Source organism: Somniosus microcephalus, chromosome 6 (genome assembly GCF_052327205.1).
Source record: "Somniosus microcephalus isolate GS21.2 chromosome 6, FLI_Smic_1.0, whole genome shotgun sequence".
Classification (NCBI taxonomy): domain Eukaryota; kingdom Metazoa; phylum Chordata; class Chondrichthyes; order Squaliformes; family Somniosidae; genus Somniosus; species Somniosus microcephalus.
Genome location: NC_140992.1, coordinates 87,389,188 through 87,461,276, shown reverse-complemented (window position 1 = coordinate 87,461,276; position 72,089 = coordinate 87,389,188).

Below are 72,089 nucleotides of genomic sequence, written 5' to 3'. Positions count from 1 at the left end.
AACGAACGCCCTGGCGATGTCGGCTGTGGCGGTGGAGGTCAGCGGCACTGCCTCAGGCCAGCGTGTGTAGCGGTCGACCATCGTGAGGAGATAAGTTTGGCCTTGCGATGGCGGCAGGGGACCGACGATGTCGACGTGTACGTGGTCGAAGCGGCGGCTGGGTAACTTGAAGTCTCCCAGGGGTGCTTTGGTGTGCAGCTGTACCTTAGCCCGTTGGCAGGCGAGGCAGGAGGTGGCCCAAGTCCGAACATCTCTGCTAAGGCCGCGCCAGACGAAGCGCTTGGAGAGGAGCTTGACGGATGCGCGGGAACCCGGGTGAGAGAGCCCGTGGAGCGCGTCGAAGATGCGGCGGCGCCAGGTCTCAGGGACGACCGGCCTGGGTTGGCCGAGTGAGACGTCGCACGTGACTGCCGTGGCTTCGGGCCCGTGCGCGACCTTGGCTAGGCGTAGCCCTGGCAGGCTGGTAGCCGCCGAGAGGAGGTCTGGGTCCGTGAGCTGGGCCGCTGCTAGTTGTGCGTAGTCGACCGCGAGGTGATTCGCACAGACGGCGGGACGGGAAAGGCAGTCGGCGACCACGTTGTCTCTACCGGAGACGTGCTGAATGTCCGTAGTAAACTCGGAGACGGCCGCGAGCTGGCGTTGCTGCCTAGCGGACCAGGGTTCGGTGTGCTTGGCCATCGCATATGTGAGTGGCTTGTGGTCCACATACGCGGTGAAGGGGCGGCCTTCCAGGAGGAACCTGAAATGGCGGACCGACAGGTGGAGTGCGAGAAGCTCGCGGTCGAAAGTGGAGTATTTGACCTCCGGGGGGCGCAGTTGGCGGCTGTAGAAGGCAAGTGGCTGCCACGCGCCATTGACCCACTGCTCGAACACGGCCCCGACCGCGTGGTCGGAGGCGTCGGTGGTGAGCGCGACCCGGGCATCGGCCCTCGGATGTGCGAGCAGAGTGGCGTCGGCGAGCGCGTTTTTGGTGGCGTCGAAGGCGGCTGCCGTGTCAGTGGTCCAGGCTACGTCCATCTTGCCGGATTTTCCTCGGAGGGAGTCGTATAGGGGCTTCATAAGGGCTGCGGCTCTGGGGATGAACCTGTTGTAGAAGTTCACCATCCCGAGGAACTCCTGGAGGCCCTTGATGGTTGTGGGGCGGGGGAATTGCTGGACGGCCTGCACCTTGTTGGGCAGGGGGACGGCCCCAGCAGGGGTGATGTGGTGACCGAGAAAATCGATCTCGGTTAGGCCGAATTGGCACTTCGCCGGGCTGAGGATGAGCCCGTGTTGGGCTAGGCGCCCGAACAGGATGCGAAGGTGTTCGAGGTGTTCCTGTTTGGAGGAGCTGGCCACGAGAATGTCGTCTAGATAGACGAATAGGAAGTTCAGGTCCCGGAGGACTGAGTCCATAAGGCGCTGGAAAGCCTGTGCTGCATTCTTGAGGCCGAAGGGCATCCTCAGGAACTCGAACAGGCCGAATGGGGTGATGACGGCCGTTTTGGGGATGTCCGCGGGGTGTACGGGGACTTGGTGGTAACCGCGCACCAGGTCGACTTTGGAAAAGACGGTTCGTCCGGCCAGTCGGGCCGAGAAGTCCTGGATGTGTGGCACCGGGTACCGATCGGGGGTGGTGGCGTCGTTGAGGCGGCGGTAGTCCCCGCAAGGGCGCCAGCCTCCGCCGGGCTTGGGGGCGATGTGGAGGGGCGAGGCCCAAGGGCTGCTGGAGCGGCGGATGATGCTGAGTTGTTCCATGTTGGTAAACTCGGCCCGCGCGATTTCCAGCTTGGCCAGGTTGAGTCTGCGGGCGTGGGCAGAAACTGGGGGGCCGGTGGTGGGGATATAGTGTTCCACACCGTGCTTGGCGGCTTTGGCCGAAAAGGTCGGGTTAGTGAGGGCGGGAAACTCAGCTAGGAGTGCCGAGTAGTCGTCCGTGGCTCTGGCGAGGCAGTAGGTCGTCGGGCCGGCTGAACGGGCCGGGGTAAAGGCGCCGGGGATGGGGGCCATAGTGTTGATGTCGACGAGGCGGTGCCTCGGAATGTCGACAAGGAGGCCGTGGGCGCGTAGGAAGTCGGCGCCAATGAGTGGGCAGAGGACCTTGGCTGTCAGGAACTCCCAGCGGTAGCGGCGGCCCGCGAGGTCGAGCGTGACCATGCGGGTGCCATATGTGCGGATTTCAGAGCCGTTGGCTGCAGCCAGTGTGATACCCCGTGTGCCGCGTTGGATCTCGAGGGCGGAGGCGGGGGTGATGCTGTGCTGGGCCCCTGTGTCGCACAGAAATCGGCGGTTGGTTCTGTCGTCAGTGACGTACAGTAGGGGCTCCTTCTGCCCCGCGGCCATCGCGGGGGCCGGTGCGGGGGGGGGTTTGAAGGAACACGGTGGCGTGCAGCGTTGAGCCCTAGCACCAAAACGGGTGTGGTAGTAGCAGTGACCCGGAGTGGTAGGGCGGTCGGGCCTAGCGGCCCGGGAAGACCGCATGGTCGTTGCCGTGAGGTCGGGCGCGACGTCGCGAGCGGCCTGTGCAGAGAGCAGCCGGTCGGCCTTTTCGGCTATCTCATTCAGGTCCGTGGAGTCAGACTCCACAAGGAGCGGGCGGATGCTGGCGGGGAGCTGCCGAATGAAAAGCGTGCGAAAAAGGGCGCCGGGATTTTTGTCGTCGGAGAGGGACAGCATGTGGGAAAGCAGGCCTGATGGTGAAGCGTCACCAAGGCCGGGGAGGTCCAGGAGTTGGCAGTGGCGCTGGTAAGAGGACGTTTGAAATTTTTTAAGTAGCGCAGCCTTCAGATGCTCGTACTTGCCCTCCGTTGGTGGATTCTGCAGCGCTGCCCAAACCTTGGGGACTGTAGCGTAGGTGAGCGAGGCGACGAGGTAGTCGTACTTCGTGGCGTCGACTGTAATGCCTTTCAGCCGGAATCTGGACTCAGCTTGAACGAACCAGGCTTCGGCGAGATTCTCCCAAAAGTCAGGTAATTTAACCGTGACTACGTTTGTATCCGCCATGCTAGCTTAGGATTCGTCCTGAGCGTCGGGGTCACCAGTGTTGAGATATTGAAAACACAACTGCTTTATTCTGACCACATGGCAAACAGGAACTAGAAAAGCCCGCACATCCACTTAAATACTTCCCAGACAGGAAGTGCTCCCGGCAGCCTGTCCCTGCGGGAAACAAGTTGCTGGAGGAAAGTGCCCCCGGCTGGGGGCTTCTGCTTAGACTGTCTGTGCCGCCGTGAGCGGATTATGTCCAGTGGTGGCGTGTCGCCACAATTTTTAAATTTCTGAGGCATAGCAAGTAAGTGCATCTCATAAAGCAGAACAGCATAGAAATTTGATTGTAGTTTTTAAGTTGTGTTCTGTGTGGTCAATCACATCTGACTAGAGTTTTCATTGTGTCAGCGAATGCCATATTTCTTTTGGGAGGGTCATGGTTTTTTTCCTAAACACAGAAAGGAACATTATTTGTCTGATTTTGTACTGACTTGTGGAGGAGGGGAATGTGACTTTTGGCTGCCTTTCATATCCTGTAGTTGAACAAACCTACATAAGTGGGAAAAAAAAACACGGTCTTGATTTTTCTGTGTGGTGCATGTGAACCACGCTTTTGACATGGTTTGTGTGCTCGTTTATTTTTGGAATTGGGGGAAGAGGAGCTCTGGCACCGTGTTTCACTGTGTGCTGTTGATTGCTGTGGGAGAGGATGGGAATGTTAGCTGCCACCTTTACCGTGCAGTTAACTGAGCATGGGGGTGGCAGTGCAGTGCCATTCGCTCAGGCAGGTTCCTTCTCTATCCAGCAGTTAAATGGAGGAGGTGGGGTTAAGTACCATAACTCAGAAACATAACTACATCTTCCATAATTAAAACAGAAAATGCTGGAAATACTCAACAGGTCAGACAGCCTCTGTGGAGAGAGAAACAGAGTTAACGTTTCAGGTTGATGACCCTTCGTCAGAACTGGAAAAAGTTGGAGATGGATCAGGTTTTTTAAGCAAGTGTAGAGGCAGGGAGAGAGGGGGTGGGAAGGAAAGAACAAAAGGGAAGGTCTGTGATAGGATGGAAGGCAGGAGAGATTAAGAGACAAAAGGGATGATGGTGCAAGGCAAAAGGAGATGGTAATGGGACAAGTTAAGAAACAAAAGATGACTCTAGATGAAGTGTAAATGGCACTGGCAGAATGATCGACAACTGCCATGTGAGAGAGGGGGAAAAAAATGAAACAAAAGATAGGGGCAGAGGTTATGGTCTGAAATTGTTGAACTCGACGTTGAGTCCAGAAGGCTGTAAAGTGCCTAATCGAAAGATGAGGTGCTGTTCCTCGCGCTTACGTTGAGCTTCGTTGGAACAGTGTAAGAGGCTGAGGACGGAGAGGTCAGAGTGGGAGTGGAACGGAGAATTAAAGCTCGGGCTCACCGTTATGGACTGACTCTGTCAGAACTGGAAAAAGTTGGAGATGGAACTATATCTTCCATCTGGTTGAATGGAGTTCTTGTGAGTATTTCCAAGTCTATATGCACTTTTCCATTATTGCTTGGATCATTTGCACTTTTTCATGTTCAATACATTAAACAAAAGTTGAAACATGAAAAACAATACCAATTTTTTTATTAATATATTTTTTGCTCGATAAGGAGGGCAATTAAAAAAACAGTCCTCCTTTGCTTTATGTGGAGGTACTGATACATTGGTAGGTACAAAGGGGGAAAAATTGGGTTGGTTTGTGCCTCTTGTTAGCGCCCTGACTGTTATCCCTGTAGTTATCAATCAACACTGGGGAGCAAATTTAGATTACCAGCCCTGCCAACATGCCTCCATTTAGTGTAATAATGCCAGGTAAAATCATGCCAAAGGCTTTCTTAGTAAATTCAGAGGTATGTGTTTGGGTTTTTGGTGGGCACATGAGATTTCTGCTTTTGTATCGCAGAACTGCTCCAGGAAGCAGATGCAACTCCCAATGCTGTAGAAGCCATCCCATTCGTATTGCGAGAATGGATCCACACTTAAATAACTGGGCATTTGCAAGCTTTGTATCTATCTGATTCAAGGAGAGTGTTTCTAATAGCAAGTTTACTTTACCTTGCTGGTAGCAGACTTGTTGTCAGTGGCAGTGTAGTGTAGTACTGACGAGGGGCTCTGGAAGATCCAGACTCTCGAATGGAGATTGCTTTTGCATGTACCTGTATGGCATTGCTACTCTGGGTGAAAACATAAGAGCAAATCAGGTTGCAGTTGGAGGTAGATTCAGTCATATTTTTTCTCTGCTGGTGGGCTGAGCTTTCTGTCTGCCCATGGAAGTCAGTGAAGTGGCTTAACGCATTAACTGACATAGACTTTTCCAGCCATTGAGTCACATGCCAAAGATTGCACAGGGTGGATGGTTTCTCTCTATTCTGTTATTTTTCTCTTGATTTTCTGAAAGCTCTGTAACTATTTCTAGCATGAATCACAGTTTGCCTTAATTTCCCAGGAATTTTCGGATTTTTTTTCCCATTCTCTGTTGCTATTATATCATTTTTCTCCAGTTTTAGCGTAGACTGAGAAAAACTATTCGCTCTGGCAAGTGGGTCAATAACCAGAGATCATCAATTTAAAATCACTGGCAAAAGACCTAGACGAGAGATGAGGTGAATTCCTTTCACCCAGAGAGTTGTTGGGATCGGGAACGCTCTACCTCAAAAGGTGGTGGAAGCGGATTCCATAAATAATGTTAAAAGGGAGTTGGACAGATACTTGAGGATGAGGAACTTAACAGGGTTACGGACACAAAGCAGGGGATGTGGGACTAAGCACGACTGTTCTTTCAGAGAGCCAGCATAGGCACAACAGGCTGAATGGCCTCCCTTTGTGCTGCAAGTTTCTACGATTCTGTGATTTTACTTAGCCAGTTTTCACTTCACTTTAAAAGGGCCTGCCTCAGCTTTCCCTGTGTGGCTCAATGAGCTAGCATGTGGGTTAGAGTGCCGTTGACATAAATAGATCAAGAACATCACAGATTTGATGCTGAATATATCCATATTTATTTTAGCCAGGATTGATGAACCAAACTGACAAATTGATATGTTTGGTTCATTGATTCTCTTTTCCTGAATTATTTTTTTGGGGGGGGATTTTCCAAGATTTTCTATTTTTTTCCATCAAACATTTCATAATTACTCCGAAGAGTGATTCTGTGTTTTATCTTAACTACTTTATTAATTATTGAGTATTTTCTGAGTGAGAACTTTTAACTCGCTTTCTGATTTTCTGTGACTTTTGTTTGCATTTCAGATTTTTTATTTTATTTTTGTATTTCCGGGACTAACTCAGTGAAGCTTTGATGCAATAATTCCAGGGAAAGTTTCCCGATATCAAAACATTTCCCAGAAATTTTCTAAATGTTTTCAGGTTTCTGAGAATTTTTCATTTAGATTTAGATTTTTTTTTTAATTGGGTTTAAATAACTGTGGAATTTAATCAAGCAAATTGGAAAAAAAAATTAAGTTGTAAGGGCAGCTTTAATAAGGGGATTCATTACTTGTCTTGATTGTTAGTAATTCAATTAGTTTTTAGCAATTGAGCTTGAGGATTTATTTTAAATAATTAAAGAAACTGTGATTTTTATCATCATGAAGGAACATTTCCTGAGGCAGACCTTTCAAATTGTGATTATTATACCAGGTTATTTGTCAAATATCCAGCTCCTGTTTATCGTTAGCTCTATTTCATGGCTATTTTTAACCTGAAACCATTTTCATCATATTACATGCACTGAAATGATGGGATTAAGTCAGTTTGCAGAATTTAAAAAGACATTCCTTCAGTGTGAAGTAATCTTGTATAAGTCATGATATAAAGGAATGCCTGCAGTTTTCTTGTCATTATGTTGTAAAGAACATTAGCAATGAAAATGACCTACTCACATGATTCAGTAATCCCTTCGCCATAGCACACTCTGATATAATGTGGCCTCTGAAATTAAATGCATTATTTATAACTCTTTTATTAATAAAGAAAGTAGGCAAAACAGTCCATCTATAACACAGTCCTCCCTCCAACACAGTTTTGTATGACTCCCAAAGGAAATGCAATAAAAACAAGTTTCTGTATTTGCCGTAGCTCTCTTTTTGTTATTTAGCAAATAAGAGTGTCAAACGTTTCCATTCCATCAATCATAATCATCTCTATCATCACTCATAACAACATAATTGTCATGATACATTTTAGAAAGTCCTTATAAAAAGTAACATTCTAGGTAATGCGCCTTAGGCAATGTTTCATTCTGAGTAATAATTGCACTGTCAATGTTAGTGTTGTGGTAATATACAGCTTTGAATAAACTGCTACTCTACCGATATAGGGTGATTGGGTGATGCGGTGAGTTAGTGCATCTGGGTTTAAATCCAGCCCCAATTGATGGGATGAAAGTCTTCTGTCATTGCTGGCACCAAGAGTCCTATGTGTTTGGACATTTTCAACCTTGGTTCTAATGGCATGGGATAGTAGCAGGAAAAAGATGTCCATAATTTTGCACAAATTGGCACTTTGTAAAATTGATTAATGTGTGAAGCAGTGTATATAGGATTTTTTTCACGCAGAGCTTAACCAATCGCGTAGGCAATCACTGTCTCAGAGCTACCTAGTTATAGGACAGGAACAGGACAAACATACATGGCTCTTCCAGCACACTCCTGATGGAAGTCCTGTGGGAGTGGAATGGCCGGAAATTAGGCCGGAACCCTAATGTTGAGTCCTGGCCTACCCTGCCAGTTTCTGTGGGGCATTGTTTGCCTTGGAATCTCCATCTACCTCAAACATGGTGCCCCACATCAGAGGGCCTGGAAGAACTGTTGTGGGCTGGTACTGCAGGTGAGACCAAGTATGCCTGATAGCGGCCTGGACCTCCAAAGGTATTAAGAAAAAGATTGTTTAAAGTTTGCCCCTCTAAAAAATTGGGCCAATGGAGCATTCAAAAGATGATTTCAGGGAGTGCACTGGCACTCCTCCAGGTTGAGCACCAAACTCTTGAATTCCTGGCCTCCTCAGGCAGGCAGACAGGTGAGATGCACCCTTTTAGGTTGCCTGCTGGGCATATCTAAAAACATTGACGGGACAGGCACAACACAGCACTTAGGCCAGATTATTGGGTCTGCTGATTTTCGGCCCAAAGCCTGGGATACAGTGACTCTATCCTTTGTGCTTACTAGCCTGACATTCATCTTACTGGTCTAACATTTTGTGTTCTCTTTGCTTAAATTAATTCTACTCATAGCACTAAATTCACTAAAACAAATGAATAAGTTCCCAAGTCTCTCCCCAGTGCCCCTTGAATAAACTAATAAATCAATTCCCCAGTGTATATGAATGATTGCTCTGAATAAATTAATAAAGAAGTCAATTCACAGTTTTTCCCTGTAGTCTCCTCAACAACTGAATATACCAATGAATTCTCACTAACCTCAATGAATTAATGAATTGACAATGGACTTTTCTATTACTATGGATGGATCTGTCATGAAGCTATAGTGCAGCCATGTCAGTTACGGTTCACACACTTTTTTTTTGTTTATGCATGTGTATTCTACTATCATTAGTTCAGGTTCTTGTAGCATCTTGTAAAATGTCCCAGGAAAGTAAAATCAATAACATGGGCCAGCGGCTTAGTGAAATATGGACTTTGAATAATGTTGTGCAAATAAACATGAATTGCATTTCTCTGATTTCCAAGCAAAGTGCGGCTGTCACTGACAATCAAATGATAGGAACCATCAATGCCGGACATCTCCTAACACAAAATATGGCAAATTTGAGGAAAGGATTGCAAACCTAGCAGAACTGAGTTAATGAGAATAGTTAAAAAGTGTCCATATTCATGGCCATTTACTGATAGAGAGAGGTACCTTGCCACAAGTGATGACCTTCATTTTGAAACAGAAGGATTGTTTTCCGATGTGAACTTACCTGGGAGAGTCACTCAGTGACTTGCAATTCAGATGGTTTCAGAATTTGGGTTCTTTTCATCTGCCTTGTTGAAAGAATTGCCATGTTTGATATTCCAATGTCTAATGATTAATTTGTTTAAGCAGAACCATTAGTAACACTGCACTGTTGGAGAGATGTTTGGTGAAGAAGCAAAGATGCAAATGAGTTTAATCTTTTTCTTAGGTTTTATATTTCTTGGTCACCAGTCACCACTATAAAAACATGCACCATAAACAGCCTTAGGAATGCCTCCACACATTGAAGACTTTGCAGCTCCCACTTACTAGATAACAGGAAACCCACCCTGCACAATCCTTGCTTCAATTTGGGCCTTGTGTCCCACCTTATTTCTGTTCTGACTCCCACTTTAACAGACTGCTCTAATCCATGGTGCAGTATTGTATTCCTGTTTGACTGCCCTACTCTCCTCCCTGTGCTCCATTACTCAACTAAATGCTCCACTCCCCGATCCATGTTCCAGACGATCTGTGAGCAATGCCACAGAAGATCTATTATGAAAAGATAATGGCAGTAGAAGGGAATTAAAGGCGCTGGCTTAATACTGGAATCAGACATTGTCAATAAGCCTCCAATTTTGCTTGTGTCATCCAAACTCCTTGATAGATATTGCCCATTAACTCTCTTGTTTTAAAATTCTCATCCTTGTTTTCAAATCCCTCCATGGCCTCACCCCTCCCTATCTCTGTGACCTCCTCCAGCCCTACAACCCTCCGAGATCTCTGTGCTTCTCCAATTCTGGCCTCTTGCGCATCTCCGATTTTAGTCACTCCACCATTGGCGTCCGTGCCTTCAGCTGTTGAGGACCTAAGCTCTGGAAATCCCTCCCTAAGCCTCTCTGCCTCTCTTCCCTCCTTTAAGACACTCCTTAAAACCTACCTGTTTGACCAAACTTTAGGTCACCTGCCCTAATATCTCCTTACATGGTTCGCTGTCAAATTTTGTTTGTTAAAGCTCCTGTGATGCACCTTGGGATGCTTTACTATGTTAAAGGCGCTATATAAATGCAAGTTGTTGTTGTAGAAATATTATGCGTTATTCTGTATTTATATTGTAAAATCTTTATATTATGTTTCTCTCATTTCTTAAGTCCTTTGCATCACATGTAAATCCTAAACTGACAGAGTGGTACATAGTCTGATCCTAGGCATCTGCCAATGTTTCTCTGTGACTGGCCATCAGGAGATGTGTTAGAAGGGCCCAAATTATGTGGGTATCCTACTGGAACAGCTCAGTGCGCTGGAATGGGATGTGTGAGTATCCTACTGGAACAGCTCAATGCACTGGAATGGGATGTGTGGGTATCCTACAGGAACAGCTCAGTGCGCTGGAATGGGATGTGCGGGTATCCTACTGGAACAGCTCAATGCACTGGAATGGGATGTGTGGGTATCATAAGAACATAAGAACATAAGAAATAGGAGCAGGAGTAGGCCATACGGCCCCTCGGGCCTGCTCTGCCATTCAATAGGATCATGGCTGATCTGAATCTAGACTCACGTCCACTTCCCTGCCCTCTCCCCGTAACCCCTAATTCCCTTATCTGCTCGGAAAATGTCTATCTCCATTTTAAATTTATTTAATGTTGCAGCTTCCACAGCTCTCTGGGGTAGCAAATTCCATAGATTCACTACCCTCTGAGTGAAGAAGTTTCTCCTCATCTCAGTTTTGAAAGGGCAGCCCCTTATTCTAAGATTATGCCGCCTAGTTCTAATCTCACCCATCAGTGGAAACATCCTCACCGCATCCACCCGATCAAGCCCCCTCACAATCTTATATGTTTCGATAAGATCGCCTCTCATTCTTCTGAACTCCAATGAGTAGAGTCCCAACCTACTCAACCTTTCCTCATACGTCAACCCCCTCATCTCTGGAATCAACCGAGTGAACCTTCTCTGAACCGCCTCGAGAGCAAGTATATCTTTTCTTAAATATGGAAACCAAAACTGCATGCAGTATTCCAGGTGTGGCCTCAACAATACCCTGTATAACTGCAGCAAGACTTCCCTGTTTTTATACTCCATCCCCCTTGCAATAAAAGCCAAGATTCCATTGACCTTCCTGATCACCTGCTGCACCTGCATACTAACTTTTTGTGTTTCATGCACCAGGACCCCCAGATCCCTTTGTACTGTAGCACTTAGCAGTTTCTCTCCATTTAGATAATAACTTGCTCTTTGATTTTTTTTGCCAAAGTGCATAACCTCACACTTTCCAACATTATATTGCATCTACCAAATCTCTGCCCACTCACTTAGCCTGTCTATGTCCTTTTGCAGGTTTTTTATGTCCTCCTCACTCACTGCTTTCCCTCCCATCTTTGTATCGTCGGCAAACTTGGATATGTTGCACTCGGTCCCTTTCTCCAAATCGTTAATATAGATTGTAAAGAGTTGGGGTCCCAGCACTGACCCCTGTGGAACACCACTAGTTACTGATTGCCAGCCCAAGAACGAACCATTTATCCCAACTCTTTGTTTTCTGTTAGATAGCCAATCTTCCACCCATGCCAGTATATTACCCCCAATCCCGTGATTTTTTATCTTGATCAGTAATCTTTTGTGTGGAACCTTGTCAAATGCCTTTTGGAAGTCCAAATACACTACATCCACTGGTTCCCCTTTATCCACCCTGTATGTTACATCCTCAAAGAATTCGAGCAAATTTGTCAAACATGACTTCCCCTTCTTAAAACCATGCTGACTCTGTCCTATTAAATTATGTTTATCCAAATGCTCTGTTACTGTATCCTTAATAATGCACTCCAACATTTTGCCAACCACAGATGTTAGGCTAACTGGTCTATAGTTTTCAGCTTTTTGTCTACTTCCCTTCTTAAATAAGGGTGTTACATTAGCAGTTTTCCAATCTGCCAGGACCTTTCCTGAGTCCAGGGAGTTCTGGAAAATGATCACCAATGCATCCACAATCCCTACCGCCACTTCTCTCAAGACCCTAGGATGTAGGCCATCAGGTCCGGGGGATTTATCCGCCTTAAGTCCCATTATTTTACTGAGTACCATCTCCTTAGTGATTTTAATCGTGTTTAGCTCCTCCCCCCCATTGCCCCCTGTTTGTCCAGTGTTGGGATATTTTTAGTGTCCTCTACTGTAAAGACTGATACAAAATATTTGTTCAGCCTCTTTGCCATCTCCATGTTCCCCACCACTAGTTTCCCAGTCCCATCCTCTAAGGGACCAACGTTCACTTTAGCCATCCTTTTTCTTTTTATATAGCTGTAGAAACTCTTGCTATCTGTTTTTATATTTTTTGCTAGTTTACTTTCATAATCTATCTTCCCTTTCTTAATTAATCTTTTAGTTATTGTTTGCTGGCTTTTAAATGCTTCCCAATCTTCTGTCCTCCCACTAGATTTGGCTAATTTATATGCCCTTGTTTTCAGTCGAATACTTTCCTTTATTACTTTACTAAGCCACGGATGGCTGTCTTTTCTTTTACTCCTTTTTTTCCTCAGTGGAATATATTTATCTTGAAAGATGTGAAATATCTCCTTGAATGTAGATCACTGCTCTTGTACCATCTTACACTTTAATCTGTTTTCCCAGTCCACTTTAGTCAATTCTACTCTCATACCTTCATAGTCTCCTTTATTTATGCTTAGTACGCTGGTTTGAGATCCAACTCTCTCACCCTCAAACTGAATTTGGAATTCAACCATATTATGGTCACTCATTCCAAGGGGATCCTTTACTAGGACATTTTTTATTAATCCTGTCTCATTACACAGGACCAGATCTAAGATTGCCTGCCCCCTGGTTGGTTCAGTTACATACTGCTCAAGGAACCTGTCCCTAATACACTCTATGAACTCTTCCTCAATGCTGCCATGCCCAATTTGATTAGTCCAGTCAATATGAAAGTTAAAATCCCCCATGATTATAGCTGTTCCCTTATTACAAGCCCCAACTATTTCCTGATTTATACTCCGACCAATAGAGTTGCAGCTGTTAGGAGGCCTATAGACTACACCCACTAGTGACTTTTTCCCCTTATTATTCCTTATCTCCACCCAAACTGTTTCACTGTCCTGATCCTTTGACCCAATATCATTTCTGACTATTGCAGTGATTCCATCCTTGATTAACATAGCAACCCCACCTCCCTTTCCTTCCTGTCTGTCCTTCCTAATTGTCAAATACCCTTGTATGTTTAGTTCCCATTCATGATTATCGTGCAGCCATGTTTCCGTAATGGCCACCAGATCATACCCATGTGTAGTTATTTGTACCATCAACTAGTCAATTTTGTTACGAATGCTGCGTGCATTCAGATAAAGAACTTTCAAATATGTTTTCTGACAATTTATTCCTGTTTTTACCCCTTTTACTACTTTACCTTTATCATTATACATTCTGTCCCTTCCTGACACGCTCTGGTTTTTAATTCCCCCACTGCTACCTTGCTCTATTGCCTTCTCCGCTGCCATTTAAATTTTTCGCTCTCTTAAAACCTCCCCCCGACTAATTAGTTTAAAGCCCTCTCTACAGCCCTAGTTATTCGATTCGCCAGGATTCTAGTCCCAGCACTGGCCAAGTGTAGTCCGTCCCAATGGAACAGCTCTCGCCTGTCCCAGTACTGATGCCAGTGTCCCAGGAAGCAAAACCCATTTCTTCCACACCAGTCTTTGAGCCACGCATTTAACTCTCTAATTTTATTTACCCTAGCCAAATTTGCACGTGGCTCAGGTAGTAATCCAGAGATTATTACCCTTGTGGTTCTGCTTTTTAATTTGGCCCCTAGCTGCTCAAACTCCCTCAGCAGAACCTCCTTCCTTGTCCTATCTATGTCGTTGGTACCAACATGGACCATGACAACTGGATCCTCCCCCTCCCACTCCAAGTTTCTCTCCAGCCCAGAGGAGATGTCCTTAACCCTGGCACTGGGCAGGCAACACAGCCTTCGGGACTCTCGCTCTCGGCTGCAGAGAACTCTATCTATCCCCCTAATGATACTATCCCCTACCACTACAACATTTCTTTTAACTCCCCCCACTTGAATGGCCCCCCGCTCCACGGTGCTGTGGCCAGGTTGCTCATCCTCCCCACAGTCCCTGTTCCCGTCCTCACAGGGAGTAAGAGCCTCAAACCTGTTGGACAAGAGCAAGGGCTGCGGCTCCTCCAACACTACCTCCTGGATCCCCGTACCTGCCTCACTTCTAGTCACACCATCCTGACCCTGGCCACGGACTACATCTGAATTAATTAATCTAATTGGTGTGACTACCTCCTGATACACAGAGTCCAGGTAACTCTCCCCCTCCCTGATGTGTCTCAGTGTTTGAAGCTCGAACTCCAGCTCTTCAACACGGAGCCGGAATTCCTCGAGCAGCCAACACTTACTGCAAATGTGATCACCGTGAGCATCAATGGTGTCCACCAGCTCCCACATATTGCAGCAGCAACACATCACCTGATCTCCCATTCTATGTAATTAATTAAATTTATTAATATTATTTTTAAATACCCTCTGCCCCAATTCTAGATGATGAATATCGCACCTTAGAAACTATAAACCACAGAGTTTAAGCTTAAAAAGAGAGAAATACTTACCAACCAATCACTTACCCGCTTTCTGGTGACGTCACACTTGGATTACTTTTTACCTCTCTCCTTCCCTCTGACTTCGGAGACTGGAGATTGATACACCTTACCTGGATCTCTGAAGCCTTTTTAAGCTTCCCGCTCGCGCCTCCCGCCGACACCCGCGGTCTGAGGCCTTACCTGGGTCTCTGAAGCCTTTTTAAGCTTCCCGCTCGTGCCTCCCGCTGACACCTGCAATCTGAGGCCTTAACTGGGTCTCTGAAGCCTTTTTAAGCTTCCCGCTCGCGCCTCCCGCCAACACCCGCGTTCTGAGGCCTTACCTGGTTCTCTGAAGCCTTTTTAAGCTTCCTGCTCGCGCCACCCACCGACACCCGCGGTCTGAGGCCTTACCTGGGTCTCTGAAGCCTTTTTAAGCTTCCCGCTCGCACCTCCCGCCGACACCCGCGGTCTGAGGCCTTACCTGGGTCTCTGAAGCCTTTTTAAGCTTCCCGCTCGCGCCTCCCGCCGACACCCATGGTCTGAGGCCTCACCTGGGTCTCTGAAGCCTTTTTAAGCTTCCCGCTCGCGCCTCCCACCGACACCCGCGGTCTGAGGCCTTACCTGGGTCTCTGAAGCCTTTTTAAGCTTCCCGCTCGTGCCTCCCGCCGACATCCACGGTCTGAGGCCTTACCTGGGTCTCTGAAGCCTTTTTAAGCTTCCCGCTCGCGCCTCCCACCGACACCCGCGGTCTGAGGCCTTACCTGGGTCTCTGAAGCCTTTTTAAGCTTCCCGCTCGCACCTCCCGCCGACACCTACTGGAACAGTTCAATGCGCTGGAATGGGATGTGCGGGTATCCTACATGAACAGCTCAGTGCGCTGGAATGGGATGTGCGGGTATCCTACTGGAACTGCTCAATGCACTGGAATGGAATGTGTGGGTATCCTACTGGAACAGCTCCATGTCCTCTTGGCACACTTAATTTGCTGTCTGGTTTTCCTCTGATCTTTTTTGGGAAACACGTTTCCAATATTTAATGGCCCGGATTTTGCGATGGTAATGACGGTGAACTGTCCGTCATTACCCCTCTGAAACTGACAGCAATGTCAGGATTTAGTACGTGCGCAGATAAACGTGGAAATCCTGAAGTTGCGGTCAGTCATTCACTCCTCCGACACAGGCTGCACTGTTGACCCCCCACCACCCCCGCCATTGCTGGCAATCAGTGAAATTAGTGGAACTGACCAAAACTTAAGCTATTCTGTGCTAATATCACTGTTAAACAACCCATTAAATGTTGAACCTTGTTGTAACTGGGGTTTTAACAGCATATTTACCACCCAGAAAAACTAATTTTAATTTTATATTTCTGGTATGTCAAACTTCTCCATTATGATAAAAAATGACTAGATTTAAAAAAAAGTTTTTCATGATATTTCAGCTTAACCCTTAACCCTATGTGTGTGTCCCAAGCTTTACTTTGATCTTTGTAACATTTTTAAAAACTGCAGATAATCAGTGCTTTTTATTTCCTGGCTTGCTATCTGTGAGAATTCTTCAATGTGATTGGCTGCTTACACAGCTTGACGACATCACTGCTGCTCCATGCCAGGAATCCCCTATTGGCAGCACTACAATCAATTATATGTCGAAAAAGCTAAAGTTCTACCACAGAGATCACAAGATCTCTGTGGGCAGCTTTCTTCGAGGTCAGCGGCGATCGCCGTCGCATCACCGCTCACCGCAAATTAGGAGCCATTGTGTCTCCTCCAACTATTGCTTCTTCTCCATAGTCTAATTGAGATTATAAATTAATCACCATGGGAATTTTCAATGTAAACTCTAGCTCTATTCTAAATATATTTAAAACAAAAAGTAGACTGATGCCATTTTAGATTTCAATAGAAATAGCTAACAAATCTCTTATAGCACTGGTACTACCATTGCCTGGTTTAAAAATGACCTTCAATGTCATTGATAATATTGAAATATGATTTTTTAAATTATTCAACTTTTTCTCTGCTTACTGTTGGAATTGAAATTATGATGCAATTACATATGGGACCATTAGAGGGAGCCTAGGCTTGGAGGAAAAGCTGTCATTCATTTACTCAAGAATTAACCAGAATTAACTTGGCCGCTGAAACACTGATCTGCACAAAATATATAAAGGTGGATAAGAGGAGTGATTTCTCTTTAATTCTATTTGAATATTGTTCAAATATGCCGCAGACCGACAGCACTCAGTGCACCATTTCTCTTACAACAGTTTGTGCCCTGCCACAATATGAAGTGGAGCATGATGGCGACAAGGTTTTAAAATTTTAATTCACAAAACAGCTGTTTAAAATTTATTCCCATCTTTCCTCAGTGGTTGAGTGGACATTTCTGGGTCATGAAGATGATTTCTAAATGTGTTTTTATTTCTGTATTGGCAAGCTTGCTGAGTGTTTACAAACTCCCTGATGGCCCAGGGAATATGCACTCATAATATTCCCATCAATGTACTGTGATGTGCATAATAATTAGTCCTGTACTTGTATACCTTTACTAGATAATGCTAATTTTAGTCTAACTTGCAAAGAAACTACCATACAAAGCTAAAATTCCACTCATGGTACTTTTGTGGCGTAATTATATTACCACCTACTAATCAGTAATTCTCCATGTTGAACACCAGTTGGAAGAAGCACTGAGAGTAGCAAGGGCACAGAATGTACTCTGGGTGGGGGACTTCAATGTCTATCACCAAGAGTGGCTCGGTAGCACCACTACTGACTGAGCTGGCCGAGTCCTGAAGGACATAGCTGCCAGACTGGGCCTGCGACAGGTGGTGAGAGAACCAACACGAGGGAAAAACCTACTTGACCTCGTCCCCACCAATCTACCTGTCGCAGATGCATCTGTCCATGACAGTATTAGTAGCATAGTCATTGTGGAGACGAAGTCCCATCTTCACACTGAGGACACCCGCCATTGTGTTGTGTGGTACTACCACCGTGTTAAATGGGATAGATTCAGAACAGATCCAGCAGCTCAAAACTGGGCCTCATGAGGTGGTGTGGGCCATCAGCAGCAGCAGAATTGTATTCCACCACAATCTGTAACCTCATGGCCTGGCATATCTCTCACTCTACCATTACCATCAAGCCAGGGGACCAACCCTGGTTCAATAAGGAGTGTAGAAGAGCATGCCAGGGGCAGCACCAGGCGTATCTAAAAATGAGGTGCCATCCTGGGGAAGATGCAACACAGGAAAACATGCATGCTAAAAAGCAAAAGCAGCATGCTATAGACAGGGCTAAGCAATCCCACAATCAACAGATCAGATCAAAGCTCTGCAGTCCTGCCACATCCAGTAGTGAATGGCAGTGGACCATTAAACAACTAATGGACGGAGGAGGCTCCATGAATATCCCCATCCTCAATGATGGTGGAGCCCAACATGTGAGTGCAATAGACAAGGCTGAAGTGTTTGCAACCATCATCAGCCAGAAGTGCCGAGTAGATGATCCATATCGGCCTACTCCTGAGGTCCCCAACATCACAGAAGCCAGTCTTCAGCCAATTCGATTAATTCCGCATGATATCAAGAAATAGATGAGCACACTGGATACAGCATAAGCTATGGGCCCCAGCAACATCCCGACTATCGCGCTGAAGACTTGTGCTCCAGAACTAGCCACGCCTCTAACCAAGCTGTTCCAGTACAGCTACAACACTGGCATCTATCCGACAAAGTGGAAAACTGCCCAGGTATATCCTGTCCACAAAAAGCAGGACAAATCCAATCCGGCCAATTACCGCCACAATCATGGTCCAAAACATGGACAAAGGAGCTGAATTCCAGAGGTGAGGTGAGAATGACTGCCCTTGACATCAAGGCAGCATTTGATCGAGTGTGGCATCAAGGAGCCCCAGTAAACCTGAAGTCAATGGGAACCAGGGGGAAACCTCTCCACTGGCTGGAGTCATACCTAGCACAAAGGAAGATGGTTGTGGTGGTTGAAGGTCAATCATCACAGCCCCAGGACATCGCTGCAGGAGTTCCTCAGGGCAGTGTCCTCGGCCCAACCATCTTCAGCTGCTTCTTCAATGATCTTCCCTCCAACATAAGGTCAGGAATGGAGATGTTTGCTGATGACTGCACAGTGTTCAGTGCCATTCACAACTCCTCAGAAAATGAAGCAGTCCATACCCGCATGCAACAAGACCTGGACAACACTCAAGCTTGGGCTGATAAGTGGCAAGTAACATTCACACCACACAAGTGCCAGGCAATGACTATCTCCAACAAGCGAGAGTCTAACACCGCCCCTTGACATTCAATGGCATTACCATCGCCGAATCCCCCACCATCGACATCCTGGGGATCACCATTGATCAGAAACTTTACTGGACTAGTCACATAAAGAGCAGGTCAGAGGCTGGATATTCTGTGGCAAGTGTCTCCTGACCCCCCAAAGCCATTTACAAGACACAAGTAAGGAGTGTGATGGAATACTTTCCACTTGCCTGGATGAGTGCAGCTCCAACAACACTCAAGAAGCTCAACACCATCCAGGACAAAGCAGCCTGCTTGATTGGCACCCCATGCACCATCTTAAACATTCACTCCCTCCACCATCGGCACACCGTGGCTACAGAGTGTACCATCTACAAGATGCACTGCAGCAACTCGTCTAGGTTTGTTCGACAGCACCTCCCAAACCCGCGACCTCTTCCACTTAGAAGGACAAGGGCAGTATGCGCATGGGAACACCACCACCTCCAAGTTCCACTCCAAGTCACACACCATCCTGACTTAGAAGTATATCGCCGATCCTTCAACGTCGCTGGGTCAAAATCCTGGAACTCCCTCCCTAACAGCACTGTGGAAGTACCTTCACCACACGGACTACAGCGGTTCAAGAAGGCAGCTCACCACCACCTTCTCAAGTGCAATTAGGGATGGGCAATAAATGCTGGCCTTGCCAGCGATGCCCACATCCCATGAATGAATTTTTAAAACTTCATTATGAGTTTTCTTTTGGAAAATATTAAGTTTATTTTTCTCTGTTCTTAGACTCTTCCTCTCCCATCACCACTATGCTCCATTACCTAGTGCCAGTATGAATGTTGTTGGGGTGGAGGGATGCCAAATCTCTTCAGGACAGAGTTCCTGCAGGACAGAGCTTTTGCCTACCCCATCATATTCACCCCAACCCTGATCCACTTTCCTGGGTTAAGAGGGAGCCTCCCCATCTTAACTTTCCACATGGAAGCCCCAGGAAGTGGAAGTAGCGTGAGCAGAGAGAAGGAAAATCTGCTGGGGACGTCTGCCGCCCACCCCCCTCCCTTCCGCCACCATTTGAATGTAGCAGATCAGACAATGATTGGCCCAGCCGGGTCGATAAGGAGAGAAATCTTGACAAGGACAGTGAGAAGGCAATTGGCCTCACTGCCCCTTTACCCCACCACTTCTGCCATGATCTTGCCCAATTTTGGACAGGATCACAGAGGGAAATGATCCCTTTGGAGTTGGCAGCTCCCAAAATTTTCCCTCTTTTTCTATGGGTGGTACAGCTCCTAACAGTCACAAAGATCTGACTGGTGGAGGGAAATGTGGACCAAGAGTCCATGTTGTAGCACTTCATAGTGCTGCGTGTTGAAGCATCATTCAGCAGAGTGAAGAACATTATTTGCTTCCTAGACCTTCAGATGCTTACTTGAAAAATCTCAAATGCAGCAAATTCAAACCCACACCTCTTGCTATGCCTTATTCAGATATTGAACTCATTTTGTATTTGGTGGTTATTGAGAACTAAATACGGTAATAAATATATGAATTGACTGAAAATCATGTCACATCCTTGCAACTGCTTTAACTCACGAGTAAATGCTGCTATTGAAGGGAAAGTGTTTACCAAATAGTATTTGTTCCTTTGTTTTAATGTAAATTAATGATTAACAAAATATTATGGGGGAGAAATTCAGTATAGCCCTGTTTGGGGGCGCCATTAGCGGCCGTGCGCAAAGTTTAGCGCCTGGCGCTAATTATCGCCTCCGACGGCAAACTTGGCTTTTATCGCCCCTGGAGGTGATTGGAGCGCTAAATCAGGCGCTACACAACTCTCTTAAGGCGCTAAGGCCGAGGAGCGAGGTGCTACCTCAGAGGGCGGGCGCAGCGCAGGTGCTGTCGGTTAGCGATTGAACACAGACACGCTGGCGCCGGTCAGTTCTTAAAGGGGAGGGTCGATCTTGCTCTGCTCACACCCTGCTCATTGGAGCCTTGAATCTCGGCTTGGGCAGACCTGTGGCTAAATCTTGCAGCCAAGAACTATGGAGAGGGCCAGGGAGCGAGCACAGTGCTTCTGCGAGCGGGCCTTGGAGGCTCTGGTTGGCCCGGTGGAGCGCAGAAGATCTATTCTGTACCCAGAGAGTGGCAGGAGGCCTTTGCCATGCGAGTACAGAAGAGTGTGGAGGGAGGTGGCTCAGAGAGTCTCCTCAAGCAGCATGGTGCCTAGGACCCATCTCCAATGTAGGGAAAAGTTCAACGACCTCACTCAGGTCGTCAGGGTGAGTGGCTTTTTTTCAAAACCTCTCCATCCCTCCATCTCAACCTCACTTTATGGCCAGAGGGTCTTAAAAGCCCCAATGCCCAACACTCATCCAACACCTATGGCCCTTTCATCAAACACACACGCACATTCCACACTTTGCATACAGTAAGGGCTATTCAACTATGGGAGGCATTTCAGGCAAGATCATGGCTGCATACAATAAGGGCTATTCAACTATGGCAGGCATTTCAGGCAAGACCATGGCTGCATACAGTAAGGGCTATTCAACTATGGCAGGCATTTCAGGCAAGACCATGGCTGCATACAGTAAGAGCTATTCAACTACGGCAGGCATTTCAGGCAAGACCATGGCTGTATATTTACTCAGACGCCGTCCTTTTTCTTGCAGGCCAAGCTATCTCATAATAGGAGACAGCAGCAACGGACGGGTGGAGGGCGGCCTCAGCTGCAACCCCTCAGCGATCTTGAGGTGCACGTCCACAGGATTGTGGCAAGCCGGGTGATTGGTCCCGTCGCCACTGGAGACGCCGACCCCGTTCTGGACAGCAATGGTAATGTCATTACCTTTTTGTCCTCTCTCCTTCCACTTGTTCCTCACACCACCAGCCTTTGACACTTTCAATCCAAATTACTAAATCGCTGCACTCATGCCTCCCTTGCTGCCACCCTGTCCTCATGCTAAAACCACTCTTGTACCTCCCTGCTTTCAGATGGTGATTCATCAGGTGAGGAGACGGGCCCTCAAGCTGCCAGTGGGAGTGAAGCTGAAGGCGAGGAGGAAGAGGAAGCCAGAACATCAGCGCCACCCTCTCCTGAGGAAGCCCATGCCCACACTGGGAACACACCTTCCCTGGAGGGGAGTAGGGGGGAATGATCTGATGAGGGTGAAGCTCCAGGACCCAGCGGGCTGCAGCAACACAATGGGGGTAGGGAAGCTCGGGGGCCTTCTCCCCGGAGGGAGAGTATGCCATCGAGTCCTGCTGCACTGGACGCAGAGGAGGAGCGGGTCCTCACTGAAATGAGTGCCCAGGCGGAGCACAGGCACACTGAGCTCATGGCTGCAGTGGCAAGGGTGCCCAAATCAACTGAATCACTGGCAAGGAGTGTGGAGCACTTCGCTGTAGCACAGGCGGCTGCCACGCAAATGCTTAGTGCTGCAATGCAATCACTGGCTGGTCTCATGCAGACGCAGATTGAGGCCACGCGAGCACTGACTGCTGCCACCCTCGCTGGATCGGACACATTTCCCCGGGGCTCTCACCGCGCCGCAGCAGGCCAGCAATCTGTGCTCCATCAGGTTGCACCGGATGGTGAAGTGCTGCCCCGTGGGAGTGCCAGTGTGTCGGTCGAGCAGGGAGTTGCTGTCCTCTCTCAAGATGACAGCATTCCTGCTGCCACCACTGGCACTTCTCCACTGCAGTTGCCACCGCCTGTAGGACAGACTGCTGCTGCCCATGCAGAGTTGGTGCAGTCTGCAGCCAGGCCCTCCAGGCCCAGAGCTGGTCGAGGCCGTCCTTCAAGGGCATCTGCAGTCTCAGGTTGTGACAATCAGCAGCCTTTCACCAGCCTTGCTCCAGCCACTGGGGTCCCATTACGGAGGAGCTGCAGGATGGGAAGGGGGGAATTTTGCAAGGGAAGGAGATCACCCTCGAAGGGCAAAAAGTAGGAGGTGTGACAAAAGGCCGAGGTTCGTGGTCAAATTTTTGTAACTGTTTTGGACATTTGTCTCCAGGTTGTGAGAGCTAGTTATGTTAATGATTGGGTTTTTTTGTGTTTCTTTCTATTAGTTGTCATGCGGAAATGAGACACACAGAGTTTGTCAAATAAAGAAGTTTCTGCATTCAAAATGTACATGTTTGGTCTTTGCAATCGTTGTTGCCTTGACCGGCTTAGGGGTTGCGGGATGGTTTCATTCAGGTTGTTTGAATGGTAGAAGCCATTTCCTCAGAAGGGGCCTAGAAGCGCCTTGCTATGAGCCTTTGACGGACGGCCCTTCCACTTTGTACATTGTGTGCCTCCCTCCTGCCTTGGAGCTGCTGATGATCATCCTCCTCATCTTCCTCCTCCTCTTCGTCCTCCTCCTCTGGTGGTGCTCCAATGTCTGGTGGCATTGGCTGGGTCCTGAGGATTGCAAGGTTATGCAGCATGCAGCACACAGCAACGCAGTGGGAGACTCGCTCAGGCGAGTACTGAAGGGCTCCTCCAGAATGGTCCAGACAGCGGAACCGTTGCTTGAGCACGCCGATTGTGTGCTCAACGATATTCCTGGTAGCTTGATGGCTCTTGTATCGCAGCTCAGCAGGGGTGTTGGGTGTATGGAGTGGTGTCATCAGCCAGGTGCACAGAGGATATCCCTTGTCCCCGAGAAGCCAACCACCTGGGTGATGCGGTGCCTGGAAAAGTTCTGCCACAGAAGTCTGGCGCAGGATGAAGGCATCGTGGCTGCTGCCAGGAAAGTGGGCATTGACAGCGAGTATCAGCTGTCTGTGGTCACAGACCAACTGAATGTTTAAGGAATGGAAGCCCTTTCGGTTGCGGAAATTCTCGGCATTCTCTTGCGGTGCACGCAAAGCCACATGCGTGCAGTCAATGGCGCCCTGCACCATGGGGAAGCCCGCTATCATCGCAAAGCCCGTTGCACGTTCTTGCTGCTCGTCCGGGGTCATGGGGAAAGAGATGTACTCTCGTCTCCTTTTAAAGAGGGCATTTGTGACCTGACGGATGCAGCAATGCACCGCGAACTGGGAGATATTGGCGATGTCCCCAGTAGCTGATTGAAATGAGCCGGTGGCATAAAAGTTGAGAGCCACTGTTATCTTCACTGCCACCGACAGAGACGTCCTGCTCCTCAGTTGAGGCTGCAGATCTAGCTGAAGCAGATGGCAGAGCTCAGTGACCACCTCCTTGCTGAAGCGCAGCCTTCGCAAACACTGCTCCTCAGACATAATCGCCCAGAAATTCGGGTCTCCACGGGTGAGTACGCACGGGGTACTCACCTGTAGGCCCAATGGAAGTGCCGGTTTCCTGCATGCACTGCGCATGCGCGGGAAACCGGCACTTCCATTCCCCTGAAAGAAAGGGTTGAGAGTTCGAACACGTGCGCTGGAGAGGCAGCGCGTGCGCATCGAACTTAGGTTTTTCTTACAGGTTTCTCCGGGAGGGTAAGTCTCCAGAAGTTACACACTTAAAAAGCAAGCATAAGGCCTGCTTTTTACAAGGTAAGTGGTGAATTAATTAAAATTAAAACATTTTTTCCACAGGTTTATTATTTTTAAATACTTTAAAGCAAGGTAAGTTTATTTTTAGCCCCGTTACAAAATAAAATTATTTTTTTCAAAGATTTAAATTATTGTTTAAAATAGTTATTTCATGTAATTTATAGTTTATTTAAAATATGTGATTTAAAAAAAAAAATATTTGAAGATTTAGTGATGTTTTGGGGCCCGTAGTATTTCTAAGTTTTGACAGCTCTTCCTGTCAAAGTTATGAATGGAGCATTCCCTGCTCCGATTGGCTCCCCATGGCCCACGTGATCCCAGGGGATGCATTGAACTAACTGCACCCCTGGGATATGCAAGCACTGCGCGCCGGCAGCTGGACCAGGCCCCAGATTGGAATCCCACGCGGGCCCACAGCTCAACGGCCGGCGCGCTAGGTAAGTGCAGGTCGGGGGCTTGCACCCATGGGAAGCCCCCAATCCGAATTTCTGGGCCATTAATGTAGGAGAACTGTGGGCAAAAAACCCTGGGAGGGTAAGGTCTCCTGTACAGAGGCCTTTTGGCCCTCCTCCGTCTGGCTATGATTGCCACGCTCTCTCTGCGTCTCTGTGCTCTCCGAATGTGATGGAGAAGGATGACGTCCCCATTCATTGCAGCCCCCATAGTATCTAGGCAATCAAAGTTATGAAGGTCAAAAACCAAAGTACCTGCAAAGTTATGGTCAGAAGCCAAAACTACCTCAGACAGCATTGACTCAATGCAGAAGTCTCTCTTTCTCTCTTTGTCTCTCTCAAAATCTCTCTCTCTCAGAATGAGTAGTGCAAAAATGGCTACCACACAAAAGCCAGGAAGAGGCCCCCTTTAAATAGCGCCTCCCCAGCCCCACAGCGACTGGGAAGCATTCCAGTCTACCTGTCATTGGTTGCGCCAGGCGGAAAGGAGGGGGACGCCACTCAATTTCCGTCCCGGGGCATCACAAGGGCGTTGCACTCTCGAATGACGTCAAGATCTGCGTGCACAGGAGATCGAGCAGTATTGTTTAGCGGCGCCGCAAAATGTCTGGTCAATTTCGCGAGAGGCGCAGATAACGCCGCGCCCGGGCGCTAGTTGGTTTGCGCCCCATTAGCGCCCTCTTAAGGCGCTAATGGGAGGCGCAAACCAACTGAACTTTTCCCCCTATACCTCTTGACATAGTATGAGGCAATTTTTTTACAGAAAGGCAGAAGCAAATTGGAACTTGTATAACATTCAAAAATGAACAATTCACCTGACGTGAGATGCAGAACTGTATTTGATACGCATTGATTTGTGACTTGGGTGTACACAAGTAGCGCAGCGCCCAAACCAAGCCATCCATCCATTGTTTGTCTGTGCAACAACAATACTGCACTTCAGAAGTAAGGCTTTGGCTTTGAAGCACTTTAGGACATCCTGAGGACATGAAAGTCGCTATATAAATACAAGTTGTTTCTTATTATTCAAAATATAGCATACACCAGCTTTGTCTATATCCGACTGTATTTAGCCAATAACATTTGCTTGAACGTTCCCACTAAGGGATTTATTTGTAAAGAATGACTTGCATTTATATAGCGCCTTGCACGACCACCAGACATCCCAAAGCACTTTACAGCCAATGAAATACTTTGGAAGTGCAGTCTCTGTTGTAATGTAGGAAATGGCAGCAGCCAATTTGCGCACAGTAAGCTCCCACAAACAGCAATGTGATAATGACCACATAATCGGTTTTAGTGATGTTGATTGAGGGATAAATATTGGCCAGGACACCGGGGATAACTCCTCTGCTCTTCTTCAAAATAGTGCCATGGGATCTTTTACATCCACCTGAGAGAGCAGACGGGGCCTTGGTTTAACGTCTCATCTGAAAGACAGCACTTCTAACAGTACAGCACTCCCTCAGTACTGCACTGGAGTGTCAGCCTAGATTTTTGTGCTCAAATCTCTGGAGTAGGACTTGGACCCCACAACCTTCTGTCTCAGAGGTGAGGGTGCTACCAATGGAGCCTCAGCTGACACTAAGTGTACTTGAATAATTCAGGATGACTATGAGATTTTTTTTTGTTACCTCCCCGCCACCTTCCTGTAGCCTTTGCTCTATGCTTCCCCGTGGTAGCTTGTCCAAGGTTGGAACCTGCTATGCTAGGAATTTTGGGCCAAAACTTGATTCTCTGGCTCCACAGCACCGTTCATTTATACACCAGCATGCTGTGCCGCTGTAATATTTATAAATTGAAAGCAAACTTTTATTTGTAGGGTTTATATTGCAACCTTCTGCCAAATTCTAAACCAGACATGGATGGGGTGGAGCAAGGAGAGTAATGCTTTGATTTGAAATACTTTCTTTGCTGCCGATGTCAATGAATTGAAACCTATGTAACTAATGCTTCCACATCATAAGGCACAGACATCAGTGAAAATCGTAAACTTCTGGTTGAAAGTAATTTCTGGACACACCACTTCAAAAACAGACTGTTCGGTCCAAAGCTGAATGTGTGGCAACCCTAGGGCAACTTTTCTTTCAACATGAGTCACACCAATCACAATGAATTCAATGGCACTGATATCAAAGAGGTATCAGAATACAACTGAATGGCTAGCAACTAGTTTGTCACTTAATTCTGCTGGTAGTAACTGCTGGTACTAAAAACAGAATGGGGAGGGAAGAGGAGAGGGGGAGAGGAGAAGAGAGGAGCGAAAAGGGTGAGAAGTGGAGAGAGAGAAGGGGAGGAAAGAAAAGAGAAGAAAGTGGACAAGAGGGGAGGAGGAGAGGAGAATGGTGAAGGAGGGGGTGAGGGAAGGAGGTAGAGGGAGGGGATGGGAAAGGGAAAGGAGGAAGGAGAAGGGGAGAGGGAGGGGGACATGATGGAAGGAGGGAAAAGATGATGGGAAGGAAGGGGATTGGAGAGGGAGGAGGAGAGAGAGGGACAGGGAGAAAAGGAAGTTGACAGGGATGGAAGGTGGGGGAATGAGGAAAAGGTAGAGGGTGGGAGGGGAAGAGGTAGGAGGGAAAAGATGATGGGAAGGAGGGAGATTGGAGAGGGAGGAGGAGAGAGGAATGGAGCAGAGAAGGATGGGACAGGAAGGAAGGTGGGGGAATGGAGGGGAAAGGTAGAGGATGGGAGAAGGAAGAGGTAGAGGAAGGAGGAGGAAGGGTGGAGGTAGAGGTGTGGGGAGGGGAAGAGAGATGAAGGGAGAGGTAGCATGGGGAGGGAGGTGGAGGGAAGAGAGGGTGAAGAGAGAAGGGAAGGAAGGGTGGTGGAATATGGTGCTGGGAAAAGGAGTGGGCACATGCCCAGTCTGAGATTTTCACATTGGCTTGTAGGGTGATCATTGTTTTTGTTTAACTGCCTCCTTGGTAAATCCGTTGATTGCCATTTTTATGGATTGCCTGGGGCACATTTCACTACAATTGCCTAGTTCATTATTTTGTTCATTGTTGCCAGGCAAAATTTGGAACTGCTGCTGCATCAGGTCTGTCACTACTTTTTTTTTGCGCATCTTGTTTCTTTAATTCCAGTTAAGACTGTGGAGAACTTAAATGCAAAAAGCCGAATATCTATTAGAAACGGGCCTGCCTGTTTGAGTTTGTAAGTCTGTACATTTCTGATTATAGTTCTTCTAAAGTAAACACAAGTGACTTTGAGTGCTCTGGCATGGTTGGTTCTGAGCACGCCAGGAGCAATGTTGTATGGTTACACACACAAAAGGTTCTGCAGGAAACACAATGTTAAGATTTGAAAATGAGTCCAAATGGGAAAACATCTGGCTATGATTACTGTCTATTGTAGTTATGAGTATTTGGAATAATTTATTACATAATTGAAGTTCACGCCAATTGTGCATATTGACACCAAGAGACAAACAGCTTTACATTATTGCGTTGCAAATTGCTTTTGGAAATTACTGAGTCCTTTGACAAGCACAACTTTTGTAAGTATTAGAAAAATCTGTGTAATGTTCCTGAAGGATGTTTATGTTGGCACTGCTGGTTATCATTTTGTGACATCAACAAAGCTGATGTTCAATCAACACACTGTTAGCAAATCAGTTAAGTGATTAAAAAGAAAACTTCAAAGAAACAGCACCCATGCTATGACATTGTCCCATGCTAAAAGCTTTCCAGTAGATATTTGAGAGATGTTTCTGAAAATTGATTATCAACAATCAAGATTTCATGGGATAAAATGTAGAACATTGATTTGAACTGGAATCTAGTAAGGTGAAAAGTATACAAATCAAGCTGGAAAATGCAGCTGTTTATATAAAGATAAATCACGATCAGTCAAACGCATCACAAGAATGCACCTATCCATTGTGAGGCACCCTTTTGAACACACAGCAGTCTTGTTGCATATATGCTTCATGGTTAAAGGGGAAGTATTCAGCGTTCTATTGTATAGATAGAACTGCTCAGAGGGTGGCCTTGTTGTTTTTACCTGGATCGCCATTATAATCACTAGGGAGAAGATAATAGTGACCCTGGTTAACGCAGAGCCTATTAGTTCAAATTGAATTTATGGTTTTAATTACAGTTTTCATCCATTATATAGTTTTGTCTAAGGAACTTCACATAATAAAGGGAGAAACAAATAAACAAATATTGAGATTTCGTGCCAAAATAAACATACCCCTTCAAAGACTCTATCACACATTGTCCGTGACATTGAGAACAGATGAATTCCTCCAATTAGTTTGCTTATGGGATTGAGTTCTTTTCAACTGCACAAAATCCAATAAAGTTTTAGGCTCTTGTTTTAGATTTTTTTAATTCAAGAGAGAATACAGCATTGCAATAATCTTGTGCTCCGAGAAGAGCTTTGCAACAATAGCCATTGAGTTGAAGTGTAATTAAGATGTGATGATCAGCTTTAAAAAGCAAGGGACAAATCGTACTGTTTGGCAGCATAAGATATCTAACAGCAGCTGTGAAAATCCATGGCCAGCTTTTTTGGCTTGTTTGCAGGTTTGTTTAAATTTAAGATTGGTCTTGGAATAACCTGGTAGAAGAGTGGGAATCCTCTGGAAAGATTGGCTACTTATCATTATCAGCATCTTCATATAGCCATTGGTGGAATATTGTTGCCCTGTTTGGTTTCCCCTGTGGCCTGCCAGTCTTTCTGGACACAAGAGAGTCAAAATCCTTGTAAACCAATGGCGTCACTGGATGAAAGTAGTCATGCTCAGTTTCATCTGTTGGTCTTCTGCAAGTTTCTGCAATGTTTTACCCAACCATACATTATTTTGCAAGAAACCAGTGCTGCTAAAATTGCACCTTAACTTTTTCTACCAAATCAATTTTCCTTTGTACATAGAAACTCAACAGTGCAATAGCCTTTGCCTTTAGCTGCACCCTCTTGTTATGTCACACAACATAAGAACATAAGACATAGGAGCAGGAGTAGGTCATTTGGCCCCTCGAGCCTGCTCCGCCATCCAATGAGATCATGGCTGATCTGATCTTGGCCTCAACTCCACTTCCCTGCCCGCTCCCCATAACCCTTGACTCCCTTACCTTTCTAAAATCTGTCTATCTACAATGAGCAAAAAAAGACAAAACCAATTTTGTGCATGTGTTTTTTCCTCTCTTCTGTTTCCTTGTCTACATTGACAATATTCTTGGAGACATTGGGCTAGAAATTTGGTGCATTTGCGCCTCCTGTTAGAGCCTCCAGGGGGCGCTACAGGGCACAAACAAATTTTTGTCCGGGCGCGGCACCGCTAATGATTCCCACTAATTTCAGTGGGCATTTTGTGGTGGCAGTAACTGGTAGCACCTGTTCCACAATGATGTCATCACCGTGCGCAGCGCCCCATTTTCACCCCGCCTACAAAATTGGCGCGCGCCCCCTGAAGCTGCGCCGGGCCATGACAGTGACCAATCCAGGGGGCGGGAATGGAGCAGCAGGAGGCTTGAGGGCGGTAATTAAAGGGAAGGTGGTGGGCAGGGAAAAAAATTGGCCGACTTACTTGTCGCGGCCCGTTGCCTCTTTCAATGCGGGGTCCGTGCCGCGATCTGGCAGCCCGGCACTCCTCTTGAGTGCCAGGCTGCTGGCACGGCACCCTGTTGCCCGGTGGTCCAGGTAGGGCTCCGCAGAGTTATGGGCTTGGGCCCTCCCCTTTAATGAGGGGAGGAGCCCTTCCATGCGGCAGCGCTACGTGGCCCAGTGCGTAGCACTGCAGAACACACCGCCCAGATATTCAGGGTTAGCGCTCTAAGAAGGAAGTGGAGTACTTGAATTAGAGCGAGAAAGTGATCCAGATGGGAAGACGGAACATGTTCTCTCCCTTCTGTTAGACATAGATCACGTTCTTCCAACCCACCCCACCCCCTTTACACCTGCACCACGTTCTCCCTCTCCTCCCCTCTAGTCCTGCATCATGCTCTTGACCATGAACGACAGTGAGTTGATTTCTCGGGAAAGCCCACGCGTGTGCGGCAAGTGACATCATTGGACTGGATGAAATCCAGAAGTCATGACACTGTCATTATTCAGTGTCAGCTGTGGCTCATTTGGTAGCACACTCGCCTCTGAGTCAGAAGGTTGCGGGTTTCAAGTACCACTCCAGGGATTTGAGTATATAAAGCTAGGCTGATACTCCAGTGCAGTGCTGAGGGAGTGCTGCACTGTCAGAGGTGCCGTCTTTCGGATGTGACGTTAAACCGAAGCCCCGTCTGCTCTCTCAGGTGGATGTAAAAGATCCCATGGCACTATTTCGAAGAAGAGCAGGGGAGTTATCCTGGCCAATATTTATCCCTCAACCAACATAACAAAAACAGATTATCTGGTCATTATCACATTGCTATTTGTGGGACCTTGCTGTGTGCAAATTGGCTGCCGCGTTACCCACATTACAACAGTGACTCCACTTCAAAAGTACTTCTTTGGCTGTAAAGCACTTTGAGATGTCCGGTGGTCGTGAAAGGCGCTATATAAATGCAAGTCTTTCTTTCTTTCTATTCACTTCATACCCAATAAACCTGTTAACAATCAGTGACCCACACACAATGTCCCATCAGTCACCACAGCTCTCACCCAGTGTGTTTAATTTGACGGAGTGATTAGCGACAGTGTGGGTACTTTTGGTTTTTGGTTAACTCGTGATGTCATCCTGCATACGAGCCAGGTCACTCGATGATGTAATTCTCAGTGCATGCTAAAAATCTGCGATTCTGTTAGTGATGTCACTTGTAATGACGTCACCCTCACCTGTTCTCGTTGAATGAAATGTTCCTCACTAAACCAACCTTGCAGCTCAAATTATGTAAAATAGTCAATACTGTGGATTTGTCAAATTCAGCATCAGAGAAACGGCTACAGCACCCTACATGATCTTGCATTGTCCGTCCATGGGGTCACATTTTTGAAGGGGCCCACAAGTCAACTCAAACTTAGCATTGGTGAACAGCTCAGCAGTGGGCAGGTGTTACCAAATGGCACCATTGCTGATTCCTACCGTCACTCTGCTGATTACAAAAACAAAATACTGCAGATGCTGGAAATCTGATATAAATTGCTGGAAACACTCAGCAAATCAGGCAGCATTTACGGAAGGAGAAACAGAGTTAATGTTTCACGTTCTGATGAGTGGTCATCAACCTGAAATGTTAACTCTGCTTCTCTCTCCACAGATGTTGCCTGTCTTGCTGAGCATTTCCAGCATTTTATGTTTTATCACTCAACTGATGATTAGGAGGAGGTTGACAGGGCAGGCCGTACATGGCTGTGTAAGAGTTATTTTGCTTTTCTAGGCGACCCTCTACATTAACAGCTAGATGCCACTGTCATGGCTGTACTGGAGCTGCTTGACTCGGGGAGCCTGTCTGTGACAATGACTGGGTCAAATTACACATTGCTGAGACCTTCAATTACTCTCCAGGAGACAGGATCAAATTACACATTCCAGACAAATTGTTGGGTGTGTCTTGTCCTCCAAGGGGATCAATCAGAAATCTGGTCCAATCTACTTGTGGTGTAAATAAATGCAGCCAAATCTGTCTGTCTGTCTGTCTGTCTATCTGTCTTTCTTTCTCTCTTGCTCTCCTTCTTTCTCTTTTTCTTAAAATAAGTATGTCTGTATATGTGAGAGGTCATTTCTAATAGTTGTGGCTGTATGTGTGTGAGAGAAAGAGAAAGATATAGTATGAAAGTGTAATATGTGCGTGTATGTTCGTGTTCATATACATGTGTGAATGTGTAAAAGTAGTTTGCTTTTAACTGATACAATGGAAGTGTAAATATTTTATCTATATTGTATTGGAGAAGTAAATATTCTTTTGGATAAATTTAAGATCACTTGGAATGAAATATATTACAAAGCAGTTATTGATCAAATGATTAAAATGATGATGTAAAATGTAGGTGAAGAACGTGACTGCTTCATCACTGTTATCTGAATTCAAAGATGTGGTCTAAACGTTAACCCTATAAATTCATTGGCCCAGAAATTCGGGTCGGGGGCTTCCCGCGGGTGCAAGCCCCCAACCTGCATTTACCTTGCGTGCCGGCAGTTGAGCTGTAGGGCCCCGTGGAATTCCGATCCGGGGCCTGGCTCAGCTGCCAGCGCGCAGTGCTTGCGTGTCCCAGGGGCGTAGTTAGTTCGATGCGTCCCCTGGGATCACGTGGGCCATGGGCAGCCAATCGGCGCAGGGAAAAGCCCATTCATAAGTAGTGACAGGAAGACCTGTCAAAACTTATAAATATTACGGCCCCAAAATAGTAGTAAACTTTCAAATAAATTTTTAAAAATCATCACACTTTTTAAATAAACTATAAATTACATTAAATAACTATTTTAAACAATAATTTAAATTTTTGAAAAAAATAATTTTATATTCTAACGGGGCTAAAAATAAACTTACCTTGCTTTAAAGTAATTAAAAATAATAAACCTGTGGAAAAAATGCCTTACGCCTGGTTTGTACATTTCTAAAATCTAAAGACTTACCCTCACGGAAAAACCTGTAAAAAAAACGTAAGTTCAAAGCGCACGTGCAGACTCCCGCGCGCACGCATTCGACCTCTGAACCCCTTCGTTCAGAGGAACAGAAGTGCCGGTTTCCCACGCATGCGCAGTGCATGCAAGAAACCGGCACTTCCATCGGGCCCACGCGTGAGTACCCCGTGCGTACTCACCCGTGGAGACCCGAATTTCTGGGCCATTATTAGAACTGCTAAACAAACTTTATCGCTAAAAAAATTTCTTGTAAACTTCTGTAAATCCTTTTTTTCTGTCCCCCCTGTCCTGATAGTGCATTCTTCGTTCTCCTGAAACAAATCTAACATTTTTGGTCCCACTTTTCTCCTTCAACTAACTTCTTGATGATCTTTCTAAAGAACCTCTCTATATTGCTCTATGCTGATCTAAAATTATGACCAACACCAAGTTTTATCTCTCTCAGATCATCTGCTCCTTGGACTCCAGTAAGACTTCTGGTCACAGTAGTCTCCCTTCCCATTCTCCTCAAAATGAATGCCACTGAACTTATCCTGTTTACATGAAATCTGATCAATTTCCTTTGCTCACTTTCCTTTTCCCCGAAATTTTGGTCATCTTCACCCAATCCCAAAGAAACATATCCCTCGTACCCTTCTAACTACTGACTTACTGCCATTACTTTGATATTTTCCAAAGTTATGAAAGCTGCTGTTAACTCTCAAATTATCCTACCTTGAAAGTTCTGGTCAAATCCATAATCTCCAGTATGGATGTTAGCATGACCATTCCACTGATGAACTTCTATAAATCCTTTTTTTCTGTTCCCTCCCTGCCCTCTCCTCCCCATGATAGCCACTGATTATCTTGTTGTTCATGTAATGCACCTCTGAAACTCTGATCTTCAACACCGGCAAAGCACATTTCCAAAGCCCTTGACTGCTCCTGGGACTGTGCATTTAAAAAAATATGTGCCAATTTTCCCCATTTCTCCTTTCCTGCAGTCACCTACTCCTGCTGGGCTGCCATTCCTAAGGACACCTTATTCATCCTCTTATCCATCTGGTATCTTGTCCATGGGCTCATTCATCATGTGAGTGTTGACGGGCTACTTGAGCCTATTTATCTTGTAGTTTTTGCTGCTGGCCGATGTCACAATGGATATCAATGAAAGGCCAACATCAGGGATCAAATCACATTACTTGAACCGTTGTTATTGTAACACATGATTAGGACTGCAATGATATTGGGTTTCATGTCACTGAATGTTACAGGGGAATAGCATATCTTGTGCAAACTCTAATATAATTACAAATGTAGCTGAAAACATAAGCTGTAATATATCTTTTCTATCAGTGAACTATTTATTAGATTTTTGTGGAATTAAGAGAACGCAGTATAAAAAAAACATGTAGAAATGAGATAAGATCACCCTGGAGCTTAGTGCCAAAACACACATGAATACCTTAGCCAAGAAAATGATCAAAATATATCAGTGCCTAGTTAAAGGAATACCTCATTAAAAGACAAAATTAAATAAGTATTGAGTGCTCATTAAATTTCAGTTTTATGAGACATTCTGTTGCTTGTTTTTCATTTACTCATTCAAAAACAGGAAAGAATTGCTTTGAGGACTGCTTTTAAAAAATTACAAAATTATGGTCATCAGTACAATCCCTGGCCTGATACTTTGCTCCTTCCCCAAATTCAGTGATATGGAGAACATTCCTGAGGTGGAGGAGCAGCATTAACCAATGATTTTAAAAGGGGAATAGGATTTTAAAGATATTTGCTATTGATGTATAATGGATTTTTTTGAAAGAATTCAGACACAAAATATCTTGGACATAACCCTATTTATATATTTTCCGTGAAATGGGCTACCCATTTTGCGCTACCTCCCAGGATGAATTTCTACCCCAATGTCCCACTAACTAACTCACTAATTACCCCTTTGTGTATTGTTTATTTTGTATAGTTTTTCTTTTGTTCTTTTCTCTGAAAAAGAAGTTAGTGAAGTTATTTCCTGATGGCTTCACAATTACCATAGTGCAACAGTACAAATCTGGAGGAAAGTGCTATTACAAATAGCAAATACTTAAGGCTGGAATTTTCTGGGGTCTGTGTGGGTGCGATTGGAGGCGGGTCAGGTGGGAAATTTGAATAAGTTGCAGTGGGTCGGGAGCCCACTGCCATCCCGCCCCCACGTGGCTTTCTTCGGGCGTGTTTGCCAGTGCGGCAGCGACCCGATTGGTAGAGGCAGGCAACCAAATTCAAATCATTAACAGGTAGTTGTCCGACCCTTAAGCACATTTTTCAGCCTACCTTTCAAATTTCCTTGGCTGGCCATGGGATTCACGCAGCTCGGGAACCACGTCTGTCAGCCTGAGGCAGGAGTTGAGTGGTCATTGCTCCAGCTGATTAGATGACAGCATGAAATGTACTATAAAAGCTCCTACCTCACAGCTGGTCACTTTCCTCAGGCAGAAGCTGTTGCTGACTGCATTCCCAGCACACATTTAGCTTTCTATAGGCTGTAAGTGTTTCCAGCAAAGTTGTCATCCAGTCTCACCTCATTGGTACAACCTATCACACCATTGACAGCTTGCTCCTCTGATCTCTACTTGACCTGCCATCTATTCCATAAGAATGGGTGCCATTTATACTTTGTCACCTTGGTCCTCAGAAATGGACCGCGATGAGCCCCAACACCAGCAGCACCAGGCACACCATCGGCACCAACAACAACGCCACCAACCTTCTCCTCAACCACCTGATGCTGCAGAGGACAGAGGGCATCAGCGCAGGGCTGCACCACGCTGGAGGTGATACCCACAACACAGGATATACAGGCAGAGGATGAGCTTTCTCAACATGATTGAGCAGTAGTGCCAAAGGAGGCTCAGGCTATCATGCCAGGTCATCACAGACATTTGTACATTGCTCGAGCATGACCTGCAGCCCAAAGGAGCGGGTGGGCATGCCTTACCAGTGGCTGTCAACGTCATCAGTGCCCTCAACTTCTTTGCCTCAGGCTCCTTCTAGGGGTCTGCAGCAGACATTTGCGGCATCTCGCAGTCGGCCGCCCACAGATGCATCACACAGGTCACCGATGCCCTCTTTGACAAGTCAGCCAATTATATAAACTTTGTCACTGATGATGCCAGTGTTACTAAGCGTGTGCTCGGCTTTGCCACTCTGGCCAGCTTCCCAAGGATGCAGGGCATCATCAATTGCACACATGTAGCCATCAGGGCACCCCATCATAACCCAGGAGTCTTTGTCAATGTGCAGCTGGTCTGTAACCATAGGAGGATCATCATGCAGGTGTGTGCCAAATTCCCTGGCAGCTGCCATGACTCTTTTGTCCTTTGCCAGTCCACCCTCCCTCAGCTCTTCGCTCCTCCAAACAGACTTTCTGCCTAGCTGCTTTGAGACAAGGGCTATCTACTGAAGACATGGCTCATGACCGCCTTGAGGAGACCCAAGTACTGAGGCCCAGGAGCGATACATTTCCACCAGATGTGTCACAGAGCAGACAATAGGCATGCTCAAAATGCGCTTCAGATGCCTTGACAGATCAGGAGGAGCCCTTGTACGCACCAGCCAGGGTCTCTAGAATCGTCGTGCTTTGCTGCGCCCTGCACAACATAGCACAGCAGCAAGGATTAGCGCTGCATGAGGAGCAAGGCACTGAGCACACAACCTCTTCAGAGGAGGAGGAGGAGCGTCAGCTGGAAGGTGAGAAGGAGCAAGAGCTGGAGGAAGCTGCGGGCCAGATCCCACCAGCATCCGACCACATTGCTGCCTGGGAGGCTAGGGATGGCATCATCATGTCCAGATTTCTTTAACTTAATGCAGTACACCCATATGGCTGCCACATGCAGCGCCAGGTTGGCACTACCCCACAGCAACACCATAAAGGATCCCTACAATGACCAAGCCATTCCTTTCACACTGACCCCCATTGCTGGAGGTATCGTTAGGTCTCAACATTCACTGCAACTCACTAAGTCACTTCCAAAGGTGCACACAAATTTGTCCAAGACGGGAAAGTGGTGAAAATAAAGATTTTTATGGTTGACATCATATTAACGGAAACTTGACATTAACATTGAATAATACACACAAGTGGCTACCCTTGTGAATCTACTTGTGTGTCATCTTTCTCTTCCATGTGCTTCCATGAAGTGCTACCTCTCTGGCTTCAGCAGAGGTAGAGGCCGCCTGCTCACATCACTGCTGTGACTGCCTAGACACTCTTGGCGGACGTCCTCTGGGTTTTAGTGCCTGTGACGGCCCCACCAATGTCTGCTCCTCCTGCGACTGTGCAGGGGCAAACTCGGCCATTGCTGTCTGGGGAGGCATCTGGGGTTCTTACTGAGGGGGTGGCAATGGGGGAGAAGTGTGAGTGCTTTGAAAGGAGCCACACTTACCTCTCCCCTCTCACCGTCATCCCTCTTATGGGCCACCCACACTTCCCTGCTAGCAAGGAGCTGGCGAGCACCTTGCTGCACATCAGTGGGGCCATGAGGACCCACGTCTATGCTGACATCCCTCCTAGACAGGAGGTCTATGAGCATCTGCCATCTATTCTCCATAGAGACCATGTGCTCCTGTGAGTGGTTCATTAGCTGCTCCATGCAGGTGGCCATCCTATCCATGGAAGAGCCTACAGTTACCATCACCTGTGACACAATGATGCTCATGTTGGAGATGGACTCTTCCATTCTCTGAACATTTGCAGACATCACGGTCGCAAAACCTGTCAGAGCCCCCTGCACTTCTTGCTGCACCTCCAAGAATGCCCTCTTTTTGGATGGCCCCTGAGGCTCAGTGACTTCATGCAGCTGAGCAGAGCTGGGAGCATCCTGCACCCTCCAGCGAGGAGTCTCCACTGCTGTCTCTGTCTCCACCATCTGCTCTTGCTCACTTGTAACTTGTGACAGACCCGGTGACAACACTACTTGATCTTGAGTGGGACCCACTGAGGTGTGTGTCTCTGCGCTGGTGCTGGGTGTACTCATGTCTGGTGATGCTGCGCCCTCAAAGGCTGGAGGCTCCTCTGAGGAGTCATCTTCCTCTTCCTCCTGGTCAAACTGGGAGGGGGGTTGGTGGGGGCACTTGATGGACCTGTAGGAGAATAAAGAGATGAGTTAGATATGCCATATGAAGAATGGATACACATACCATTATGCACATGATGACCATTCAGTGGCTGATGACATCAGCCCCCATATGAGTGACTGATATATGCCATGTAGCTGTATGTTATGTAATTCTGTTACCAGGTTGCTGAGATGTCCCCCTCTCTCCGTCTCCCACCTCCAGTTGCTCAGCCACTCCAGATACTTCCAACGTAACCTCCTCTGCTGTTAGAAGTCACACAACACCAGGTTATAGTCCAACAGTTTTATTTGAAATCACAAGCTTTCGGAGCGCTGCTCCTTCGCCACCTGACGAAGGAGCAGCGCTCCGAAAGCTTGTGATATCAAGTAAAACTGTTGGACTATAACCTGGTGTTGTGTGACTTCTTACATTTGTCCACCCCAGTCCAACTCCGGCATCTCCACACCATGGTCCTCTGCTGTTGTGAGGGTGGTGCAGGGCAGGCCCCATTAGCGCAAAGTTGATCTCAGCAGCAGGATGTAAGCAGCAACGGGGTCGTGACTGCCTGCGCATGACCAGCCCAGGTACAGAAAATTCTGGCCTTCATCTTCAGTGTACTTATATTGTGGAGTCAATTAAAGCAGTTTTGCAATGACTTCCATCCCATGTAAATTGGGGCAGATTTCAACTGTGCAGTTCGTCAACTTTAATTTTCTGATTTCAAACTTACCCTGATTATGAAGGAGGAGAGGTACACAGGCAAAAACAATGAATGGTTTGCACAGGTGGTTTGTGGTGGAAGTTTGTAGGCATTTTTATACTGAAAGACTGTCATCAACAGCAGGACCATAGTACTCTGACCATCTTTAGCTCTCTCCAGTATAAAGCCTCCAGAGGTCCTATGGCATCGAAGACCCACATGGGTCATACAGGCTGTTGTTAGATCCACACTTAAATCTAAAATATTGAGCTTGCCTAGTAATGCAATTACAGCCTTCAATGGCCCTTGAGTTGGAACATCTACAAAAGGAAGTCAAATAGGGAAGAATAGAGCAGTGGGATGTGGGATTCTATTTGTGTCATTCTTCAAGGACCCACTAACTCAAATGTAAAAGTACCTTCAGTATGCCAATTTGAGGCAGTTCTGTGCCTCCTGTGGTCCCAGTAATATCACCTCCTGAGGTGGATCTCTATTTAGCTGGAAGCACTAATGCTGTCTCATTAGTTGTGCAACCAGGGGAAAACACTGAGTGAAGAGCACAGTCAGGGAGTTAATAATGGACAGCAAATTGCTTTGGGCCAGTCTCCTGTGTGATGCTGGGGCAACCTAAAAGAGAGATGGGTGGGGTAGTAAAAGGCCCAGTATCCCTAATGTCCCATGTAATTTATGTGGTAGGTAGTGAAGGTAGATGTACATGATTCCTGCAGAATGTGTCAGAGGAGATGGCCTTAGTAAAAAGCCCTGGCAGAATAACTAAGCATGTGTAAGTGAAGTTACTAGCAGCTACTAGTATTTAAACAAATAATTCATTGGAGCTTATCGGAGTACCTTATCAGCACAGGATCTCTTTCCGTTTCGGCAGCAGCAATGGCAGTAGCACGCCCTTTGATCAGTATCAAACATGATGTCTGATTGATTTTCCTGTCTCTGCATTCCCCTGATGTTTGCAGTTGACAGATTGTGTCTTGTAAAGTCATTTGCTGAGATTGGGATCTGTGGAGGGACTTTCATCTCTGCTGCTTCCATCACCTCCATGCATTAAACCAAATTGCTGTCTTAATCTGGTTGCATTTAATAATTTATAATAATCACTGTGGATTAAGTGATATTAACGTAACAATGATCTACTGTTTACTTGAGTTCCCCTTGAGACCATGTCTGTAATGTCTTGACATTTTTTAATTGCTTCAGTAGATATTACTGTTCGTCAGATGCTTGTGTGTTAGTTCAAAAGGTAAAAGCAGCAAACTTTTTCAGCCTGCTTTATTAATTAAAAAAACAATGGGGCATTTTCAGGTAGGCTTGCTTCAGAGACTGCCGTAACATTTCATTGCATGAAATTCACACTGTAAAGTAACCTTTCAGCAGATTTTTAAAAAAATCAACTATGGTAAACGAATCGCATTGAGTTCTTGATGATGCCTCATTACACTGGCGGTATGGCCACATCTGTGCAGGCGAAATTTATCAAATTAACCTGCCCCTTAACTAACTTAAAAGAGAGGTTTAAAAAGTTTATTTACCTCTTGAAATGTAAGTGATAATATTAGATGGATATGGAAACAGTAAATAAGAGCTGAATACATTGGTGAAAAGGTCACTTTTAGCTTTCCATGTGAAATATTTTAATTAAGATTACAAGCCTATCTCCAGTCCATGTTTAACATTGCAGTGAACCTGGTAAGCTGCTGTGGAGTTGTATTTGTACAGAAGTACAGTTTGCAGCAATGAATTTCATCACAATATCATCCCATTGTTGGTACTGTGTCAATACAGATCTGGAGGGGGTACGATAGCATAGTGGTTATGTTACTGGATTAGTAATCCAGAGGAGTTTAAGAATTTGAAATTCAGCTCATGTTATAAAGCCTGTGCACTACTCTGAACTCCGGCAACATGGCGCTTACACATATGTGCTTATATTTATGCACAGACCTCCAACACCAGGTCCAAGGCAATGACCAGCGTCAGTATGCTGGTCAGATTTCTAAACTTGGTGAAGAGCTGACTATTTATTGGCTGTTATTAAAAATGTAAAGGCAGTTCACCGGAACTTTTAAAACTTTGAAAAGTAAGTTTTAAAAAGCTGCAGTTATTTGCCGTTGGTGTAAAGCCCAAATGATGCGCAAAGTATGTGCTCTGTGATTATCATCGCGGTCATGTGTGTTGCTCTTGTGCTGCAGTTTTAGGATTTGCCAGTTGACACTGAAGAGATGCATCTTCTCTCATCATTGCTTCTGTTGCATGAAAATGACATGGGTAATGTGTTTTTAAAAAAGAAAGACACGAGGGTCTGTAGATCAGTGTTTCATCTAGAAGCTAGTTACCATTTAATTCTCTTACCCTGAACCTTCGGCTTAGTCAAGAATTAGCACGATTAAATGAGTTTTGGGCATTGCCATGGAAATTGGTGCCTACATCAATTAAGATATTCCTGGCATCAATGCCACCCACACAGAATAGACTGCTGTTCCAGGAGCTTTTTGCACTGGTACTGGCAACAGCACCAAGATTTAGAAGAATGCAGCATTGGAAACAAAATTCCTCACTGGTTCTCTTATTGCCTCAGGAAGGGTGATATGACGATATGTTTTTGAGTAAATCAACACAGCTATAAAAATGACACTTGAAGCCCATGATTGTGGCAGCTAAGGTCTGTAGTTACCTCTAAACTTGTCTATTCCAACGCACTCTTGGCTGGCCTCCCAGATTCCACCCTACGTAAACTCGAGGTCATCCAAAACTCAGCTGCCCGTGTCCTAACTCGCATTAAGTCCTGTTCACCCTTCACCCCTGTGCTCGCTGACCTACATTTGCTCCCGGTTAAGCAGCGCCTCGATTTCAAAATTCTCATCCTTGTTTTCAATTCCCTCCATGGCCTCGCCCCTCCCTATCTCTGTAATCTCCTTCAGCCCCACAACCCCCCGAGATATCTGCGCTCCTCTAATTCTGCCCTCTTGAGCATCCCTGATTATAATCGCTCAACCATTGGTGACCGTGCCTTCTGTTGCCTCAGCCCTAAGCTCTGGAATTCCCTGCCTAAACTTGTCCGCCTCTCTACCTCTCTTTCCTCCTTTAAGACGCTCCTTAAAACCTACCTCTTTGACCCCTGCCCTAATTTATCCTTATGTGGATCGGTCTCAAATTTTTGTCTTAAAATACTCCGGTGCAGCACCTTGGGATGTTTTACTACGTTAAAGGCACTATATAAATACAAGTTGTTGTTGTGTTGGTAGAATCGGGGGTTAGCATTTCAGTCACTTTAACTGAAATTGATAGCATGTCATTTGAATGGATGAGGCATTCTAAATCCTTCCTTCATATTTCACTTAATCATAAACCAATTACTTATTCAATCTAAATTATTAAGCATCCAAATATAATGCATGCTGGAACAATCGATAAAACTAATGTGGCATCAATAAATCCTGATGGTGACACTTTTTCTATAAACCCTGAAAGTGTCATTCTTTTCACAGTCTCCCTATGGCATTAGTACCCATCTGCATTGAAAAATCAGTTGAGCAACATGAAAGCAGCAGATTAAAATATTATGTATTTCTCTGTGGCGAACAAACTAAATACTTGAGAGAATTAATTTATTGAAACTCGTCCATGTGAAGGAAACGCAGAAAACATGATTAAAGTTTTTTTCCTCCCCAAAAAATATTGTTGGAGTCCACCCTCCCGCCTGGTTCTTGGAGTGACTGGCATGACTGGGAGTCCAACCAAACTGTCCTTGTGCATTGGTCAGCCTCTGAAATGGGATGAGACTACAGGTGGGTAGTCAGTGCAATGAAAACTGCAGGCCTGGTAGGGGAACAGGAGTGCTGCCCTGATTTAATTCCTTCACTGTCTTTTAACTTGGCAGGTTGATTGTGGTGGGATTACAATGTTACTCGTTCTAACAACACTGATTAGGAATACAAATTATTCCAATCAATTAATTATTCTGGAATTAATGTGTTGAAAAGGACAATTCCCTTTCCCCTCGCCTGCTGTCCCCTCCAAAAATGGGACAGCTGCATTCATGCTGCTAGCAACATATGCATGGGTTTTAAAAATTGTAAGCAAATATGAAGAAAATCTTACATGCTCCCCCCCCAATCCCCCGATTAACAGCATGCATATTTTTTAATAATACAAGTATGAGTGTTGGGTGGAACTGCTCAGCTGAGGCAATTATATTAAGTTGGCATGAATACACTAAAAATAACACCTGATCTGATCTCAATTCAATCCCACCTCTCGGACTGATCTTCATATACATAATAAAGGCATACATAGATACATATAAGAGAATGGTTTGGCAGGTGTTGATCTCTGACAGCTGTCATATCCAGACTCTATGTGCGGACAAAAGGCCTGCTTATCCCCGCTGCATGCATGGGCTGACTGTAGAGTGGGACTGTCAGGAAGTAATTTCTTATAAACAATGTCCAAAGTGAGATAATTACTGAAATCTAAAGTGAGGCATCGCGTTTTCAATATTCTAATTTTAACCCCAGTCTTAGCAAGCTCCAGGGACTATGCATTATGGAATTGTATGCGAGCAGATGCAGTTTGCTTTAATGAAACACATGTTGGGTTCATTTTGAAGTGTATGTTCTTTGGTCCAGTAGCTAAAGCATTTGATATGTGGTCCCAACTCAGAGAGCTGAGTTTGTACTCCAACGTGTGAGCTCTAACCTTCTGGAATTTGAAGAGGATGAGTTTATGCAATTGTCCCTTTTCTATTATCAAAAAAAGACTGGATCAAATCTGAAATCAACCAAATTATATATGTTGATATGTTGAACTGATTCTGATTTAAAGAAAAGCTCTGGGATAAAATATCAGCTCGCACTTCCAGCAACATACAGAGCAAAATATTTTTGAGCTGGAAGTGCGAGCTGATAACTGGAAACAGTGCATCTGGCACATCAGTGAATGGTGGGACCAAAAGTGTATCTCCTTAACCAATGCGATTTAAGGATTGAAAACTAAACAGAGGAAGGACTGAGAACAAGGGTGAATTACAGTGGGTGGATTCAATGTCAAATCAGGTACAGAAAGAGAAATAAAGAGAGGGAAAGAAAGATTGGATTAAGAGAAAGAAAAAAAAGAGACATAAAGGAAAAGGAAGAATTTTTTTAAAAATTGACATTTTAAAAACTTACAATTCACAAGTGAAGGAGTGAGACTACACACTTTTAATTATTCACTTTCTGGGTCAGGGAGGTTGATTGGCAGTCATTAACAATTATCACATTGTCAAAAGAGTATTTGCACTACTAATTACTAGACTTAACTCTCTGTGTACAAGTTTAATGGGCAATTAATATGCAAATGCAGCAACTTCATGAGGCTTAGGGGAAGTTTAAGTATGAGATGGCGGTTTCGCGAAGCTAACAGCAGAGCGGTACAAATCGTCCAGCAACTTGTGATGATTTGCAATTTACAGGATATCTCTTCCTTGCCACAAGTGGCTGGCCAATTTGCACATTAATAACGACGTGCATCATTCACACGCCATTATTTTTCCAGGAAATTCTGGCTCAATGCATTAGAATTTTTGCACGTAATGTAAGCTTCATATAAATGTCACATTTCCTTCCTGTCACTCTTTTTGTCACACTTTGTTAATAACAATCCTATTGTTATAAAAGAGTCAATCCTTTGACTCACTGAGCAACACCATGGGAGATCTGCTTTTAATTATATAAATAATATTTGAAAGCCATGGACTGTTTCAGCACCCTCTACTCGGAAATAACAGCCCAGAAATTCGGGTCTCCACGGGTGAGTACGCATGGGGTACTCACGCGTGGGCCCGATGGAAGTGCCGGTTTCTTGCATGCACTGCGCATGCGCGGGAAACCGGCACTTCCGTTCCTCTGAACGAAGGGGTTCAGAGGTCGAACGCGTACGCGCGGCAGTCTGCGCGTGCGCTTTGAACTTACTTTTTTTTTTACAGGTTTTTCCGTGAGGGTAAGTCTTTAGATTTTAGAAATGTAAAAACCAGGTGTAAGGCCTGCATTTTAAAAGGTAAGTGGTCAATTAATTAAAATTAAAACATTTTTTCCACAGGTTTATTATTTTTAAATACTTTAAAGCAAGGTAAGTTTATTTTTAGCCCCATTAGAATATAAAATTATTTTTTTCAAAAATTTAAATTATTGTTCAAAATAGTTATTTCATGTAATTTATAGTTAATTTAAAAAGTGTGATGATTTTTTAAAATTTATTTGAAGGTTTACTACTATTTTGGGGCCATAGTATTTATACGTTTTGACAGGTCTTCCTGTCACTACTTATGAATGGGCTTTTGCCTGCACCGATTGGCTGCCCATGGCCCACGTGATCCCAGGAGATGCATCGAACTAACTACGCCCCTGGGACAGGCAAGCACAGCGTGCCGGCAGCTGGGCCAGGCCCCGGAGCGGAATTCCACGGGGCCCTACAGCTCAACTGCCGGCGCGCAAGGTAAGTGCAGGTCGGGGGCTTGCACCCGCAGGAAGCCCCCGACCCGAATTTCTGGCCCATTATTTTTAAAATACAAGTAAATCTCTCATGCTGATTCAGGGGATTCTGTTTTATAACAATATAAAGGTATTTACACCATGAAGGCATAACATCAGAACCACTGATTTACAGTGACTGAATGGCCCAGAAATTCAGGTCGGAGACTTCCTATGGGTGCAAGCCTCCGACCTGCACTTACCTAGCGCGATTTCTGTTGTGCTGTGGGCCCGCGTGGGATTCCGATCCTGGGCCTCCTCCAACTGCCGGCGCGCAGTACTTGCGTATCCGAGGTTAGTTCACCACCTTCTGACTGAAGAAATTTCTCCTCATCTCAGTCCTAAATGTCCTACCCCATTTTTATTAAAATATATTGTGGGATTTTTGCTTTGGCTACTGAATTCCACAACTCTGTTCATTATTCTGTGAAAACTGTAAATGCGTGGCCTTTAATTTATATATATTCCTTTACCTTATATATTTAGTTTTTAATCCCTTGCTATATTAAAGTGGTGGAAATACAGCAAAATGATACATAAGATGCACCAACAATTTAATAATATATAGCTTTTCACTCATCAATGATAATTTTAAAAAAATACAAGGGTTGGAATATTTAATGAAGGATCGCTCAAAGATTCAGCCATTGTACAATCTTCTTCTCTTAAAGAAGTTCCTTTTCAAGAGAATGTCCATGTCTGCTCTGATTAAGATGCAGTCTGATTTTAACTGTAAGCATATTTGTGACTGAATCTTGTTGACTCCTGTGCTGATTCTCCCCCTCCCCCTCCCTCCAAGGTAGTGTCTGCTGTCTGCCTGCCTGTTTTCTCCAATTTAATTTGAAAAAAAATGAGTAAAAATGACCATATGCTTGCTTCTGTGCAGGCTATCTGAGAACTGCAGGTAGAACGGAACAGCTGAACTCCATCTGCGACCACATCTTCATCAACAAGTTCACAATAGAAGTGACATTAGTTACACCACCAACCCTAGCCGGGATTCAGATTGAAAACCGTTTAAGCCTGGGCTTCCCCTAGAGGGCGAGATTCACCAATTTTCCCTATGGAAAGGGAAAGTTGCTGGTATAAGGGATGGCTTCCCATACTGCTTAAAGTGGCCTCCTGGTGGTCTAATTGGAAAAACAGCACCGAGATCCTTGGAGATTTCCTTGGACTGAGCCATTCCACACTCCCCACTGAGGAGGATGTCCCTTGAATCTACTCTGTCACATAAACCTGTACAGTGTAAGCTTTTAAAATCCACAACTAAAACAGTTCACTAACTTGAAATTACATGTGTGTAAGATGTTTATGAATTACAATCTTCCAATATTAGTTTGTCCTTTCCAGCAACCATGAAATGAGCATTGCAAGACTGATACTGTAATTTATATAAACAGACACATAAAATTAAACCTGAATCTCTGATGTAAAGTACTTAAAAATAAGTATGTTGTACACCTGAAAACAACGTGAACATTTCTTATTTTCAGGTCTCCCTCTGCCATGAAAAATTCCCCAGCTGAAAGAGTGGGCAGGAGATCAAGGCATCTGCCAACCCTTCTTTTCAGTCAGCCATAAGAACATGCACAGGGTGGCTCACACTCTGGTTTTTCCTCTCATCCTCTAACAAAGTGCTTAACTTTAACTTGGTCACCCTCATCTCTCCTACCACTCCGCCTCTGGAACAGCTAAGACATGTTGGCTGGGATTTTCCTTACCTCAGTGGGTCCGGGGTGGGCGATGTCAGTGGTGGGTCACGGCCCCGCTGATGGCTCCATCCCACTGTTCAAAATGAATTTATGTTGATAGGGCTTGTTAAGCCCACCCAGCGTGTTTCCTGGGTCAATTAGAGGAAGCGGGTCCGATGATGTCATTCATGATGTGTCAGCAACCGGTTTCCTTAAAGGGACCCTGGCCAACTCTCTTTTGACATTTGTGCTGTCAGTGTTCTACAGAATTGGAGTGCTGCAAACACTGACAATGGTGGCACAGAGGCAGAGGGTTGCACCCAGGTACTCCCATGACTCCCTCCATATGCTTATGGAGGGAGTCAGAGTATGCAGGGAGGATGGACGGACGACACCTCCCCAGGAGACCAAAACAGCCTGGTTGCACATTGCACAGGAGGGCACAAGCAGGGATGTGGTCAGGAGGACCTGGGTGCAATGCCGCAAACATTTCAATGATCTCATTAGATCATGAAATGTTAGTACAAAACCACACTCAAACTCATCCTGTAGTGCCTCTCATCACAATCCCATCACTCTGCATTCCCTAACCTACTCCTGCACATCCTTACTCACACCAAATTGTGGTAGGTAAAATTTTGGAGTCCATTATTAAGGAGACAGTAACAGGACATTTGGATAATCATAATTTAATAGGACAAAGTCAGCATGGTTTTATGAAGGGGAAGTCATGTTTGACAAATTTGCTGGAGTTCTTTGAGGAAGTAACATATAGGGTGGATAAAGGGGAACCAGTGGACGTAGTGTATTTAGACTTCCAAAAGGCATTTGACAAGGTGCCACACAAAAGATTATTGCTTAAGATAAAAAAATCACGGGATTGGGGGTAATATTCTGGCATGGATAGAGGATTGGCTATCTAACAGAAGGCAGAGAGTTGGGATAAATGGTTCATTCTCAGACTGGCAATCAGTAACTAGTGGTGTTCCGCAGGGGTCAGTGCTGGGTCCCCAACTCTTTACAATCTATATTAACGATTTGGAGGAGGGGACCGAGTGTAATATATCAAAGTTTGCAGATGATACTAAGATGGGGGGGAAAGTAGTGAGTGAGGAGGACATAAAAAACCTGCAAGGGGACATAGACAGGCTAAGTAAGTGGGCAGAGATTTGGCAGATGGAATACAATACTGGAAAGTGTGAGGTTATGCACTTTGGCAGGAAAAATCGTAGAGCAAGTTATTATCTTAATGGCAAGAAACTGGAAAGTACTGAAGTACAAAGGGATCTGGGGGTCCTGGTGCACGAAACTCAAAAGGTTAGTATGCAGGTGCAGCAAGTGAAGGCCAATGGAATGTTGGCTTTCATTGCTAGGGGGATAGAATATAAAAATAGGGAGGTATTGCTTCGGTTGTACAAGGTATTGGTGAGACCGCACCTGGAATACTGCATACAGTTTTGGTGTCCATACTTAAGAAAAGACATACTTGCTCTCGAGTCAGTACAAAGAAGGTTCACTCGGTTAATCCCGGGGATGAGGGGATGGACGTATGAGGAGAGGTTGAGTAGATTGGGACTCTACTCATTGGAGTTCAGAAGAATGAGAGGCGATCTTATTGAAACATATAAGATTGTGAAGGGGTTGGATCGGGTGGATGCGGGGAGGATGTTCCCGATGATGGGTGAAACTAGAACTAGTGGGCATAGTCTTAGAATAAGGGGCTGCTCTTTCAAAACTGAGATGAGGAGGAACTACTTCACTCAGAGGGTGGTAGGTCCATGGAATATGCTGCCCCAAAAAGCTGTAGAAGCTACATCATTACATAAATTTAAAACAGAAATAGACAGTTTCCTGGAAGGGTTACGGGGAGCGGGCAGGAATTTGGACATGAGCCTAGGTTTGGATCGGTCATGGCCCTGTGGGCAGCGGAGTGGGCCCAGGGGCCGTGTAGCCTGATCCTGCTCCTATTTTGTGTGTCTAATTCTGTTAGATTCAGGAGATGGTTCTGTGATAGTAGATTGGCGGTTAGGATCAGATCAGCCATGATCTTATTGAATGGCGGAGCGGGCTCGAGGGGCCGATTGGCCTACTCCTGCTCCTATTTCTTATGTTCTTATGTTCTTATTAAATTACCTTGCACCTCCACCCATCCCTCTCTATTTACATTATCACTTCCACATCTCACTAGTACCCCTCACACTCACCCTCATCCTAGTGCAATCATACCAACTAACAACACACGAGGGTAGCCACTTGGGTGTTTTAACCAATGTTTATGTAAAGTTTCTATTAATGTGCTGTCAAACATTGAAATCTTTATTTTCAACACTTTCCGGTCTTGGACAGGTTTGTGTGCACCTTTGGAAGTGGCTTAGTGGGTTGCAGTGAATGGTGAGACATAACGGTACCCCCCACAATGGTGATGAGTGTGAAAGGAATGAATTGGGCATTGTAGGGATACTTTATGGTGTTGGTGTGGGGTGGTGCCAACCTGGTGCATCATGTGGCAGCCAGGGTGTACAGCATCGAGAGAAGTAAATCTGGCCATGATGAGGCCATCCCTGGCCTCCCGGGCAGCAATGTGGTTGGGTGCTGATGCCCTCTGTCCTGTGCATCATCAGGTGATTGCGGAGAGGTTGATGTTGTTGTTAGTGTTGGGGCTCATCGTGGTCCGATTCTGAGGACCAAGGTGAGACAGTATAAACGGCACCCATGTTGATGATGGAATAGATGGCAGGTGATGTACAGATTAGAAGCGATCTGTCAATGGTGAGAGAGGTAATGAGGTGAGACTGGATGGAGACTTGTGGAAATACTTGCAGCATGTTAAATCTGTTGTGGGAATGCTGCGAGGAACAGCTTGTGGCTGTGGAAAGTGATCTCTGTCAGGTGGGAGCTTATACTGTACATTTGAAGCTGCCAAGTAATCAGCTGGAGCAATGGCCACTGAACTCCCACCTCAGGTTGACAGACCTGGTCACCGAACAGCGTGGTTCCTGTGACTATGAAGTTAAAGTTAAAAAGTAAGGTTAAAAAAAACCTGCTAAGTGTCTGGTAAGTACATTATAATTCGTTTAATTGGGTCGCATGCTGCTGCCTGTTGGGTCTGCTCAGCACTGACAGACCTGACATTGGGAAAGGCGTGTGGCAGCGGGTTGACAGTGGGTTCCTGACCCGCTGTAAAAAAAAACACTTTCCCACCTGACCCGCCACCGATCCCGCCCGCTGACACCCTGGAAAATTCCGGCCATTGTGTTAGTGAATATTGTTGCAAATTTGCTTTGTAATGATATGTGCCTCTGTATGTTGCATCAGGTCTTTATAAACTTGATTTTTAGCAAGTAAAAATTTGATAGCAGAGCAGAGCTGTCCTGGTGCCACCCAATCCCTGATTTAGCATGCACCAACAGAAATATACACAGCAGTTTCAAACTATGGACGTTTCTACCTGGAGCCTGTGTCTTCCACAGCAATGTTTTCTGGATGCTGGCTGGAGCCCTTTAATGGTGCAACTGCAGGCTTCTGCACACAGGGTGGTGCTTCAATAATCAATTTGGCTGCTAGTAAAAATCCACAATCGTGCTGGTGAAAAGTCATAATCATTTGGCTCCACCTAGGATTTGTTAGGCAAAAAAATCGGCATCCATTTTAACATAAATTCAATTCTCCTTGCCCACTATGCCAGTCCTCCCCCTAGGCTCCCCTTGCCCTAGCCATAAACCCACATCTCTCGCTAGCTTTCTCCCATTTCCCCCCCACACACCTTTTTTGAATCATCTCATCCATGAGATCCACCTCTTACTCCCTTTACCCATTCCCACTAAACAGCTGGCCAACTAACTTCTCTTCCTAGCCCCCATACTAACTGACATTGTCAACGGTCTCTTCTCCTCAGGTACTTTCCTCCTCTTTTACAAAACTGCTGTCATCACTCTAATGACTGAGATAATGCAATAGAGAGCCACATATCCAAGTTTGCCGAGGACACAGACATTGGTGGCATAGTAAGTAGTGTGAGACGGGAGCATAAATTACAAGGAGGCATTGATAGATTAAGTGAGTGGGCAAAACTGTGGCAGATAAATTTCAACACAGGTAAGTGTGAGGTCATCCATTTTGGACCAAAGAAAGATAGATCTGAGTATTTCTTAAATTGTGAAAAGTTAGAAACAGTGGAGGTGCAAAGAGATTTAGGGGTCCATGTACACAGATCACTAAAATGTAGTAGTCAGGTTCAAAAAATAACCAAAAAGGTTAATAGAATGTTAACCTTTACAATTAGAGTGCAAGAATATAAAAGGGAGGACGTTTTGCTACAGCTACACTCTTCTCTTAGGCAGTCCCTCGGAACCGAAGATGACTTGCTTCCACACTAAAAATGAGTTCTCAGGTGACTGATGAGTCCAATGCGGGACCTACAGTCTCTGTCACAGGTGGGACAGACGGTGGTAGAAGGGGCAGGTGGGTGGGGTGCTTGGGTTGACGTGCGCTGCTTGCGCTTGGCTTCCACTTGCTCCCAGCGAAGAGACTCGAGGTGTTCGGTGCCTTCCCGGATGCTTCTCCTCCACTTTGTGCAGTCTTGGGCCAGGGATTCCCAGCTGTCGGTGGGGATGTTGCACTTTTTCAAGGAGGCTTTGAGGGTGTCCTTGAAGCATTTCCTCTGCCCACCTGGGGCTCTCTTGCTGTGCCGGAGCTCCAAGTAGAGCGCTTGTTTTGGGAGTCTCGTATCAGGCATGCGGACGATGTGACCCGTCCATCGGAGCTGATCGAGCGTGGTCAAAGCTTCGATGCTGGGGATGTTGGCCTGAGCGAGAACACTGATGTCGGTGCGCCTATCCTGCCAATGGATTTGCAGGATCTTGCAGAGACAGCGTTGGTGGTACCTCTCCAGTGCTTTGAGGTGCCTGCTGTACATGGTCCATGTCTCTGAGGCATACAGGAGGGCTCTGTAGACCATGAGCTTGGTGCCGGGTTTGAGGTCCTGGTCTTCAAACACTCTCTTCCTCAGGCGACCGAAGGCTGCATTGGCACACGGAAGGCGATGTTGGACTTCGTCATCGACGTCTGCCCTAGTTGACAGTAAGCTCCCGAGGTATGGAAAGTGGTCCACGTTTTCCAAGGCCTTGTTGTGGATTTTGATAATCGGGGGGCAGTACTGTGTGGCGGGGGCTGTTTGGTAGAGGACCTTTGTCTTACGGATGTTAAGTGTAAGGCCGATGCTTTCGTACGCTTCGGTGAAAGTGTTGATGATGGTTTGGAGTTCGACCTCAGAGTGTGCGCAGATGCAAGCATCGTCTGCATACTGTAATTAGATGACAGAGGATGGGACGACCTTGGATCTGGATTGGAGGTGACGGAGGTTGAACAGTTTCCCGTTTGTTCTGTAAATTAGCTCCACTCCAGCGGGGAGCTTGCTGAGGGTGAGATGGAGCATTGCAGCAAGGAAGATCGATAAGAGCGTTGGTGTGATGACACAGCTTTGCTTGACCCCTGTCCGTATGTGAATTGGGTCTGTGGTGGACCCATTGGTCAGGATCACGGCTTGCATGTTGTCGTGAAGCAGGTGGAGGATGATGACATTTGTTGGACCACGCCTGAAGGCCGAGGTCCAACAAAAAACTCGCGACCTAAAGAACAGATGGTGGGTGGAGAAAGCGCAGGAGATCCAGCCGCTAGCCGACAACCACGACGTACGTGGTTTCTTTAGCGCAATCAAGACCGCCTACAGCCCAAGCACCCAAGGTCCTACCCCACTGCGGGCCAAGTACGGAGAGGTACTCATCAGGGACAGAAAGGCAGTCAGTGCCCGTTGGAAGGAGCACCTCGAAAATCTCCTTAACCGAGACTCTGTCTTCGACGCGAGTATCCTCAACTCCATCCCGCAGCATGCTACCTGCCACCACCTCAGCACAACCCCAGCTCGGCATGAGGTTGAAAAGGTCATGCGACAACTGAAGAACAACAAGATCTCAGGAGCAGATGGAATCCCTGCCGAGGCACTAAAGCATTGCGGAGAAGCACTACTGGTGTGAATTCATGAACTAATTTCTCTTATCTGGAAGGAGGAGAGCATGCCAGGGGTTCTCAGAGACGCCACAATTGTGACCATCTTCAAGAAAGGTGACAAGTCCGATTGCGGTAATTACAGCGGAGTTTCCCTGCTGCCTGCCACAGGGAAAGTCATCGCAAGAATCCTCCTCAATCGCCTTCTCCCAGTGGCTGAAGAGCTCCTCCCAGAGTCTGCCCACTAGGGGGCACAATGGACATGATCTTCACTGCGCGTCAATTACAGGAGAAATGCAGGGAACAGCAGCAACCGCTGTACATGGCCTTCTTTGACGTCACAAAGGCCTTCGACACTGTCAACCATGAAGGATTATTGTTGTGTCCGTCAGTGGTAAGACACAAGACTGCAAGAGAACGGTACAACAGGTGTTTACTCAACATGGCTCACTCTGGAACTGAACTGTACAGATTACTACTCAGTGCTATATACAGGTATGGTCACTGCCGGTACTACAGTATACATGAGCTGTAAAAAGTAGTTCCCCCCTTAAAGGTATATACATTACAATTCCTCCCCTTTTAGATTAACAGTACCATAACACTCATTTAACAATTAAATATCAAACTAATTACAATTAACACTTTTAACATACAACGTTAGCTGAAAATAGTCCATTTATATATTCAGTCTTTGGGGAGGCTTCCTGATCCTTTCTGGATAGCGCCTTTCCCGAGTGTCTCGCTCTTGGTGCGGAGGCGATTCTGGCACCCTGTCGTCGGTTAGGTCATCAGCTTCCGATGCTACTGTTTCTGGGGTAGATGCGACCTGTACGTCGGGTTCCTCACCAGGTATGTATGGGCGAGGCATGGGGTTGACTTGTTCCTGTCACTCTAGGATCTGGTCAGCATGGCGTCTCACGATGTTCTCCCCAACGTCCACTGTGTACATTAGTGGGCCCTGCCGTGTGCATATCATTCCTGGCTGCCATTTTTCTGTTCGGTAGTCGCGGGCCAAGACTGGTTGCCCTACATTGAATCTCCTTGTTGGCTTCTCATGGATGTGCTGGAATTGCTTACTCTCAACATCTCTTCGTACGTTTGGTCTGAGCAAATCCAGGTGAGATCTTAACCTTCGGTTAAAGAACATCATGGCAGGGGCCAGGTTGGTGACTGCATGTGTTGCATTCCGGTAGGCGAACAGGAAATTGTCCACCTTATGCTGCAGCGGAATGTTGTCATTGTACATAGCCTTTATTGCCTTCTTAAAGGTTTGTACAAACCTCTCAGCCAATCCATTTGTGGCTGGATGATACAGGGCGGATGTGTAATGCCTTACCCCATTCTTCTTCATAAACCTCCGGAACTCTTCGGACACAAACTGTGGTACATTATCGGAGCAAATCTGTTCTGGCAAGTCGTTCCTGGCAAAAATGGTCTGTAGGATTGCAATAGTTTTCTCCGTGGTGGTGGAGGACATTTTGATGACCTCAGGCCATTTCGAGTGCGCATCCACGGCTATTAAAAACATTGAGTCCATGAATGGACCAGCAAAATCAATATGCACCCGTTGCCATGGAGATGAGGGCCACTCCCATGGGTGTAGAGGGGCATGTGGTGGTGCATTTTGGACTTTCTGGCATCCTGAGCAGCTCTTGGTCAGGTCCTCGATTTCTTTATCGATTCCCGGCCACCACACATAAGCCCTGGCAAGGCTCTTCATTTTTACCCCTCCCAGATGACCCTCATGAAGCTCATTGAGCACTCTATCCCTTAACTTGGGTGGAATTACCACTCGGGATCCACACATCAAGGTCCCCCGGCACACTGACAGCTGTTCTCTTCTTGTCGAGAATGCTGGCAACAGTGAGTCGGCATGTGCTGGCCAACCCTTCACCGTCAAATCATATACCCGAGATAGTGTCGGGTCATTTCAGGTCTCCTTTTCTATACGAGCGTTAGTTACCGGTAGGTATTCAACTATAGTCGAATGAAATATTTCAACAAGATCCACTGCTGGTGCTTCCTCCGCACTAGGCAGTGGCAGGCGTGATAGCCCATCAACATTTCCATGCTGTTTCGTGCCCTTTTATTCAATCTCATAGTGGTGCGCCCCTAGAAAGAGTGACCATCTTTGTAGTCATTGCGCAGTCATCACTGGAACGCCCTTCTTCGGATTAAAAATGGAGACAAGAGGCTGGTGGTCAGTCAGCAAGGTGAATTTCTGCCCCTGCAGATAGTGATTGAACTTTTTCACTCCCCACACTAGGCTGAGGGCCTCCCTGTCAATCTGGGCATAGTTACGCTCGGCTGAGGTTAGTGATTGTGATGCAAAGGCTATTGGCCTCTCTGAGCCGTCCGAGAATTTGTGCGACAGCACAGCTCCAATGCCATAGGGTGACGCATCACACGCCAACCGAATTGGTAGTGCTGGGTTGAAATGGGCCAATACCTCTTTTGATGTGATTAGTGTTTTGCTCTTCTGGAAAGCTTGTTTACATTCGTCACTCCACTTTCATGGCACTCCAGTTTGCAATAGGGTGTTCAGTGGGTGTAGTCTTGTAGACAAATTTGGCAAGAACTTATGGTAGTAGTTTACCAGCCCAAGGAACGACCTCAGTTGTGACACGTTTTCCGGTGCTGGAGCCTTGACTACTGCCGCAATCTTTTCTGGGGACTTATGTAACCCCTCTTTATCGATAACATGGCCACAATACGAGATCTGTTTTTTAAAAAACTCGCATTTGGGGCGGTTAGCTCGGAGCCCATATTCCTTCAATCTAGTGAGCACCTGCTCCAGGTTGGCGAGGTGATCACTGTCATTTTCACCCGTGACCAGGATGTCGTCCAAATAACACTGGGTCCCTGGGATCCCTTGCAGGACTTGTTCCATTGCCCTTTGCCAAATAGCCGGAGCTGATGCTACCCCGAATACCAGCCGGTTGTATTGGTAGAGACCTTTATGGGTGTTGATTCTGAGGTATTTTTTTGATGCTTCTTCTACCTCCATTTGCAGATACGCCTGGGCCAGATCAATCTTAGTGAAGCGTTTCCCTCCAGATAGTGAGGCGAAAATATCTTCAATCCGCGGATGTGGATATTGCACGGTGTGAAGGATTGGGTTCACTGTTACCTTAATGTCCCCACAGATGCGAACCTTCCTTGGTTCCCCAGGCGTGCTGCTCAACGACTCTTTCATCACAGGGACAATGGGTGTAGCCCACTCGCTCCAGTCTACCTTGGACAGTGCTCCTGAACGTTCCAAACTCTCCAGCTCTGCTTCAACGGCTGGGCGGATCGCATAAGGTACCGGTCTGGCCTTAAAAAATTTTGGGCTTGAGTTTGCTTCGATTTTAATTGTTGCTTTCATGCCTTTTAGTGTTCCGAGTCCTTGCTGGAACACTTCTTGCGCGTCAGTTAGGATCTTTGACAGTCGCCCAGGTGTGACGTCGTCATCCTTTTTGTCAGCCACAGTCAGTGCTTTTATGGAATGCCAATCCAGCTGTATTTTCCGGATCCATTCACGTCCCAGTAATGGTGGTCCTCCATCTTGCAATACATACAGGTCTAGTTTTCGTGTTTCCTTACCGTTATAGATAACGGTCACCCTTATTTTTCCTTTGGGGTAGACTTTTTGCCCCGTTTACGCCTTCAATATAATGTTTGTGTCTCTCAAGGGTATGTGTGAGAATAGCCGCTCGTAGTCCCATCGGTTTATGACTGTTAGGGCTGATCCTGTGTCCAATTCCATTTTTACCTGGACTCCTGCTATCTTGAGAGTGACCCAAATGGTTCGGTGATCCTCCGTTTTGATCACATTATGTAGTTTCAGACAACTCAGCTCCCTGTTTTCGGAGTCAGTATCACTCTTTTGTTCGTCTGAACTATTCTCTGTCACCTTATGTACCTTCTTGTACTTTTCTTTTGGAGATTTCTTATTGCTGGTTTTCTTTCCCGACCTGCAGACTCGTGGTATGTGTCCTACTTTTCCACACTGTCTGCACACTTTGTCTTTCAACCAGCAATCATTGTGGTCATATGTTGTTCTGCCGCAGCGATAGCACTTCTCTGTTCTGTATGACATTTCGTTGTGCCATATTCTTGCGGTCTCTGTTGTATCTCTGCAGCGCCCCGTGCTGCTGCTTCATATGATACTGCAATGCTGAAAGCCTTGTCCAGCGTAAGGTCCTTTTCAGATAAAAGCCGTTTCTGGGTTCCTTCACTTTGAAGCCCACACACAAACTTGTCCCTTAAGGTATCTGCCAGTCCCGTTCCAAACTGGCAGTGTTTCGATAGTTTGCGCAGTTCTGTTAAATATTCAGCATTGCTTTCATCCTTATGCTGGTTCCGTTTGTGAAACTTGAATCTTTCTGCTATCAGCAGCGGTGTGGGGTTTAAATGTTCCTGTAGTATCGTCACTATGTCTCCAAAACTCTTTTCCACTGGCTTCGCTGGGGTTACTAGATTTCGTAATAAGCCATACGTCTTTGCACCCATTAAATTTAACAGTACCGGCGCTTTCTTGTCATCTGACACCTCATTTGCCTTGCAGTATACCTCTATTCGTTCGACATATGTAGTCGAATCTTCGACTTCATTGTCAAATGCGGTGATACTGCCACTCTTCGGCATTTTGGGTGTGGTTTAAAATGGCGTCTCCCGCGCTTTCCTTCCTCCCCACTGCTGCCAACGCCGCTCTCGGCAGTCCTCGTGGCAATGGCGGCGCCCTGTAGGTTTCGCGCGCTTCTCCTGCGCTGCTGCCAACGCCGCTCACGGCGGTCCTCGTGGCAATGGCAGCGCCTCGCGGGTTTCTGCGCGTCTCTCTCCCTCTCCTCGACGCTGCTCGGCCCCTGAACACCGGCTGCGCCCTGTGTGCTCTGCCCTCTCTCTCTCTCTCCAGTCGACGCTTCTCGGCCCTTTGCTGTGCCGCTCGGTCGGGCTCTAGCCCGCCGCTGTCCGGGAAGGGTCTGCGCACTACCTGTTGCCAGCCCATTTCACTGGACCACCGCGACTGGAAAGCCAAGCCTGGCTCTCAACAGCCTCCCCCGCAATTCTCGAGTCTCTGCTGGATGACTGGGTGGTTGCCCGTGGTCGACGCCCGTGTCTCTGGCCTTGACCTCCAATCTACTGGTCTCCAGGAACGAATCCCTGGGAGGTGATGCAGAGTTGCAGGTAGGATCGAATTTGCCTCATCGCCAATGTCGTGTCCGTCAGTAGTCAGACACAAGACTGCAGGAGAACAGTACAACAGGTGTTTACTCATCGTGGCTCACTCTGGAACTGAACTGTACAGATTACTACTCAGTGCTATATACAGGTGTGGTCAGTGCCGGTACTACAGTATACATGAGCTGTAAAAAGTAGTTCCCCCCTTCAAGGTATATACATTACAATTATGGAGTGTCCTCCTCAAATTTGGCTGCCCTCAAACGTTTGTCACAGCTATACAAAGCCCTGGTTAGACCACATCTGAAGTACTGTGTACAGTTCTGGGCACCGCACCTTAGTAGGGCTATATTGGCCTTGGAAGGAGTGCAGCGCAGATACACCTGAATGTTACCAGGATTCCAAGAGTATTTAGGAGGAGAAGTTACATAAACTTGGCTTGCATTCCCTGGAATATAGAAGGTTAAGGGGTGATTTGATTGAGGTTTTTAGGATTTTGAAAGGAATTGATGGGGTAGATGGAGAGAAACATTTTCTGATGGCAGAGAAATTTAGGACAAGGGGACATAACCTTAAAATCATAGCCAGGCCTTTCAGGAGAGGAGTTAGGGAACACTTCTTCATGTAAAGGGTGGTAGAAGCGTGGATCTTTCACCCACCAAAAGCAATAGATGCTAGCTCAATTAATAATTTTGTTCTGACAAAAGGTCATCGACTTGAAACTTTAACTTTGTTTCTCTCTTCACAGATGCTGCCTGACCTGCTGAGTATTTCCAGCATTTTCTGTTTTTATTTATTAATGATAATTTTAAATCTGAGATTGATAGATTTTTGCTAGCCAAGGGTGTTAAGGGATATGGAGCCAAGGCAGGTGAATGGAGTTAGGATACAGATCAGCGATGATCTCACTGAACGGTGAACAGGCTTGAGCGGCTGAATGGCCTACTCCTGTTCCTACGTCATCGTCTTCAGCCCCTGCCACTAACTTGCCACAATTCCATCCCCCTCCCTGACTACTGTCTCACTGGCTCAGATTGAAGCTGACTGTTCACAACATCAGTATCCTATATGACCTCGAGCTGAGCTTCTGACCCCATATTCTGTTCATCACAATGACCACCAACTTCCATCTGCATAAAATTGCTTGCCTTGATGCCTACCTCAGCCCTTCTACTGCTGAAACCCTTATTCATGCCTTTCCCACCTCCAGGCTCGACTATTCCAATGTTTTCCTGGTTGGTCTCCCATCCTCCACCCGCCATGAACTTCAGTTCATTCAAAACTCTGCTGCCCGTAGCCTAACCCACACCAAGTCCCATTCACCCCTCAACCCTGTACTTGCTGACCCACATTGGCACCCGATTCCCAATGCTTCCATTTTAAGATTCTCATCCTCGTGTTCAAATCACTTAATGGAGTATTAGTAAAGCGCTGGCATGTATTTTTCATTCTCATTCATTTCCCTGTAGGTCGACAGCGTTCCTCATTTTCACATATACAAGCAATGTTTCTACAAGAATTACTGTAGGTAGATGAGAGCTGCTGTCTGCTACTTGTTTCAGCATCTGTTATAATGTTCTTATCCAGGATTTACTCTCATTATTCTATAGGGCGTCTCATTGTTTTCCCCTTGCCTTCTCTGTGATTTGTTTTCTATTATCTGTCTTTGTTTTTTCTATCCTTTTGGTGGTGACTTTTGCTTTGGTTTAATGTTGAGTTTTTCTGCTGCTTTTTTCTATTTTCTTTAACCTCACACCCATTCCTCTCAAACTGCAGTTCATTCCCTTTGTTTTCATCAGATGTGCCCTGTGGACTACATTACAGTACATACTGCAGTGCCATACAGTTTTCAGTAAATTTAAAACTACAAAATAAATTGTCAAAAACTAATAACCTGTCTCTCTTACCAGTTTAAGGTTTGTATTCATGCTCATAATGCTCTTGTTACTCATGAGGCAAAGAGTATGTTTCTGTCTACGAACACTCTTTGCCAGATTGGCCCTGTTTATGGGAACAACTTTATAGTTTGAGAAATGCTTTCTGTTATTCATTTTCCTTCCCTTCAGTTGCTTTCTATTTCATTCTCATCTGTTCTGGTTTATTGTTTGGTATTTTGGTTCTGATTCCATTCATATAACAAATGTGACAGAAAATCAACAAGATCCAGCAAGGGGTTTCTTTGGTCCTTAAAATAACAGTTGTTTTTGATTTAAAAAGAAAAATTGCACACATACACACACAAACGCACACATACACATACATGTGTGTATTACCCTCATGATTCAAGGTTTTTAACACTTTTGACTACTTTTCCCTCATCACACAGCCAAAACATCTTCTGAGCTCATTCAATATTTACGCACATGCACCTCTTGCTGAGGAATACTGGATGGTAACTTATTGATAACCTGATTACCTAGTCTGATGTGTGAGTCCACCTAGACAAGCATGAAATGCATAAGCATTCTACCTACCACCAAATGAACAGGGATGAGCGCCTTGGACCATCAATACACAATTCGTTTTCCGCAATTTAGTATATAAAGAAAAGAAAAACTTACATTTATATAGCATCTTTCACGACCTCAGGATGTCCCAAAGTGCCTTACAGTCAATTAAGTACTTTTTTGAAGTGTAGTCACTGTTGTAATATATGAAAATATAAGAGAAATCAGTACCATATCAGTGAGAAAAAGAGCCTCAAAGAGCTTGGTGTCAGGGCTTTACATTCTTTACTGCTTTCTTTCATCCATTCAAAATTACAATAGCATTTCAGTTACAAAAAATAAAAAGATTAATGTTTTTAATTTGTGCAGACATACTGTGGACTTAACATTAGTACCTAGCTCAACACACTGCTCTTTAGTACGATAGCAAAATACTGCAGATGTTGGAAATCCGAAATAACAACAGAAAATGCTGGAAAAACTCAGCAGGTCAGGCAACATCTGTGGAGAGAAATTTGAGTTGACGTTTCGGGTTTGACCCTTCTTTTTTATAATTTTCAACGATCAGTATTCTCAGGACAACAATTTGTAAATTGCTTGTGATGGTAGCTACTTACGTGTTTTGACGTTCAGGGAAATTTGACATTTAAAGAGTTAATTGAAGAGTTTTACAATGACTCAGTAACTCGGTGATAAGTCTGAATTCTTATTGTGCTTTTCAGATTGAAGATTCAAACATTGTTTGCTGCTCATGTTCAAGGAAAACAGGCACTTTGTGCAAGTGGCATTCTAAACACTTAACAATAAACAGGCAGCAATACAAGGTCTAAACCACAATGGCTCACAACATTCTGTCAGTTTTCACACCTAGGCTATAAGGGTGGAATAAGTAAATCACAGCTGATTGGGATCCGCAGAAAGAGAAAGGATTAATAACATTTCCTCCCCATCTGTAGACAAATAATCATTCCAACAATTCTCCTTTGTTTTTCCCTCCAGACTTATATAATGAAAGTAATTTATTAACAGCAAAAGCCTAGCTTTTCACTAATTGGACAGGAAGCAACAGTTGCTATAGCATCTTATGACAGTGTCACACTATGGTGTTAGATGTTTTATTTTGCCATTTGCCTCATGTGGAGATGAAGGAACTTTGCTGGTGGAATTCTCTTTTGTCACAGGGGGCCATGTTGAATTCAATGCCCCTGATCCCAACCATAAATAATCACATCCACACTTAATTTATCTTAATGGTTTTTAGGATTTTCTGTCTTGCAAACTAGAAATGGCTGTAAATATAACCAGGTAAAACTCAGTGAGTTCACATAATGCTTTGTCATTGAAGCCCTGGGGTGGTTTCAGAGAACCGAACAACAACAGTTATCACGTAGCCTGTTTTACATCACCAAAGGTGACCAGTGTACAAAAGATACAGTACAATCAAAAGCACTGATTTAGTTGGCATGCAGAATTCAGTCAGATGCCAAGTGCCTGAAGTATAAATAAGAAGCTCATTCCTATAAAACTACCGAAAAGCATTGTCAGTGTGTATTTGTTAGCTAGGATTTTCTGCTCCAGCAAAAGCCTGCTGTAAATTCAGTAAGGTGAGCTCTGTGCCAAACTATTAGTTCCGCCATTGACCTCAGCAAATTTTAAATCCCCTTCCACCCAGCAGAGCAAATCATTACGCCAGCAATACACCAGCATTCCTAGAGCTCAGCATTGCCATGCTGTTATTGACGGATGACTTTTCCCTGTCATTAACTTGGCCTTTGAATGCATAAGCATTTATTGGAGGGGTCATATTCAATGTCCCTCATCACCTCTGGTGGAAATTACTGGAACTGATGGCAGGCTGCAGGAAGTCAGCAGAAAGGCTCCCCTAATTATGTTCCACCTCTGCCATTGCAATCACGATGAGAAATTGGTCTAACTCCAGCAGAAAATGTCTTCAATCTAACTCTATTGAAAAAGATTGTCCATGATGGATCATGTTCAATCACTCCCTCACCTGCACCTTTGATGCCCTTATCCACAGCAATACCTTTACTCTGTTATCCTGGTTGTCCCCCTGGTACAGTCCCCATCTTCATTCTCTCAAGTCCAAAGGGTGCACACTTGAGCATATATGGTACAAAACTGGCTTAACCATCCATTACCAGATCTGACTGGACCACATCAAGTGTTATTGGGCCTCATTCTAGGATCATCCTGGAGAGCAAAGATAAACCCTGGTTTATTTTCTCCACTACCAACAAGTGAGGCAAACAAGATAGATGACAATCTGGGTAGAAGAATGAAAATCTTTAGCCCTGCTTGTTACTGTTATCCAATTTCTGAGTTCACCTAAACTTACATCTTTTCAATGATAAAATGTTGTAACATTGACAAATGCATCTTTGTGAGCTATAACTCAGACAATTTACCTTTAATAGTCATCAACAGAAATCTTGTATGAAATATGAAATGAATCTTTGGTATTTACACAGTATCCCAGTGGTCTTAGACCAGTTTCTTTACAAAGCTTCTATTAGGATCTATCATAAGATTAATCATAGAATATCATTATGGCTCAGTCAGTGATACTTTTACCTTTTATTCCAAAGGTTGTTGGTTCAAGCCCCAATGCAGGAATTTAGCAATACCGAGGGAGTTTCATTGTTACAGGCATTGTACCTCAGATGAGATAATAGACTGAGGCCATGTCTGCCTGCTCCAGTGATTCAGATAGATGTTAAAGATCCCATGACACTATTCTAAGGAGAACAGTGAGTTCCTAGCGAGTATTGTTTCCTTAACCAATTCTATGGGTTACTTGGTTATTCATCTCATTTTTGTTTGTGCACGGTGCTGGTGCCAAAATGGCTGCTGCGTTTGCTTACACAGCGACAGTGACCACAGTTCAAAGTAATTCATTATATGTGAAATGCTTTGAGGCATGATAAGACTCATATGTAAATACAAGTTCTTTCTTTTCTTAATAAAACTAGATTAGATTAACCTTGAAAATATAATTCATCTTCACTTTTGCTGAAAGATTTGTTTGAAATATGAAACTGGATAATTTCAGTACTATGGCAACATCGTGCCCATTATATACTGTAACAATGTGCATATTAAAGTGTTCAGGAGAATAATAAATGAATGCTCTGACTCTGCCTCTTGCTAGTTTGGTCAAAGAGGAGTCGAGTCACAGAATCTGCAGAGCTATCTGGGAGAGGTGGCATGAGGAGAAACAGTTTACACCCATTTTCATTATTTATTCAATACAAGTGTGGACAGGCTGAGTTCAGCTGAAAATTGAAAATTCAAACCCACTGGAATTTGACTAGTTCATTATGTCTGAGCATAGATTTGAATTCAGATTTTTGAAAGACTACAGAATAACCTGGTCAACAAGAAATCTGAAGTCAATAAAGCAGTCAAATTGACAATTAAACAGAATACAGCTAGATATTTTTAAGGCAGTGGTTTGAGTTGAGGTTTTAGGTTGTTGAACTGGGATCAGTGTGGGTCATATTGACTTAAAAGACCAAATAAGTGGTGGTTTATGTTATGTCTGAATAAACATTCAAATTGGTGTGGTAATAACTAGATGCCTTTTTATTTCCAGATCCTATAGAATATTCTGTCAAAGAATAACAAAAAACAATACAGGAGCAACCTCGGAGTGTAATTGCTACAATGTGATTACTCCCGTCAGGGGGCCATCTCGTGTTCAGTTAATGATATGCAAGTTGCGTACATATCACTTTCCCCTCTTGGAATTACAAGGTGAAAATAATCATCTCCAAGAATGAGCCTGGTTAACTGCTAAAAATACATTAAGTAAAGAAATTCAGCAACAATATCTTACAGTAACATGGTAAAAATAACCATTGCACACTCCCGGTGGTATATAGGAACATAGAAGATAGGAGCAGGAGTAGGCCATTCGGCCCCTTGAACCTACTCCACCATTCAATGAGATCATGGCTGATCATCCAAATTCATTACCCTGTCCCTGCCTTCTCCCCATATCCCTTGATCCCTTTAGCCTTAAGGAATATATGCAGGAATGATGGGTTATGCCAAAGCTAGAACCATAATGAAAACCACTAGACTCAATGGGCCAGAAATTCGGGTCCCCAAGGGTGAGTACACGTTGGGTACTCACGCGTCGGCCCAACGAAAGTGCCGGTTTCGTGCATGCACTGCGCATGCCTGGGAAACCAAAACTTCCGATCCCTTAAAGGAAGGGGTTCACAGATCGAACACGTGTGCCGGAGAGGCAGCGCGTATGCCTGGAACTTCCATTTTTTTTGCAGGTTTCTTCGCAAGGGTAAGTCTCCAGCAGCTATGCTTTTAAAAAGCAGTCGCAAGGCCTGCTTTTAACAAGGTAAGTGGTGAATTAAGTAAAATTAAAACATTTTTTCCACAGGTTTATTATTTTTAAATACTTTAAAGAAAGTTAAGTTTATTTTTAGCCCCGTTAGAAACTGTAATTATTTTTTTCAAAAATTTAAATTATTCTTTAAAATAGTTATTTTATGCAATTTATAGTTATTTTAAAAATGTGATTTAAAAAAAAAATTATTTGAAGTTTTATTTACGTTTTGGGGCTGAACTCTATTCGTGGACTTGACAGGTCTTCCTGTCAAATCTATGAATAGAGATTCCCTGCTGCGATTGGCTCTCCATGGCCCACGTGATCCCTGGGGAAGCTTCAAACTAACTGCGCCCCTGGGATACACAAGCACTGCGCGCCGGCAGTTGGAGCAGGCCCAGGATTGGAATCTCACGCGGGCCCACAGCACAACGGCCGGCACGCTAGGTAAGTGCAGGTCGGAGGCTTGCGACCTGGGTCATTACTATCTACATGTCCAAATGTTTTGGAGCTTTCCTTGACCTCTGAGCATATCTTCGAGTAGGATTGACGATGGGTGAGCTGGGACTAATAACAGGAGCAGTAGATGGTAAATTCTCAGGTTTAGTTTCAACACTGTCAGGGTTCGCAACTTTCTTCGGTGACTGTCCTGAATATTAACTGGGATAAAATTAGTGTGAAGGGTATAGAAGGTGCAGAATTCCTAAAATGCATCCAGGAGAACTATTTTAGCCAGTAAGTAGCAAGCCCAACAAGTGAGGGGGCGATTCTGGACTTAGTTTTAGGGAATGAAACTGGGCAGGTGGAAGGTGTATCAGTGGGGGAGCATTTTGGTGCTAGTGACCATCATTCTGTTAGATTTAAGGTAGTTATGGAAAAGGACAAGTATAGACCAGGAATAAAAATTCCAAATTGGGGAAAAGCAAATTTTGCTAAGCTCAGAGGGCATTTAGCCATAGTGGACTGGAAACAGCTAATTGAAGGTAAATCAGTGTCAGAGCAGTAGGAGGCATTCAAGGACGAGATCCGGAGGGTTCAGACCAAACATGTGCCCTTAAAGAAAAAAGGTGGGACTAACAAATCTAGAGATCCCTGGATGTCTAGAGATATGCAGGGTAGGATAAAGAAAAAAAAGGGAGGCGTATGACAGATACTGAGGGCTAAATACTCCAGAATCTTTATAGGAGTACAGAAAGTGCAGGGGTGCAATTAAAAAGGATTTTAGGAAAGCAAAGAGAGAGCATGAAAAATTCTTGGCAAGTAAAATCAAGGAAAACCTAAAGATGTTTTATAAATATAATAAGAGTAAGAGGATAATTAAGATAGGGTAGGGCCTATTAGAGATCATGAGGGTAATCTGTGTGTGGAGGCGGGAGACGTCGGTAGGGTTCTTAATGAATACTTTGCATCTGTTTTCACAAAAGGGGGGCGAAGCAGACATTGCTATCGGGGAGGAGGAGTGTGAAATATTAGATGAAATAAACATAGTGAGAGAGGAAATATTAAGGGGTTTAACAACTTTAAAAGTGGATAAATCCACAGGCCCGGATGAAATGTTAAGCGAAGCAAAAGAGGAAATAGCAGAGGCCCTGACCATCATTTTTCAATCCTCTCTGGCTTCAGGTGTGGTGCTGGAGGACTGCTAATGTGGTACCCTTGTTTAAAAAGGGAGAAAAGGATAGACCGAGTAATTACAGGCCAGTCAGCCTAACCTCGGTGGTGGAAAATTATTGGAAAGAATTCTGAAGGACAGGATAAATCTTCATTTAGAAAGATACAAATTAATCAAGGCTAGTCAGCACAGATTTGTTAAGGGGAGGTCGTGTCTGACAGACTTGATTGAAATTTTTGAGGAGGTAATAAGGAGGGCAGATGAGGGTAGTGATTTTGATGTAGTGTATATGGACATTAGCAAGGCTTTCGATAAGGTTCCACATGGCAGACTGGTCACGAAGTTAAAAGCCCATGGGATCCAGGGCAAAGTGTCAAGTTGGATTCAAAACTGGCTCAGAGACAGGAAGCAGAGGGTAATGGTTGATGGGTGTTTTTGTGACTGGAAGGCTGTTTCCAGTGGGGTTCCGCAGGGCTCAGTACTAGGTCCCTTTCTTTTTGTGGTATATATCAACGATCTTTACTTGAATATAGGGGGTATGATTAAGAAGTTTGCAGATGATACTAAAATCGGCTGTGTGGTTGATACTGAAGAAGGAAGCTGTAGACTGCAGGAAGATATCAATAAATTGGTCTGGTGGGCAGAACAGTGGCAAATGGAATTCAATCCGGAGAAGTGTGAGGTAATGCATTTGGGGAGGGCTAATAAGGAAAGGGAATACACATTACATTTTAGGACACTGAGTAGTGTAGAGGAACAAAGGGACCTTGGAGTGCATGTCCACAGACCCCTGAAGGTAGCAGGGCCAGGTCGATAAGGTGGTTAAGAAGGCATACGGAATGCTTGCCTTTATTAGCCGTGGTATAGAATACAAGAGCAGGGGGGTTATGCTTCAAATGTATAAAACACTAGTTAGGCCTCAGCTAGAGTACTGCGTGCAGTTCTGGTCACCACATTACAGGAAAGATGTGATTGCACTAGAGAGGGTACAGAGGAGATTTACAAGGAAGTTGCCAGGAGTAGAGAATCTTAGCTATGCGGAAAGACTGAATAGGCTGGGTCTGTTTTCCTTCGAACAGTGGAGGCTGAGGGCAGACCTTATTGAGGTGTATAAAATTATGAGGGGCCTAGATAAAGTGGATAGAAAGGACCTATTTCCCTTAGCAGAGGGGTCAAATACCAGGGGGCACAGATTTAAAGTAATTGGGGGTAGGTTTAGAGGGGATTTGAGGGGAAATTTCTTCACCCAGAGGGTTGTGGGGGTCTGGAACTCACTGCCTGAAAGGGTGGTAGAGGCAGGAACCCTAACCACATTTAAAAAGTACTTGGAATGCTCTAACCTGCAGGCCCACGGACCAAGAGCTGGGGAGTGGGATTAGGCTGGATAGCTCTTTGTTGGCCGGCGCAGACACGATGGGCCGAAATGGCCTCCTTCCGTGCTGTAACTTTCTATGATTCTATGATTCTAGAGTCCACACCAGAGTCAGGAGCAAGAATGATGTCCTGGGAGGTGGTTCGTTGCACATGGGAATAAGCAAAACATCTGAAGCTTTCTGAGGAGTAGTAACAGCGCCTTTTTTGTATTAATTGTCAGCTCCTGAAACTGCTTCATTAACTGTCAAAATATCTGTGCGATGAGCTTGTTCAGGAAACTTGTCACTCTTCAGAATAATGCCTGTGTTTTTCTTATTTCAGGATCATCAGGAACTTTTTCTCTTTCACGTAGTGAGTGCCTTCCAGAAGCTGTGTAGGGTTGGTGTGAAGTCTGGGCCTTTGGACAGCATTTGTGAGGGATCCAAAGATCTTGTCATTGGTTTGGTCTGGTTAATCTTGTCAGGAACCATATCGCTGATTGCTGGCAAACCATCTGGTTTCTGGATGCTGGCTGGTGTGAACTGGAAGCTAAGAAGAAATTCCCAGTCATATCGCTTCTTGCCATCTGGATTGAGCAATTTCCACTGCTTTGAAGCCACATAGTGCACTGGTCATCAGGGCTTTCTTTGATGCTGATCTCAGTGCTTTCACTTTCAGAAACGGTCTCCAAACAATTCTGTTCACGTTTTACCATAGGCACAATCAACTTGCCCAGTCACTGTAGGCAATTTTCTCAATTATGCCCTCACGCTCCATGCGATCTAATTCCGCTGATACCTTATACTCTAAAGGAAAGGCTGTAAAGTCCGCGCCTCAATAATACACGGACTTCGGGAGAACAGTTTAACAGGTACTTTACTGAACAGGAGGCAGCGTCAGACTGAAAATACAGAAGCCTGCTAGGGCCTTTTATACAGGGGTGGTCACTGCCGGTACTGCAGTCTAAGACCAGTTATTCCCTTAAAGGTACATACACAACAATTCCTCCCCTTTTAGATAAACAGTACATAACATTCATTTAACAACTAAATAATAACTAATTACAATTACAATTTTCTCGGTACTATATACATTAACTGAAATAGTCATTTATAAGTTCAGTCTTTGAGGAGGCTTCCTGATCCTGACTGGATAGCGCCTTTCTCGAGTATCCTGTTCTGGCGGTGGAGTCAATTCTGGTTCATTGTCATTGGTTGGTTCGTCAGCTTCCAATACCCCTGCTTCTGAGGTAGACGCAATCTGTACTTCGGGCTTATTACCAGGTGCACATGCTTGTGGTATAGGTTTGGCTTGTTCCTGTGACTCTAGAATCTGGTCAGCATGGCGTCTCACGATGCTCTCTCCAACGTCCACTGTGTACATTAGTGGTCCCTGCTGTGTGCATATCGTTCCTGGCTGCCATTTTTCTGTTCGGTAGTCGCGGGCCAAGACTGGTTGCCCTATCTTGAAGCTCCTGGTTGGCTTCTCATTTATGTGCTGGAACTGCTTATCCTCAACATCTCGTCTTATGTTTGGTTTGAGCAAATCCAAGCGACATCTTAGTCTCCGGTTGAAAAACAGTACGGCTGGAGTTTAGTTGGTTACTGCATGTGTCGCATTCCGGTAAGCAAACAAGAAGTTATCCACCTTGTGTTGCAGTGGTATGTCGTCATTATACATTGCCTTTATGGCCTTTTTAAAGGTCTGAACAAACCTCTCAGCCAATCCATTTGTGGCTGGATGATATGGGGCAGATGTGTAATGTTTCACCCCATTATTCTTCAGGAACCTCCGGAAATCCTCAGACACAAACTGTGGGCCATTGTCGGAACAAATCTGTTCTGGCAACCCATTCCTGGCAAAGATGGTCCTTAGGACTGCAATAGTTTTCTCCGTGGTGGTGGAGGACATTTTAATGACCTCTGGCCATTTCGAATGGGCGTCCACAGCGATTAGAAACATTGAGTCCATAAATGGACCAGCGAAATCAATGTGTACCCATTGCCATGGAGATGAGGGCCACTCCCATGGATGTAGAGGGGCCTGTGGTGGAGCGTTTTGGACCTTCTGACATCCTGTGCATCTCTTGGTCATATCCTCGATTTCTTTATCGATTCCCGGCCACCACACAAACGCCCTGGCTAGGCTCTTCATTTTTACCCCTCCCAGATGACCCTCGTGAAGCTCATTGAGCACTCTATCTCTCAACTTGGGTGGAATTACCACTCGGAATCCACACATCAAGGTTCCCCGGCACACTGACAGCTGTTCTCTCCTTGGCGAGAATGCTGGCAACAGTGAGTCGCCATGTGCTGGCCATCCCTTCACCGTCAAATCATAGACCCGAGAGACTGTCAGGTCATTTCGGGTTTCCTTCTCAATACTTGCGTTTGTAACAGGCAAACATTCAACTATGGTCGCATAGAATATCTCCACAGGGTCCACTGCAGGTGCTTCTTCCGCCGTAGGCAATGGTAGGCGCGACAGCCCATCAGCGTTTCCATGTTGCTTCGTACCTTTGTATTCTATGTCGTACTGATGTGCCCCTAGAAAAAGTGACCATCTTTGCAGCCGTTGCGCCGTCATCACCGGAATGCCCTTCTTTGGGTTAAAAATTGAGACCAGGGGTTGATGATCAGTCAGTAGGGTGAATTTCTGCCCGTGCAGATAGTGATTGAACTTCTTCACCCCCCACACCAAGCTGAGGGCCTCCCTGTCAATCTGGGCGTAGTTACGCTCGGCTGAGGTTAGCGAGCGCGATGCAAAGGCTATTGGCCTCTCTGACCCGTCATGGAATTTGTGTGACAGCACCGCTCCAATGCCGTAAGGTGACGCATCACATGCCAACTGAATCAGCAGTGTTGGGTTGTAGTGGGCCAATACTTCTTTTGAAGTGATTAGGCATTTACATTCCTGAAAGGCACGCTTACACTCATCACTCCATTTCCATGTTACACCAGTTTGAAGCAGGGCATTCAGTGGGTGCAGAATTGTAGATAAATTCGGCAAGAACTTATGGTAGTAGTTCACCAACCCGAGGAACGACCTCAGTTGCGACACATTTTCCGGTGCTTGAGCCTTGACTACAGCCTCAATCTTGTCCGGCGACTTATGCAACCCTCCCTCATCAATCATGTGGCCACAATACGAGATTTGTCTCCTGACGAACTCGCATTTGGGACGGTTGGCTCGTAGCCCATATTCCTGCAATCTCGTGAGCACCTGTTCCAGGTTGGCAAGGTGTTCATTGTCATTTTCGCCCGTAACCAGGATGTCATCCAAATAACACTGGGTCCCCGGGATCCCTTGCAGGACTTGTTCCATTGCCCTCTGCCAAATAGCTGGGGCCGATGCTACCCCGAATACCAGTCGATTGTACTGGTAAAGGCCTTTGTGAGTGTTTATCGTGAGGTATTTCCTAGATGCTTCTTGCACCTCCATTTGTAGACATGCTTGAGCCAGGTCAATCTTTGTAAAACGTTTCCCTCCAGATAGTGAGGCGAAAATATCTTCTATCTGTGGAAGCGGATACTGTACTGTGTGCAGGACTGGGGTCATAGTCACCTTGAAGTCCCCACAGATGCGAACCTTCCTTGGCTCCCCAGGCGTGCTGCTCAATGCTTCCTTCATTACAGGAACGATGGGTGTGGCCCACTCGCTCCAGTCCACCTTAGACAGCACCCCCGAACGCTCCAGACTCTCCAGTTCAGCTTCCACGGCTGGGCAGATTGCGTATGGCACTGGTCTGGCCTTGAAAAATGTTGGGGTTGCGTTATCCTCAATCTTTATGGTTGCCTTTACTCCTTTTAGAGTCCCAAGTCCTTGTTGGAACACCTCTTCCGCGTCAGATAGAATTTGTGACAGACGTCCAGGTGCGACGCCATCATCTTTTTTG